Source organism: Maylandia zebra, linkage group LG23 (assembly GCF_041146795.1).
Source record: "Maylandia zebra isolate NMK-2024a linkage group LG23, Mzebra_GT3a, whole genome shotgun sequence".
Lineage (NCBI taxonomy): Eukaryota > Metazoa > Chordata > Actinopteri > Cichliformes > Cichlidae > Maylandia > Maylandia zebra.
This window is the reverse complement of record NC_135188.1, coordinates 18,408,321-18,480,033: the sequence shown is the minus strand read 5'-3', so window position 1 is coordinate 18,480,033 and position 71,713 is coordinate 18,408,321. Positions and strand designations below refer to the sequence as shown.

Here is a 71,713-nt window from a genome sequence, read left to right as displayed (position 1 = left end):
CTAGAAAAATACACTTATTTTTGGTGAAGATTTGCTTAAAACAAGTGAAATTATCTGCCCATGGGGTAAGTGTTTTTTTCTTAATAAGATTTCTTGAAATAAGAACAATATCTAGATTTAAATAAAGCTAAAAATAAGTATTTTACACTCATTCCAGGGAACAAATCAGAACATTGAAACTTAAAATAAGCTTTAACCACTTATTGTAGGCCACAAATAAGATAATAAAGCTAAAAATAAGTCTTTTACACTTATTACAGGCAACAAATTAGAACAATTGAAACTTAAAATAAGCTTTAACCACTGATTGTAGGCCACAAATAAAGATAATAAAGCTAAAAATAAGTCTTTTACACTTATTCCAGGCAACCAATCATGGCTTGAAACCTAAAATAAGCTTTAACCACTTGTTCTAAGTAAAATGTTGAAGAAATTAAATCTGAAAATAGGCATAAAACACTTATTCTAACAAACAAATCAAGGCAAATAATCTAAAAACTAGTACATTAAATCATTTTTAAGAAATTTCTTCTTTTTAAATTTAGCTAAACACTACTTTAAGATTATATTGCTGATTAAGGACAAAACAAAACTGAAACAGAGTAAAAGTGTCCATCTTTATTTGTCCACTTTAACAATAACCTGCAGATAATAAAGATACAATTGAACAGTACAGGTCCAACATTATGAGTTTGTTTAAGTGGTTTCAACATTTCAACAGCCTTAGAGGTTTCGCCATTGCCCCATTAAAATTGACGAGTGACATAGGAAGACCACAAAGATTCAAATTTCTTCCGAATGACACCAAATACCACAAAACTTGTCTGGGTGAGTAAATGAACATTTTCCATTTTAGAAATAAGACCCACATTGAAAAAACAAACAAAAACAAAACAGAAGTGCCCTCTCCTAATCTTATCTGAAATTTACACACTACTTTCCAATAAATGCATGCCATTCTGCCAGGGCTTTTCTGTAAGATGATGTAGTGTCATGCTCATGAATGGCATCCTGGAGAACTTCTGTCTGAATGACAGACAGCAGGGTTGCCACGCATTTGGGGTAAGTCAGATGGAGTGCATAAAAGTATGCCATCACATATATCATAGCCTCACCAATTTTTTCTTTGTCAAATGTTGTAACTGGTAAATTACCAACAGCAATGACACACTTGCAGCCATCGAACATCACTACTGGACATGACAAGCTTCGTTTCTGGAGGACAGCATCTGGATCTTCTGTAGGCTGCAAGACACAAAAGACATGACAGTCAACATCTTATGTTAATTGTATGTTTTTTTGCTGGGAATTGGTCATAACGTTGGAGATGTCATTATCTTGTTCTTTGTTGGTTACACACATTTTATAGTAGTTTTGACTTATGGTTTATCAAGCGACTCCTTATGTGACCACACTCGTGTACATTAAATACGTTATAAATTAATGAAAACAATAAATTATAGATTTAAGTCTTTCGGCTGAAACTGAAAAAGCATTTTTGAGTCATGTTTGACCGAAATATTTTGTTTGCCAAATTTTCTGTAGATCTTTATAAGCAAATTTTATAAAACTTACCTTCAGGACATGTAGAAATGCTTCAGAAGCATTCCCCATCTTTTTTGGTGGATGGGCAGGTGTGGGAAAGAGGGTTGGAAGAGCCTTCATCAGTGCAAGGTGGGCTTCAGCTGGACAAAGCAGAAACAAACCTTCATAAACATAAATTTTAAAGGATGAGAACTTTGTATTCAAATGGTAAAACTTACTTTTGTCCATGGTCATTGGTGGATTCATTGCCTTCTTTGACACACCGTAGAACTCTACCCTGGAGCAGAATTCTTCCCATCTCAGTTTTACTTGACTGATGAACTTGTTGTTGTGGGGATCCAAAATTCTGCGAAGCTCACCCAACGCCTACAATAGGTTTAAAAAAATAAGTAGACAAATAAAATCAAAATAACTTTACTACCACACCAAATATATTTGAAATTAAAGTGATTATTTATTAACTCTTCCAAAAACTTACATGATGCAATTCTTTAAAGCATGGATATGCATCCAAGATGAGGCAAGCTCTGTTCTCCTCTTTCATGGTGTCTGAGTCAATGAAGGATCTTCTGGCTTCAAACTCGAGGTCTAATAGCTGGGACACATCTTCTTGGTTTGGTTTTGCCTTCTTACACATTTCTTGTAATGTTTTGTAATGTCTTGCTTGTATTTGCCGACTATCCTTGTCAGCTAAGATAGAGAGAAGTACAAGAGCATTTTGGTTTTTCATTGTTACTGAAGTAGACTTCCACAAAACATTAGCTACTACTGGCTGTGTGTTGATAACCATTTTACAAAATTACTAGTACTCACATGAAGTGGAGGCATTGTCAGAATTTCTGACAGGTGATAACAGAGTAGATGCACCACTGGAAGAACTGCGATCAGCATCTTCATCATCAGCTTCTTCATCCCTTGGGTAGAGGTCAGTGAGCCTTCTCTTGGGCCGTCCCCTCTCCGGTGTTGGTCCTTGCCTTTTTACTGGGGTTTTCATATTTTGCAGCCTTTTTTGTAACTTGGCATTAATGCTCTCCTGGTGAAAATACATATATATCATGCCCCCTGAACAAAACAAAATGATTTATATATGAGACACAAATACAAGAACTTACGTGTTTTACGCTTGCATCATTATCCTGCAGCATAGGATAATATTCCACAACTTTTTTAGCCATTGCAGTGATTTCGGTCTTAGAGGGGTATCGCTCCATTTGGCCTTGGCTTGCTCTCAAAAGGGACACCATACTTGTGATTGTATTTCTCACCAATCTGCATCTCAGTTCTTTTGACATGACGCATGCCTGTTCCCTGCCGGAGCAGGCCAACTCCAGGTAACTCTTTCGGCATTGCTCCAACTCACTGTCGGTGTACAGAACATATTCCGGAGGACTGGGGAGCTGCAAGGTTTTCAGCTGGCTTGCATTAGCATCAGCAGTTGGAGGGCCTGTTGCAACTACCCTGGGTGAAGAAGTTGTTTCAGGTTTCTGTGGTAGCGGATGGTCTTCCTGGTTTAGGGTGAGAAAATAAAAATGTCAAGTACTGCTAAAATAAAAGCATACTTTCTGGAGATTAGTTGAACTAAATATTTTTTACATAATACCTCAGGATGAATTATTGACCACACATGTTTTCTTCTGAGAAAGTGCTCAGGCCCAGAAAAAAGGTCCCTCAGATCATCACGGGTCAATGTTAAAAGCATGCGCTCGTCAATGCTTGCAGCTAACAAAAAGACAAACACCAGTTAAACTGTGCAAGCACATAACTGCACAAACATAACTGTTTTTTTAATATATATATATATATATATACACACACACAAATATATTATCAAATATAACCTTTAAGGACAGATACTGTTACATCATCCAGCTTCTCCATTGCTCAGTCACCTGCAAGACAAATGTTTACAATTAGTGTTATGTTAAAAACATTTGAAAAGTTGAATCTTAATTGAGTCCCATGAGAATCAAATTGATTCACGTCAAAGAATCGTTTTGATTGTTCAACATTTTTACCCTTTTTAAAGCTATTATAGAAAAGAAATGTCCAGACAGCCCGGCTGAGGTCTGAAAGGGTTATACAATATTGCCCGGTGAACTTTTACTCACCCAGATTTGTGTCATTGAATTTCATCAATAAGATTATGCTGACTAGGGCTGCCAGATCATGCATCCATTGGACGTAAAATGTACAGCTTATTGCACCAGCAGTATCTGCTCTTACATAACGATCATTAGCTTATAGCTTTAAGTGTTTAAGGTATGTGCTAACTAAAAATAAAGGCAAGATGATAGTTTATTACATTTTAAAGAAATTTGCAGATTGCTCATTGCTATCTAAAATATAAAAGGACACCGGAGTATATTCTCCAGCATCTCACACTTCTGATAATCAGTTGTCTGCTTGACGTTTATTCAGCTGTGTAAAAACTATAACTTTAATCTCAGCCAAACCGATTTACTCAGGAACAAATAAAATACTGAAAAAAGCCAAACAATAACATTTTTAAGTTATTTAAGTGACTTATATATCATGTTCACCTGAGTAGTGAAAGACGGCGGTGGTTTTGAAAATGGTTCGCCCGGAGTCCGGTGTTCTCACGGCTCTAGTGAGCGTTAAACCCCGGCTAGCTATCGAGCTAGTGGGTAACAGACGTCTCCGAAAACGTCGGAGCGCTTTTGAAAATGTGTGGTGTCTTGATAAACTGTCCAGATATTTGAAGTTTACACGGCTACATTCTCGCCTGAAAATATGTTAAACGTTTATTTTGTGACCTAGAAAGAGTAATAAGAGAAATTTTAAAACTAACTAGCTGCCGCCATTTTTGGAAACTGAGCTAGGCCGCGCTATGAATTCTGGGATACAGCTTCTTCTTCTTCTTCGGGGTTTAACGGCAGCTGGCATCCTTGCACATACAGTGCTGCCATCTTCTGTTTCAATTTTGAATCGATACACAGCGCTACTTGTTTTACCAACCAGCCTGATTCCTGAATAACACTGTTTTGAGCCCACTTTAATAAATCCAATTAATATCAAAATATTAATTTAAACCCACACCGTGTGAGGGAATACAAGCAGCTAGTAAATCAGTCAAAGACAATTGGAAAACCCTGAATGTGGTTAATTAGCTCTCTTGCTAATTGAAAGAAATTCTCAGTGTGCCTATTAACTTAAGTTAATACAAACGGCTAATACTGCCCCTTATAAATAGCATAGCTAGGAATTCTCACAACATTACAGTAGATACTTCACTAAATAATGTTCTCTGAACCACATGCGAGGGCTGCTAAGCTAACGCTAGCATCCGTTAGCATGCTACATTACTCCTTCCCGCGCTCAAATTAAATTTATTATTCTGTCCGCTTGACTTTAAAACAGTGATTAGACTACACACTACTTACATTCGAAAAATTAAAATTGCTTACCTCTCTTTCTTGACGAAGCTTTCTCTCACAGTTTTTCTTTCAATGCTCAGGTGCAGAAGATTCCTGTGACTCCAAATTCAAACGGAGTTGGGTAACAACTAACATGGAACACGAAGGGGGGTGCACATCTCAATTTTTGCTTCTATATACAATTTAGTGGTTTGTACGTTCATAAAACACAGTCAGTATGATAGGTAAATTTCTTCTTCATTGATTTAAAATAAACTCTTATAGGTGTTATTTCATTTTACCTTATTTGTGACCATTTTTTGTTTTTACAGCTCCAGTTTGTAATACCCCCCTCCCCCCATGAACTTGGTATTTCCCAAACTAGCGCGGCAACAGCTCCACACTGCAACATATTTTTTGCTTGACTTTAGTCTAATACAATGGCCTGTTGGAGGTGTGTGATTTGCTTCGTCTTTGTGGCGTTAACATTGAAGTCTCTCTTAAGTCACATTAATACTGCACACAGTCGCAGTCCAGATTTCCGTGTCATTTGTGGAGTCGATGGATGCGCCGAGGATTACCGTGTTTTCAACTCGTTTTACCACCATCTCAGACGCACACATCCACAATACATCTCCACTGGGAACCCGCCTACAGGATGGCTGACAGCTTCATCCGATGCAAATGTATTAGGAGGCGAAAATTTTGGTACAGCCATTTTTGCCGACTATACTGCCGAACCCAGACAAACTGTTAGCAATGGCAATGGCACTGAAGTAGAGCCACCACCACTAGACCCCCCAGTAACATCGGAGGTGTTGGAGGAGGAGCGACAGGAAAGTCAGAACGTGATGGAGCAAGACGCGGCTGAGCTTCAAACACCTCGTCAGAATCAGGTAATGTACTTTATGTGTTTCTGTGTGTACGCGCGCGAATTTTTAATTGTATGTGTGTTGTTTAACCTTAACCAAGCACAGTTACCCCAATTCAGCTTTAGTAAAACCGTAGTAAAGCCTAACTAGAGAAAATGTACTCAGTTCAAGTGAAAATTATAGTTTTAAAGTTATGTGTTTTCTAAGATAAACTACTTGATTAGAATATTTTAATAGGTATGAAGGCCAGTGCTGAATTTCAAATGCATGAATCCGCTGAAATTCAGGCTTGCACAACAATGTAGGCTTAGTTACCATACTTAAACATAATAAATAAACTTATTTACCAGTGTTGTGTACCTGCCTTGGTTGTTGTTAGATGCTCCATGAACCAAGCAGCTTTCAAATTTTTCTTTCAGTTAACTTCAGAGTAGATTCCATAAAGATTGGTTAAGTTTCATTAAATAACTCTTAAATTGTTCATAACATTTGCAGCTTCATTAGCTATCCATTGTAGTATGAATCTTTTAATAGCAAAAATGTACAACAGTTTGGAATATTTCTTTGTTTTGTTTTGCATCTGGTGGAATTTGAAACACATTCTGAGTGAGTCATTTTTCTTACACAATTGTTTTTCTTTTTGTCCTGTAGGGTAAAAGAGAAACTGTTGATCTTGCCAGATGTGCAGCTGCATTTGCTATTGGTGTGCGGGAGCAATGCCACCTATCACAGGTACTGCTTCATCTGATATTATGGGGGTGTCATTGTTAACTTGTTAATAAGTCTGGTTCAATGTAAGGCTGCAACTAATGATTTTTTTTTCATAATCTGTCCACTATCTTTGCAATTAATTGATTGTTTTTCATCGCTGGTTTTATTCAGCTATTACTTTCACCTATATAAGTTATTAAGAACAAATGTACATTACGAAGAAGTTAAGCACAAGAGTTGTGCAGTTCACTGCAATGTATGTAACTCTGGGCACACTCAACAGTTTAAAATAGGCTTAACAGTGTAAAATGTGTTCACTTTTAGGCATAAAAGACAAATGAAGTAGAATTACATAAAAAAAAATAAATGAGGCAATCATTTGTTCACTTTTTCTGTTGTAACCTTTCATGCTCCTCCATCTTGCTCGGTGCAATGTGTTTGTGCCACGTGAGTCATGCATGTGGCATGTCATGCAAAACAATGCCAATTATTGGCTGATTTCTTCTTCTACTGCTCCACTGGTAAATTACAACATTCAGTGGCTCATTAATTTGAGCTAAAGAAATAGAGTTGCATTTTGCTTCTGTTATATTTTCTATTTACGCTTTCATGTCTCTGATGTGTTTTTTTTTCCCCCATCAGAGGAGTGTCAACAACATTGTCCTTGGTGTCCAACAGTATCAAACAGCTCTTCTGACGTCCTTGAGGGGAAAAATAAAGACCATCCTTGAAAGGCAACCTGACAGCAATGGACCTTTACAACAAGAAGTTCTTTCAACACTGGACAACTTTCAGGATCCCTTTCCCATATGTGCAGCTTCAAACCTACAGGACCGTGTAACACAGATGCATTTCAACCCTGTCACACCTGAGGAGATCATCATTTCCAATTATGCCTGTAGAGTTAAAAAGGGAGAATCGAGAGTTCTTGCAATCAAAAACAAGTCTTTCTACTACATTCCTTTGATTGAAAGTTTGAAACAGCTTTTATCCAATTCAAGACTATTTGACATGCTCAGTGCTGGACCTCAGAGTTGCCCCAACGCCAGTTTTTTGTATGACATTAATGATGGAATTATTTTCAAAACCCACCCACTGTTTTCAAAGAAGAACTCTGCTTTACAACTGATACTCTATTCTGATGAGATAGAAATGTGTAACCCCCTAGGGTCACGTGCGAGTGTAAATAAACTACTAATGTTTTATTACACCTTAGGCAACATAGACCCTAAGTTTAGATCAAAGTTGGCTTCCATCAGACTTCTCGCAATCGCAAAGTCTAGGGACATAGATGAGTGTGGGGTAGATATAATACTGCGGAGAATCAATGAGGACTTGAAGTTACTGTACGATGGTGTTATGATTAACACTGTCAATGGGGAATTTTATTTAAACGGAGCAGTTGTTGCTGTGTGTGGAGACACTCTTGCCCAGCATGAGCTTGCAGGATTTAAGGAAGGAGTTGGTTTTGCGTATAGCAAATGTCGTCATTGTGAGTGTACTTTTGATGAAATGCAAGAAAATTTCAATGAACATAGTTTCACCAGACGGACATTGGACGGACACATTAGGCAGTGCATTGAAATAGAAAGGGCAACTACCGAATTTTTGAAATCCTCGCTCAAAACGACTTTTGGCATAAATAGACAAAGCAAATTAGTTGATTTCCCAGGTTTTAATCTCATAGAGCAGATGCCACAGGATATTATGCATGTAATTCTTGAAGGAGTGGCACCAATGGAAATTAAGTGTGTGTTGAAATACCTTGTTTTATCTGGAAATTTGGATTTGGACTTGTTTAATTCTGCCATGCAGAACTTTCCTTTTTCATCAGTGGACATACGTGACAAGCCTTCACCAATTAGTATTGCTACTTTAGCTTCAAGTGACAACAGACTCAAACAATCCTCTGGACAAATGCTTATATTGATCAAGATTGTGCCATTCTTATTGTACAGTGTTGTAGAGAAAAATCCCTTTATCCAGTTTATTTTGGATTTAATTGAAATTGTTAAAATACTTTTTGCCCCAGTTGTGTCTTTACAAACTGTGTCCAAACTAAAAAAAATGATAGAAGATCATCTTAAACAATTCAGGCAACTATTCCCAGAAAAAAATGTAATACCAAAGCAACATTACATGCTGCATCTTCCCTCTCAAATTATTGCCCTGGGACCTGTAATACGTCATATGTGCATGAGATTCGAGTCTAAACACAGTTTTTTTAAACAATGGTCATCCAAATTAAACTTTAAGAATGTGTGCAAGTCTCTTGTAAACCACAATCAGCTGCTGGAGTGTTGCCAAAGTGAAGCAGGAACTGAGCATCCGATATTTGTAAATGAGAAAGAACTAGGTCCTGTATCAGAGGTTGCTAATATGGACCATTTGCAATCAAAGGTTGTAGAGTTTTTGGGGATTGAAGATGCTATACATCATGCCGTTAGAGTAAAGTGGCTTATTTTACATGGAAACAAATACATCTGTGACAGGTCTCTTATACTCATTTCAGCAAATGGTTTAAACCCTATCTTTGGACTTGTAAAAAACATTTTTATTGTTAATAGTGTACTTTATTGTTTTGAATACCAGGTGTATGAAACCTTGGGTTTCAACAAAGACTTTCTTGCCTATGAAATTGCAATTCCCAACCTTGCCCAAGCAACTGAACTGACTGATGTTGAAGACCTACTTGATTTTACGTCATATTACCCAGTCAATTTCAGAAACAGTGTCTATGTTATGACAAAATATAACCTTGAAGATGTCCTTTCTTTAAAAACCTGAAATAAATACCTTCCAATGAGTGACTTTCTTATTTCAAGGAAAAAGGTGAATGTTTCTTATTTTGAGATAATTTTTGTTTTACACTCTATCTAAAAGCTATTTTTGCTTGAAATAAATGTAAAATGGTTCATTTTTAGATATACAGACTAAATAAGGAAAAAAAGTAATATATACTTGAAACAAGTCTAATCATCTAACACATGAGACTGGAAACTAGCTTGTAATGTTCAAAACAAGATGGACAAGATAATCTGGCTAAAATTAAGACAATAAATCTTGTCAAGCTACAAGGAATTTGCAGTGAATATCTGGTTTCAACTGTATATTTGATGATGTTGGTGTTTGGCTTGATGAGAGGCAGAGAGAGGGAGGGCGAGGCAGAGAGAGGGAGGGAGAGGCAGAGAGAGGGAGGGAGAGGCAGAGAGAGAATGACGACAGAACTCATCAGAACATGTATCTCGTACCTAGTGTTTCTTTTTAGATACCATTTGTTACTTTTCAAATTCTATATTTATTAAGTTATGCAGGCTTGTTTGCACAACAAGGCTAAATAATTATATAAACTTTTCTCAATCTAAATATTGTACTTTGGTAGAATTAAAAAATAAGTGTAGTGCAGATCTATGATGATTTTTAGTGCTACTATAATCTAGTTCTGATTCTGGTTCTGTCTTGGTTACTGTTGTAGTCCTGTTTTAATTCCGGATCAGTTCTGGGCCTGGTTGAATTGGGGTTTAGTCCCTGTGTCTTGATACAGGCCCGACTTTGTTCTGCCTTGCTGCTTAATTAAAAAACTAGTTTAAGGTGTGTGTGTGTGTGTGTGTGTGTGTGTGTGTGTGTGTGTGTGTGTGTGTGTGTGTATGAAGTCATTCTTTTTTTTTTTTTTTTTTTTTTTATTGAACAAAACTCAGACCATAATAATCTTTCAGTCATTTCTACCCTCACTTAATTTCCTTTCGCTGCTCAGCTCTCACAAAGTGGCTCAGTTATGCTCCAATCACTCCATATTGTGGCCAATCACATGCGAGGATATAGGATAATATCATTATGTGAAAAACAGAGAGGGTGAGAGACGCGACAGTCAAGTGGAGCATCCGTCTGTCCTCTCAGTAAGTGAGTGAGAGTAGACAGCGGTGAGGAGGGCTGTGCGAAAGCAAAAACTCATAAATATGCCTGACACCCGTAAACGAAGCAGCATCTGGCTGCAGTTTAAAGACTTTTTTTGTCTCGGTCTCAGTCTTGCTCTTGGTCTCGTCTTGACTCGGTCTTGGTCTCGTCTCGACTCGGTCTTGGTCTTGTCTTGGTCTCGGATTAGGCGGTCTTGACTACAAGTCTAATGAAGAGTAGACCGATACATGAAATATTCCTTTATTGGGTGAAAAAAATCATACCATTTCATAACTGCTTTAACACTAGATTCACTAAACCTGCGCAAATTTGCATAACTTCCCTCAACTCACCACCTACTAGAATTACTGGGGCAGATTCTGATGGAGGAGAGGTTTCATTTGTCCAGCAGGCCACTGATACCTCCTCAGAAGAATCTGTAAAGGAGACGGAACAAGAACCCAACATGCCTCCACGGAAGAGGCCCTGTGGTACTGGGAAGCCCAGCCAGAGCCACACGGCAAAAGACGGCACTGTGTGGGTAGAGGAGGACATTGGAATGCCCAGTGCAGTAGCAAATCGCTCGTGCTTCACTGTGCAAGCTGGACCCACAGAGTCTGCTAAGGTTTGTCACTGCCATATTACATATGATATTTATATAAACCCATTTAGAATGAGGTTCATGTAAATTGACCATTCTCTATTTGTTTATCTTCTGACAGCGTAAGATTACAAGTATGCTCCAAAGCTTCCTTTGCCTGTTAGACGTGGGAATGCTGCAGACCACGTCCATGTGTACAGTCCATCAAGCCCACAGAACAAAGCCGGACTGGAATTTGTCAGTTCATGAACTAATGGCATTCATTTCAATCCTGTTTGTAAGAGCAATCATGTGTCCTGTTGGTGCCATTGTGGACTGCTGGTCAGAAAGATTTCTGATGCTAGTAATCAAAGAGACAATGCCCTGAGATTCATTTCAATTATGCAACACCTTCGATTTGATGACAAGGACACGCGGGCAGAACGAGTGAAAACAGATAAATTTGCGGCCATCTCCGACATCTGGACACGCTTCAACAAGAACTGTGCTAAGAGTTTCACTCCAGGAGAACACATGACCATAGATGAACAGCTGTTCCCTACCAAGGTTCGTTGTCCATTCACGCAGTATATTGCAACCAAGCCAGACAAATTTGGGACCAAGTTCTGGTTGGCCACGGACTTGTACGCCAAATATGTCTGCAGTGCATCTCCTTACTTGGGAAAAGACCCCAGTTGTCAGAAGGGAGAGAGGCTGGCAGAGAACGTGGTCATGAAACTGAGGGAGCCGTTTTTGGATAATGGGAGAAACGTCACAACAGACAATTTCTTTACTTCACTGTCACTGTCGCACCGACTGCTGCAGTGCAAAACGACGTTACGGGGCACGGTGAATAAAGTCCGGCGTGAACTAAGAGTAGCAACACGCAGGTGGCCAGTAGCGGTTTTCTACAATATGCTGGACCTGGCAACGGTGAATGCCTACATTTTGTACAAGGCATGTACAGGGTGGACAGGCAAAAGAAGATGGTTTCTGAGTCTTCTAGCTCAGGGGTCCGTTCTTCGTACCTCGCTAAGTAAGTTAGCTGGATTTGATTGTTGACGATTTCGCGTGATCTTGGATCGTTCGGTTCTCTGAAGCTCATCCGGGACTTGCTGTCATAGCAACAGATCCGTAAGCGTAAACCTGCTTGGGAGCAGGCTTACTTTATGTAAACAGGATTAGATTGCGGGAACTCAGGTATGTCCGCTTCATTTATACGAAAGCAACAGCGATATTTTACCACTGTCCATCCATCCATCCATCTTCATCCGCTTTATCCGAGACCGGGTCGCAGGGGCAGCAGCCTAAGCAAAGAGGCCCAGACCTCCCTTTCCCCAGCCACCTCCTCCAGCTTATCCGGGGGAACTCCAAGGCGTTCCCAGGCCAGCCGAGAGATATAATCTCTCCACCGTGTCCTGGGTCTGCCCCGGGGCCTCCTCCCGGTGGCACATGCCTGGAACACCTCACCCAGGAGGCGCCCAGGGGGCATCCTTGTCAGATGCCCGAACCACCTCAGCTGGCTCCTTTCGATGTGGAGCAGCAGCTGCTCTACTCTGAGCCCCTCCTGGATGGCCGAACTTCTCACCCTATCTCTAAGGGAGAGGCCAGCCACCCTTCGGAGGAAGCTCATTTCTGCCGCTTGTATCCACGATCTCGTTCTTTCGGTCACTACCCACAGCTCGTGGCCATAGGTGAGGGTAGGGACGTAGATCGACCGGTAAATTGAGAGCTTCGCTTTTACACTCAGCTCCCTCTTCACCACGACGGACCGGTGCAGCGTCTGCATTACTGCAGGTGCAGCCCCAATCCGTCTGTCGATCTCCGGCTCCCTTCTCCCATCACTCGCGAACAAGACCCCGAGATACTTGAACTCCTCCACTTGGGGTGGGAACTCATCCCCGACCCGGAGTGGGCACTCCACCCTTTTCCGGCTGAGAACCATGGCCTCAGATTTGGAGGTGCTGATCCTCATTCCCGCTGCTTCACACTCGGCTGCGAACCGTTCCAGTGCGAGCTGGAGGCCCTCACCCGATGAAGCCAACAGAACCACATCATCCGCAAAAATTGGAGATGAGATTCTAAGGCCACCAAAGCGAAAGCCCTCCGCCACTTGGCTGCGCCTAGAAATCCTGTCCATAAAAATTATGAACAGAACCGGAGACAAAGGGCAGCCCTGGCGGAGCCCATCACCCACCGGGAACGAGTCCGACTTATTGCCGGCAATGCGAACCAAGCTCTTGCAACGGTTGTATAGGGATCGAATAGCCCGTAGCAATGGGCCAGACACCCCATACTCCCGCAACACCTCCCACAGGACACCCCGAGGGACACGGTCGAATGCCTTCTCCAAGTCCACAAAACACATGTAGACTGGTTGGGCAAACTCCCATGCACCCTCAAGTATCCTCGAGAGGATAAAGAGCTGGTCCAGTGTTCCGCGACCAGGACGAAAACCGCATTGTTCCTCCTGTATCCGAGGTTCGACTAGCGGACGAACTCTCCTTTCCAGCACCCTGGCATAGACTTTCCCAGGGAGGCTGAGGAGTGTGATCCCCCTGTAGTTGGAACACACCCTCTTAACCTTTTACAGCCGATCGGAGCGGGCACGCTCCATTTTGCGTAACTATTTTTAAATCCCGGTAGCTCTGCAACCACGTAAGCTAGCGCAATAATTTTTTTTGCATATGAAACCGGAGGAGTTGTACTTACATCTGATGCCATCAGCTTGTCCTAGTTCACAGTTTCCTTCCACATATAGCTTTGCAAAAACTGCATAAAAATCACTTGCAGCAACAAAAACATGATATTCCAGAAACACGCTTCGCCGATCCGATCAGCTGTTTGTAACACTTCCTACGTCCATCAGCGCGAACTATCACATGACCGCATGACCTGCCCGAAACCGGAAGTGACGTCATTTTGCGGAAATGTAGTTTTTTTACGATCGGGGCCTTATGAGCCTATACTTGTGTTTTAAAAAGTTATGTTTGAGTTTATGACTTTCTGTGTCGTTTCTGGGATGCTTAGGACTCATATTGCACTGCTGGAAATAGTTTATTTTGATGCATATGCTGTTATTTTGCAAATTTGCACTATAATATTTATTTTCGTTTTTCCTGCAGTGTATAAAAATTGGTGTATTTCAAAAATAAAACTATGAAGACACTCAAAATAAATTTCCTGTGGTGGGAAACTAGTTTGTGCAACTTTTTTGTATTTACAGTTTTGAGGGATGAGCCTCTTAAATTTCTCTAACTAGAAATATATGTTAAAAAAAACAAAAACGATTTTCAATTTTTTTGTAGTTTATTGCACTTTTTTGCAATTTATGTAATTACTATGCACCTAATGCAGACATATTATTAAAATTTAGGCTGTAATGGTTGTATTGATGTATAGCAACTTGAAATGCTCCCAAAAATGGCTCCACAGCATGTAAAAATATAATATAAGCTCTGGCGGACTTGGTTCTATGGTAGGTCTTAAAGGGTTAAAGATGGGGACCACCACCCCGGTCTGCCAGTCCAGGGTGGTGGACTGTTTTTCCATAAATAAATATTATCAATGTAACTAAAGATAATGCAGTACTTGATTCTTTTATTGATTTCATACAGATACTGTACATACAGGTCATTTCCTAAAAAAAGGGAAATGTACTATTAATCATTCTATTTCATGTATTTGATTATTTCAGATGTAATTCATATTTTAGAGTAGTAATAGTAAATTACTTCATGTAATCAAGATGAGAGACCACGGCTATAAAAGCGAAGGTGGATCTGGGAAGTCTGTCGCAGCCATGTCCTGTCCGTATACGCGAGCCACCCATTGCGGAAGGTGCAAGATTGATAAGGAGACTTTTCAGAATTCAGCGTATATTGCGGGATAGACAGGATCCTTTAGCTCAGCGCGACAGTGTGCTCATGGAGAGATATCGATTTTCCCGTGAGGGTATTATTTACTTAACCAACTTGTTGACGAGGGGGTGCAGGACCACCACCTGTCTTTTTCTGCTCTTCCCTTTTCTTGGTTGCTGTTATAAACAAACAAACAAACAGATTATTTCAGGGTCTCTTTTCAAGAGACTAAAAGCAATATAAGTGATAAATATTACCATTCTGTAGAATATTCTTATATTTCACTTTTACTTGTTCTAGTGGGTCCTGTTGTGGCTCTAATGTGAAAGAGGATATAATGTAATATAATATAATATGATATAATAAATTTACTCTACCGCCTACTGGTGTTGGCCAGAGGGACCGATGGCGCGATATGGCAGCCTCGCTTCTGTCAGTCTGCCCCAGGGCAGCTGTGGCTACAACCGTAGCTGCTTCCACCAGTGTGTGAATGTGAGAGTGAATGAATAGTGGCATTGTAAAGCACTTTGGGTGCCTTGAAAAGCGCTATATAAATCCAATCCATTATTATTATTATTATTATTATTATTATTATTATTATTATTAAATTACTTATGAGTTTAATTTGTCAGCAACTTTCTGCCAGCCCTCTCTCCTTGCTTTTGCAGCCTTTGCAGTGTTCCTTGCGTTTTAATTAAACTCTGAAACTCCTGAAATCCCTCAATCAAGAGTTCTTGCTCTGCTGCCGAAAAATACTGAGCGCGCTCCTTCGACATTTTCGCCGACCAATCAAAGGGTTGCCGATCAATGTTTCTACTATCGATGCGTAGCCCCTGTTAAGCCACCCAGTGATCTCACATTACTTCGTCCAGCTATACTAATCGTCAACAACAGGTGTGTTCGGAGAACTGGAATAGCGAGCTCAAAGTTGGCGCGATGATTTGATCTTGGATGTGTCATTTGATCTTGGATGTAGTAAGCGAGGTATGAAGAATGGACCCCTGGAGCTTCATTGCCGATTCATGTAGCACAAGGAAATATTAGCACAGAGGCAGGCTGCTGAAGCTGCTGCAGCTGCTGTGCCAGGGACTGTAAAGACAACGCAGTGCCAGTGGAATTTGCGCAGGGCTAGTAAATCTAGTAGTAGGGACTTGCACCAGGGGAGAAAAGGCTCAGTAATTCTAGTGTTAAGTCATACAGAATAGATATCAGGGCCTTAAACAGGCTGACTTCTGCTAAATGGGTCAAACTGGGCAGAAAGTATACAAACACATAACATCCTTATAGAATATGATGTAACAGTATAGATCAACTTACCTCAAAATACATAAAACATATAAACAATTACAGCAATATGATGCAACAAACACAGCAGTACTACTAATCCAAAATACTCAAAGCTTCATAGAACTGAAACAAACATTTATTTTTAGCTCCATTCTGCTGCTGATACATACTTTGCCTTTCATAGTGTGTAACTTGAAGACCCTGAGTACTTTCTCCCACATTGAAAATACTTGAACGATAACATTATTTTAACTATTCCTAATAAGACTGATTCAGGACAGACAATTAGTTATGTTAAACTTTCCTAGCAGTCCTTCACAAACGGGGAACAGTCTGTCTATTCTCTCCATCTGTCAGCTGCTGCTGGCTCTTCCTCCTCCTCTTCCTCACACACTGCTGAGTTTGTCCTGGTGGATCATCAGGGGTGCAAAGCCTCACAGATGATGTGCAGCAGTGGGTCCCTCAGTCTGTCCTCACTCTGGACACTTGCAGTTGTCACATTTGGAAATCAAATGTGTGATAAGCTGCAGGATTCAAACAGTGTAACTTATAAATACATGTTCATACTTTTATTACACAATCAGAGAGAAAGAAAAGGAGAGAGAGTGCAGGTCAGACAGACAGGTGATAGTCTCAGGTGTATACACTGCTACAAAACAGCACAAGAGAAGGAGGATTTACCCAATGTATATACCAGTCACCCAATGTATATACCAGTCACCCAATGTATATACCAGTCACTGTGCGTGTGTGTGTGTGTGTATTGTTAAGGTTCAAAAATTGAGGAAGGAGATTACAAACCACCCATTGGTCCAGAAGATCTTGGTCAAACAATGATTCTAATGACTACACACGTGTGGGAAGAACACTCTGTACGCAGACAGCAAGTGATCTCCGACTTCCTCAAAGCATACACAGATTTTTATAGCATCAGGGTTTGATTTAATGACGCCCCTTCATGCGTCACAGACAGGATATATACATACGTCAATATCAAAACCACAACGACTTTTGACACAATTTGAAAGAACAATTGTCTTCTATCTTCATAACAGGTGCTTCCTGTCACTGCCGGATGCTCGCTTGTCATCTTGACACCTCAGCAGCAGTTCTGCGACAAACTGCTCTTTTTTGCAACCCCAAGCAAAACATAATTAAACTTTTACCTATAAATGATTCTCTCTAACTGAGTGTGTGTGTGTCTGTGTGCTAACCACAATTGCACCCTGTTTCACCTCGCTGACTAGCTCCTGACCTCTAGACAGAGAGACAGAAGCCACTCTGTAATAACCGAACTGAAACTATAGATATGTGTCATCTACTAAATAAATGTTTTAATCAAGAACCCCTACTAAAAGCTTAATACAAGAATATGAACATATAAAAGATATTAAAATGAACTGTTGTGTAAGCATGTATTGCAATTCCTTCTATGTTCTAGTTTTCCCTCAGCATGGATCATCTAGACACTCTCACTAGTGAAGCTTTAGACCATTAATGAACCTGAACATCAACTCAAATAAGCACAGATATGCATTGTGTATAAAATAGTTATAACTGCACCTGGAATACAAAGTTAATTTAATACCTGTATGCATAAAACCTGTTGTTAATGTTGTTAATGACAAGTAGTTAAACATATGCCATTTTATGACCAGTAGTCAAGGTAGTAAATTAGCTTAACAGCTGCAGGCCATATATTATCCTTTAGTTCTAATGGTGTGCTACGTATCTAGTTTAGTCTCTATTATACTCTTGAATAAAAGAAACATAATCATTTGTAGTTCATTAGACAAAATGTGCATTACTCTGTATCCTTGATCAGCTGTGAATGTCTGACACTGTTTTCTTGAGAATGTTTTACTGCTGAATCATGTGAAGAAGGCCATAACAGGGAGACTAGGTGTCTGAGCAGAAGAGATAAAACCACATTCTTCACCCCCCTTCCAGTTTCACACAGAAAGACAGGGAGGCAAGGTCAGGAGCCAGGCACACTAAGAATTAGAAAAACATGTGAAGATGCAGCTTTTATGACAAGGAGGGGGGCCAGGATTAGCTATAAAAGTCTGTGAAAGTTGCCACCATTTTGAGACATGCTGTCGAACCTCTGCAGGCATCTCTCCCGTCCGGACGTTGTAATGCTCTTGTTGTGAATTGTACCGAAATAAATGTTTGTTGATTGAGCATATATACACCGAGTATTGTCCTTCCTTCAGCCCAAAGATTCAAAGAACTGCGTGTTTTCAACAACTTGGTGCCGTGACCCGGATCTTTGGTGTGCTGAGGAGGTGCAGATTTGGCCTTTGGTGAGATCGTGGGGCAAGGCGAACGGAAGACCGGTCTAACAACAAAAAGGTAAGCACAACCTGTTGTATTATACCAAATGTGCATATTGGGCTTTCCAAATTAATCTGTTCGCTGAGTCACATGTATTTTCACAGTAAATTTGTCGGTGTCTGGTTTTTGGCGCAAGATACTAACAACATAAGTTGAGGCTGAATTCCAGGGTGTTAAATAAACTGCCTCTACCGAGATACTAATAACATACTACGTTGGACTAGAGTGCAGCCACTTTACCTTCCACATTTAATTTTGTCTAATACTGGCTTCTGTAGCAATAATACGTTAGAATTTCTTCTGAAGACGCGGCCATTAGTTCAGTACATTGAGGTCGAGGTTTGAAGTTTGTTTATGATGTCGGTTACGTCCTGGCTCTTGCCGGCTGTGAAATAGAAGTTGATTTAAGGAAAAGCAGATGCTGGCTTCACGGTGCGGTTAAACACTGGCAACGCGAGAGCGAAACACGTCCGTAGGTTTGGTTTATGATACGGCGTGTTCCGGTGATATGCGGCCGTGAAGTGCAGTAGTGGTTGGTGCTAATTTTAGTACATTGAACAGAGGTTTGACGGTGGTTTGTGGCGTCAGTCGAGTTTTTTTTTAAGGGCTGCGGTCATAAAACAAAGTAAAATTTTACTTGCCAAGAAGTACATAGAGCAAAACCTGGTTTATGATGTCTGGTATAACTTCGGGGATGCAAGCATCACTTTTATGATGCGACTTTGCTCCGTTGTGGCGGTCATAAGCGCAGAGAAAAGGGTATTTTGGTCTATGGTGCAGTGTGCTTTCAGAAGATCTAATAGTTGAGCTCAGAGGTTTCTGTGTAAAATTCCCGCTGAGGAAAAGTGTTGTGTGTGAGTGTCAAAGCGCGCTCTGGGTGAGAGAGTGTGTGTGTGAAGCTGCGAGGCGCGCTCTGGGTGCTGTCTTGTGGGTGAAGCGCGCACTGAGTGAGAGTGTGACTGAGGCGCGCTCTGAGTGTGTTTTGTGTGGAGTGTGAAGCGTGAACACAGTGACAGTGACGGTTAATGTGTTTGATTAGGAGGACATTAGAGCAAATACACATTTTAGGATCAAAGGTTGATGCCTAGTGTACCTGTGGAACTTTGCCTATGGAGTAGCGACCCTCCTGTCCAGGGACGCTTGGCCAGGACCGGCGGCGTCCGGGTGCTGAGGTGGTGACTTGGGGAGGTGAGGGCCCCCGCATAGCCACGGAAATAACACTGGAACGACCGTGTAATCACGGGTTCACATTTATTTCCGGACTAGAACAAGACACATTTTGCGAACAAACGTTGAGTCTAGATTTAGTAAAGAAATATAAAAAGGTTGAATTCCTCGTTTCAGTGGTTGAAATTGTTGTGTGCCTGTCCCCTGACGAGTGTGAAATTAGAATAAAGAGGGAATTCGGAGCCACATAGAGATAGACGGGCATAATTGGGTGTATTACTCTGTGGTGTAAACATTTAAAGTATTAAAAATAAAAAAAAAGGAGTGAAAGGGCGAGAAGTGTGTGGTGTTGTGAATATGTCGGGTCCTAAATCTGACATAGAAAGAGGAGAAATGCAGGGTGAGTGGAAAACTGTTGATGAGCAGGTGAAGGAGTTGTTGCGGGCGCTGAGGGTCATGCGACCTGGCAGCGTGGGTGAGAAAAAATCAAAGGCTGCAGCTGTGGCAGCCAAAGTCAAAAAGTTGTGTGATAAGGAAGGAGTGAGAGGAGAAACAAGAAGTTCGTTGGCAAAATTACTTCTGGGAATAGCACAGAAGCTCCAGGAAGAAGAACAGGACATTAGTACACAGTTAGAGGAGGCTGCTTTTTGGAACAGGCGCAGAATAGGAAAAAAGTTGCAGGAAATTCAGGAGGAGAAAGCCCGTGTAACAAGGTGGGCTGTGACATGCCAGGGGGTGGAGCACTGGATGAGGGAGAGAAGGGAGGAGCCTGAGAAGCTGATGCTGCCGGCTTCTCCGGTGAAGTCATCGCTCACTGGCTTTCCCCCTCCCTATCAGGCCCCCGCCCCCCTCTACCCTGTGCTGAGGGTGGAGCAGGGCTGTCTCTCTAGTGAAAATGGCCAAGTTTTAGAAGTTACAGGAGGCTATGTAGATTGTGATATATCTAAAGAGCCCAAACGACCTACTCCACCCCCGAGGGGTGAAACAATAAAACAAAGCTCCACTTTTGTTAATGAAGAGGGAGCTTGTGGCGGAGTGCAGTCACCGCCCATGAAACAGTCTCCCCAGCAGGTAGAGTCTGAAGAAGAGCGGGCTGTGCGGCTGCTTGAAACAGCTATAATAACTCTAGAGCAGCGTCATCAAATTTCTGAGGATGAGGCATGTAGTGGAGTAGTTGTTGCACCACAGGTTGAGAAAGGTGAGGTGTGCGGGCCCAATGGGGACGCATACGAGGGCTGGTTATCAGGCACACTGGATGATAATACACCAGTAAGTGTCTGGGAAAAGCAGAAATTAGATGCAGTGCCGGAGCTAGAAGAGGCCTTTTACAATAGAGCAGCCAGAGAAAAAGCAGGAAGAGGCAGAGTACTTAAACCTAAACTTCCAAACAAACCACACCCCATGACACGTCGGAGCCAGGATGACAGGGACACTTTGTCTCTGCCGGGATCATTTCCCCTGGTGGTGACCGCTGGGGGTCACATGAAATACAAGCCATACGGGGTGGGAGATGTAACTGCATTGATTGAGTTATTACCTCCTATTACAGACGGAGGTGCAGGGTGGTTGAGAGAATTTGATAGAGCAACAACAGGTGTTCAACTGGCCCTAGGTGATTTCAGAGCTGTGGTGGCCAGATGTGTTAAAGGCACAGCACTGGATGACATAGAAAAAATAGCAGGTACAGCATTGATGGCTGATAGCATCCCGTTTTGCCGTGTTGTGAATGAAATATCTCATGCATTACGTGAAAAATATCCCACTCCAAATGCTGCTAAGATTTTGAAGTTGTTGTGGAAGCCTGATCAAACTCCAAGGGAGTACATAGAACAGGCTAAAGCCACATGGGCCCTTAACACTGGCCAGCATCCTGGTAGAGAGGGGATGCAACAATTGTGGTTTAGAGACGCTGTGTTAAAAGGTGTGCCCGAAAAGGTCAGAGTGGCCATGACTGATAATCCCGACATGGAGGGAGCAGAGTCTCATGTGTGGGAGAAACATCTGGTGCATCGCCTGCAGACAGCTCATGATGAGGTTATGGCTAAGAATGAGGATGCAGATAACATGAAAGAGCAATTGTTGAAATTACAGCTGGGTGAAGCGAGGTTAAAAGCACAGGAGAAGAAAAAGGAGGAAAAAATAGCAAAAGTAATGGTAGCTCAAGGTTTCCAGCAAATGGGGACTGATGTTGATCCTAATGCATTGCCAGTAGACACACCGGGACCCGCGCGAGGCACAAATTGGGGTGGCCGTGGGATCGGTAGAGGAAATTGGGGCTCACGTGGTGGTCAACGGGGAGGAGGCGGCGGCATGGGCAGGCAAAGGGGTGCGCCAAGAGGAGGTTTATATGTGCCAGGGACTGTGTGCTTCAACTGTGGTCAGACTGGACATTGGTTTCGAGAGTGCCCAGAACCACCTCAGCCGTTCAGCAACAACATGCCACGTTCAGCCAGAAGGGGGCGTGGACAATGGTCGGCCCCCAACTCACAGATGGCTCCACCAGGCCAGTATTCAGTGGAATACTGGCAGCAGGGACAATACTGACACACCCCACAGAGAGGCCTGGAAATAGGGGGAGGGGCAGACCCCCTGTTGCCACTAAGGGTTCATGGACGAAACCTGCCCTTTTTAGTGGACACAGGAGCAACATATTCCACCATTCGTACGGCTCCTGACGACATCCCACTCACAGACACAAAAATCAGTGTTATCGGCTTCTCTGGGGTAACCATGACTTTGCCAGTGACTGTCCCTCTAAAGACGGAGTTAGGACGCCAGTCCTTAACCCATTCATACATGATTTCATCACAAGTTCCAGTTAATCTGTTGGGCAGGGACCTGCTCATTAAGCTGGGAGCTACTATCATGTGTGGAGCTGATGGATTGACAGTGACTTTGAGAGATGGCACACAGCTGTCCTGTTTGCAATCAGGAATGAGAGGACAGTGGCTGTTATCTGAGGATTGTGAACGTACAGCGCAGATTTACTGGGCGCGACTGACCACATCAGATGGAATTCTGGCACAGTACCAACTCTGGCGTCCCTGGATAATGTCCATGTCTGTTTACTCTCCCTTGCGTGACCCCTACCACGTGACCTTGTTTTATGATCGCGAACGCACTGAGTGCTTTGAGGAATTGTTTAACGAGTGTTTAGATGAGACAACTTGGGAGCTTAACTCTCAGGACATTTATGTTGGCACAGCTGGAGTGGCAGCGTTTGTTCCACTCACTGAAGATAAAATGAGTTGGTATAGAATGGGGGATGAAGCGGTTCCCCATGTGTCTTTGGCAGTACACGAGGGTCATCAAGCAAAAGATTTAGGCCCCATGGTGAGAACAGCCACAAGGGCCACAGATTGGCAACAAACACAACTCACTGATGTCTCATACTCACCCAGTTGTAAAACATATCGAATTTCTGTGACTGCTACTGATCAGAGTGTGTTAGAGCACAAATTTTTAAAGCGCACACATGGCAGGGAGAAATCTGATCACGAGGAAGCTGTTAAAGGCTTAACAGAACTCCCAGACACTCTGTGGTCTAAAGGTCCAACTGATGTGGGTTTAACATTTTGTTCACCCATCACATTTGAGTTAAAGGATGACACCCCTATTTGGCGTTCACAATACAGACACAGTCCAGAGGCAGATAATGGTATTGCAGAAACTATTTCAGGGCTCCTGCAGGTGGGTGTGCTGGAGTCGTCTTCCTCTGCATGGAACACTCCGATCCTACCAGTTGAAAAGTCAGGCACGGGCAAGTATCGCATGGCACATGACCTTAGGGCAATAAACGCTGTCCTTAAGACACAAACAGTACCTGTACCAAACCCCTACACAGCTCTGACTAATTTATCTCCAGATCAGCGGTGGTTCACATGCATAGATTTGGCAAATGCTTTCTTTTGTCTCCCTCTGCATCCATCTTTAAGAGATATTTTTTCATTCACTTACAGGGGCCAGCAGCTGCGTTACACGCGGCTGCCGCAGGGTTTTGCCCTTTCACCTGGCATTTTCAATCAGGTACTAAAAAATGCTCTTTCTCCATGTGTTTTACCTGAAGGATGCACACTGATCCAATATGTGGACGATTTGCTGATTGCCGCTAAAACAGCTGATGCTTGTTTTCAAGCGACACTGACGGTGCTTCGCCAGCTGGCTAAAACAGGCTTTAAAGTAAGTAGAGAAAAACTCCAACTTGTCAGAACTGAAGTTACATTTCTAGGTCGTGTGGTGGCGATGCAGACGGTGGGCATGTTGGCGTCCCAGAGGGAAACAATTATGTCACACCCCCAGCCACGTACAGTTAAAGAAATGTTGTCATTTCTTGGGCTCACAGGTTACAGCAGACACTACATTCCTGACTATGTGGGCAACACCAAACCCCTCAGGGATTTGGTAAGAGAACACGGCATGAGAGATCTCACAGCTAATCTCAACTGGACCACTGAAGCTGAAATGCGGTTCATTGCATTAAAGCAGGCCCTGTCTCGTGCAGCAGATTTGGCAATCCCCGATTATAACTCTGATTTCTTTGTTGATGTTTCTGAAACAAATGGAGTAGTAAATGGTGTGTTGTTTCAGAAAAAAGGGGGAAAGAGACAAGTACTGATGTATATCAGCATTGGCCTGGATAACACAGAAAAAAGACACCCCATGTGCACACAACATGCAGCAGGGGTAGCAAAAATAATTCAAAAAGTGGCTCACATTGTAAGAGGGCACCCACTGAAAGTGCTCACAACACACAGTGTGGTGGCCTATGTGAACTCACAGGCATTTACAATGACCCCATTGAGACAACAGAGACTGACTAAGATTCTGGAGTCTCCAAACTTGACCTTCACACATGAAGGGATTAACATGGCAGATCAAATGGGGGGGGGAACACCTCATGACTGTACACAAATAGTAGAGGTTGAAGAGAAAGTAAGATCTGATTTGAGAGCAGAACCGGTGAGTGAGGCAGAGGATTACTTTACAGATGGATGTTGTTTTAGAGATCCGAGTGAAGGATTGAAAACAGGCTATGCAGTGATGAAAGGAGTGGGAGACCAGCTGCTGGTGGAGAAATCAGGAACATTAGAAGGGCCTCAGTCAGCACAGAGAGCAGAGCTGATTGCAGTGATAGAAGCTCTGAGATTAGGGAAAGGAAAAAGAGTTAACATTTATACTGACTCAGCATATGTTTTCGGAGCAGCACATGTAGAGTTGGGGCAATGGAGAAGGGCTGGATTCAGAACAGCCACAAATAAACCAATCAAACATGAGGAGGAAATGAGACAGCTGGAGGACGCTCTGAAAGAGCCTCTGGAGGTCGCTATCATAAAGTGCAAAGGGCATGACGACTCTGACACTTGGGTGGCGAAAGGAAACAGAGCAGCCGACGAGGAAGCAAAACGGGCGGCAGGCTATAAGGAAGGAAAACAAATGGTAAGTATGGGTATGGAATGGGGAGACCTGCCAGCCCAAAAGCGAGAGGACATCGAAAAGGCGCAAGGAGGAGCCTCACCCGAGGAAAAGGCGGTGTGGCAGGAAAGAGGGGCTGTACAATCAGAAGGATTGTGGAGAGGGCCCGACGGGCGACCAGTGCTCGCAGCAGGAGTGGCCCAGGAGAAAATCAAAGAAGCTCATGGGTTAGGTCATGTGGGAGTGGCCCAGATGGAAAGGGATTTGTGTCATTGGTGGCATCCTTACATGAAAAACCTGGTAAGGGAACATGTGAGAGCCTGCCTGATTTGTGGACAACACAATCCAAAGCCCACCGTGAAACCAGAAATGGGTAAGTTTCCTTTGCCAGAAAGACCAGGCCAGGAAATTGTGATTGATTACACTGACATGATAACCGCTGTTCGAGGGTGTAGATATCTGTTGGTGTGTGTGGATGGATTGACTGGTTGGCCAGAGGCGTGGCCTACCCGCAGAGAGGATAGCAAAACAGTGATCAAATGTCTGGTGAATTATTATGTCCCTTGGCATGGATTCCCAGAGAAGGTAAGATCAGATAATGGCACTCACTTTAAAAATCGAGATCTCGCTGAGGTGGAATGTATGTTGGGGTTGCAACACAGATATGGTACAGTTTACCATCCACAGTCTCAGGGAAAAGTGGAGAGAATGAACCAAAATCTTAAAAACAAATTGGCAAAAATCTGTGCACAGACTAACATGAATTGGGTTGATGCTCTTCCCATAGCCTTAATGAGTGTAAGGTGCGCAGTTAATCAGCGCACTGGGTTCACTCCATATGAGCTGCTGACAGGAAGACAATTTCCAGGCCCTGCAGCAGGTGTAAGAGAATTAAGAGAGGAAGTAAAAGTGTCTGAACATGTGAAACAGTTTAAAGCACTAAAAGCTCTTGTCTCTAGTTTCACTACGCAGGTGGGAGATCCAACAGGAAAGGAGGTGACCACGCCAGAGGCGAAGTGGGTGTGGCTGAAGGTGTATAAGCGAAAGTGGGACGAGCCCAGGTGGACAGGACCTTTCGAGGTGACCACTCGAACCTCTCACGCGGTCCAGCTGAGGGGCAAAGGCGACACCTGGTACCACTGGAGCCAGTGTGCAGCGGCGGAGGAGCCTAGGCGATCGGAGAGGCTCTTGGCGAAAAAGGGGGACACGGCTGTGACCCCAAAAAACACAGATCTTAGTATAGAAGGGCCAGAATAATACCCTGATCTGTGTAACGACCAAAGGGTAGTCTACCCCGGAGGTTGAAGAAAGAAGTCGAGAATCACCCAACTGGAAGACACTGGTAGCTGCAGCAATAAAAATAAAGGTTAAAAGCTCCTTAGACAGAGGTTCTAGTCTAAGTACATTTGAAAGGTATAAGGGGGCATTAGGAATGGGGGAGGAAAAGTCTAATGCAAAAATGAAGCTTCTGGAGAATTGGAAATTGATGGGAGTGTTAGCTATGATCACTATTGGTGTGCTAACTACTGTTTTCCTGTTGTGTGAGTTGCCCAGTTACAGAACTCATCCACCTCCTCTTCCTCTCGCGGACCCTGAGGCGACCACCTCTGAGCGTGATGTAGGTGAGAAACCAGATCCTTGTCTAGAGTATTATGGAGGCATAGAGGTGGATTACGTTAGAGGATCCACCACAGCCTTCACTTTTGATCTATGTTCCGTGATAGACTGTGGAAAGGATCAGACCAGTTGGCGCGGGTACGAAGTGTGGACATGTCATGACATAAGATTCACAAATGCTTGTCTCGTAGGTAAACCCACCGCCACGGGGTACACCCCGTGTGAGGAGTGGGACATGGTGACCGGTTACACCCTCCCAGGATGGGATACACGGGGCCGTTGGGAGGGGTTTGCAATCCAGCGTGATTTCAGTAACACACAAAATCCACTTACAATGTCTATTGGTGGGTGGCAGGTTACACCGCAGCGGTACAGGAAAGAAGATAAAGTGTTTTATTTAGTGTTAGGAGTAGATGTATTTGGGAAAGACCCGAGGGGCATAATAAAGATAAACTTTAAAGATCCATCCTGTAAATTACCCAGCCACAACGCCACATTAAGCTGTAATTTATCTAGCAGCGACACCACATCAACCAAAGCCCCACCTTCCGTGTCTAAGGTAACAAAAATGGACTACACAAAGTGGAAACCCCGACAGCTGATGTCTCGTGCCACAGGCTATGTGGACAGCAACCTGTGGTTGGACTGGCTGATTGAAACTACAAAAGAGCAAAAGGTGTCTGATTGTGTGGCATGCGCTACAGCACGCCCACGTTTATTTATTGAACCGGCACCTTTGTATCCAGAGGACCCCTGGGGTTTTGATTGCATGCTCCGACTTACTCGGAGAGCAGTAAATTCAGGAAAATGTGCTCCATTATCTGCTTTATTTCCCCCAATAGATAATAACACCATTCCCGGACCGTTCACACCTAGGAAAGCTAATTATACTTGTTTCAATTTTACTGCAGATGATCCAGGAGAGCAGGAGTATGACGCTGGAGAGATCCCGGCAGATTGGTGTGAGGCCACATTTCCAGGAAGAGGAGAGGCAGCGCGTGCGAGCGCCACGGTCGTGGGTACTTGGGCTCGAGCCGGTTTGTACTATTATTGTGGAGGTGGGAGTCTGCATGTGCGAATACCAAATGAAGCGGTTGGTGTTTGTGCCATGGTCAGACTAGGAGCGCCTCTGCTGATAATAGGGGGTAAGGATAATGCTGAGAGGGTAGAGGGACATGCGCGACGACCACCTAGGCGCAGGCGTCAAGGGTGGCCTAAAGGATCATCTTGGTCGTTTGATTTAACTGTTAATTCACCCACATATATAGATTCTATCGGTGTTCCGCGTGGCGTTCCAAATGAGTTTAAATTAGTAGATCAGATAGCAGCCGGTTTTGAAAACATCCCGATACTTTCTGCCTTGTTTCCCGTCACCCCCAACAAAAACGTAGATAGAATTAACTATGTGCACTATAACGTTCTCCGCCTGTCAAATTTGACCCGTGATGCAATTCAGGGTTTAGCAGAACAAGTAGGTCCAACCTCTCTGATGGCAGTGCAGAACCGGATGGCGCTGGATATGGTTCTGGCTGAAAAAGGAGGGGTTTGTGAAATGTTTGGACAAATGTGTTGTACTTTTATTCCCAATAATACTGCTCCGGATGGCTCTGTAACTCGAGCACTGGAGGGGCTACGTACTCTGGCCCATAATATGCATGAACATTCAGGTATCGACAATCCGCTGGAGGAATGGATGACTTCTGTTTTTGGGCAATGGAAGGGATTTGTTATGTCAATCTTGGTCTCATTGTCTGTTTTCACTGCTGTCTTGACCACATGTGGTTGCTGTTTGATCCCATGCCTCAGAGCTCTAGTAGTTCGTCTTATTGACAGGGCCGTAACCTCAGGGCCGGAGGGCCGGGGGGTTATGATGCCTCTGTTAAAGGATGATCCTGAGGAATGGAGAGACGTGGACCTTGTGACCCTGGAATGCGTCTTGTAAGTGATCTCTTTGAGAAAAGAGATCAAAGGGGGTGTTGTTAATGTTGTTAATGACAAGTAGTTAAACATATGCCATTTTATGACCAGTAGTCAAGGTAGTAAATTAGCTTAACAGCTGCAGGCCATATATTATCCTTTAGTTCTAATGGTGTGCTACGTATCTAGTTTAGTCTCTATTATACTCTTGAATAAAAGAAACATAATCATTTGTAGTTCATTAGACAAAATGTGCATTACTCTGTATCCTTGATCAGCTGTGAATGTCTGACACTGTTTTCTTGAGAATGTTTTACTGCTGAATCATGTGAAGAAGGCCATAACAGGGAGACTAGGTGTCTGAGCAGAAGAGATAAAACCACATTCTTCACCCCCCTTCCAGTTTCACACAGAAAGACAGGGAGGCAAGGTCAGGAGCCAGGCACACTAAGAATTAGAAAAACATGTGAAGATGCAGCTTTTATGACAAGGAGGGGGGCCAGGATTAGCTATAAAAGTCTGTGAAAGTTGCCACCATTTTGAGACATGCTGTCGAACCTCTGCAGGCATCTCTCCCGTCCGGACGTTGTAATGCTCTTGTTGTGAATTGTACCGAAATAAATGTTTGTTGATTGAGCATATATACACCGAGTATTGTCCTTCCTTCAGCCCAAAGATTCAAAGAACTGCGTGTTTTCAACAAACCTTAAAGCCTTCTTAAAGCTATCTGTTACATTGTTAAAGCAATGATCAATTTGAATAACCTAGTAATTCAAATGGCCTCGTCTGGCCTGCTGCTCAAAATAACCTAAGACTGGTTTCACTTCTGCAAACTCTCTGCAAGCCTGTTTCCTGTCAGCCTGCGACTTTTAGCCTTTTCTGAAAGACACACTGTTCAACCTCTGAATGCAATATAAACTACAGATTATATTATTAATGCAATGGTAATAATGATGATTATTTAACAATAGCAGTAAAATAATTTCCCTGCTCCACAGAGATATATAGATATCTTCTTCCTCTACCCCCCCCACAATTTTTGCACATGTCAAGGAGCGTGTCAGGCTACATTTCACTGTGTGTTATACTTGTATAACTATGCACGTGACAAATAAAGAACCTTGAATTTAGTGTTTGTGTTATTACGAGTGCTAAACAAGAAGAGTTCCCAGATGGCACAGTGGACACATGTGTGACTGCTGTGATTAAAGCATCTTTCTTTCAGCTTAATGAGTGAACCGTCAGCTCGTTCATACACACGTTAAAGTCCGTTTGGCTCAACACCACCGAACAGAGGCAGCAATATAACATAGCTAACATTAACAGTGCTTTGAATCCTGCTTTTGCCGTGATATTCAGGACTGCCAACCGAGCAGAATCACTGACTTTCAGCTTGTTGTGTTTGTGGATATATGACTGACTTTACTTATCCATAAAATTATCACATTCTCTGTAGGATTAAGGTCGACTATTGAACGGCGTATATTTTAAAGTAAAGGCTTTAAAACAAGGTTACCGCTGAAAGTACAAACATCACTAATGTCACATAACTCTGCCGACATGTGGCCAACAGTAATGTTTTAATGTTCTTCATTATTAAACATTCGCACATAAATAAGTGACATAATATTCAGTACTTACTTTTAAATGTTTACTCTTCGGCTGCCCTGCTTCAGCCATCTGCCGTTTTTTTTTTTTTTTTTTTGAAAAAAATATCCACACCCACCGCCGCACTATGAATTCTGGGATATGTTGGGCCACGAATGATATAGCTGACCCATCCTTAAAATTCGGGGAAATGAAGGACGGTTTTTCGGCCGCATTTGAAGCAGCCTTTGAATTTGGACAGCCTTCGTCATGTTGCTGTGACGTATTCGGCCTTCAAATGCGGCTTTGAAGGATGCAGACCCTGAATTTGGACACGCCATATATCAGGGGTGTCAAACTCCAGCCCTGGAGGGCTGGTGTCCTGAAACTTTAACTTTTACCCTGCCGCAACACACCTGAATAAAATTAGTAGGTCATTAGCAAGAGTACAGAACTTGACTGCATGCTGAGGTGACAACCCCCAACTCTACTCAAGCAAATTTAAGTAAATGAAAGTGTTTGGAAAAATATACTCCTAAAAGTATTTTATTCTATGATGTTCATTAAATCATGAGCTGCTGTAACACAAATCAAATGGCTGAATTGCCACCTCAGCGTGCACTCAAGTCTTGCTAATGACCTACTAATTGTATTCAGGTGTGCTGCAACAGGGACCCATTTAAAAGTTTCAGGACACCGGCCCTCCAGGATAGGAGGTTGCACACCTTTATATAGAGCAGGGGTGCCATTCTTTTCATGCAGCGTCTCTTCCTCAGGCAAAATGGGACAAAAAAAGAGATTTAAAGGACTCTGAAAAGTCAAAAATTGTAAAAAGTCTTTCAGAGGGATGCAGCACTCTTGAAATTGCTAAGATATTTGGGTGTGACCACAAAACCATCAAACGTTTTGTTGCAAATAGTGAACAGGGTCACAAGAAACGTATTGAGAAAAAAAGACGCAAATTAACTGAGAAGAATCAAATGTGAAGCTACCAGGAACCGATTATCCTCCAGTGCTGCCATATTCCAGAACTGCAACCTACTCGGAGTGTCCAGAAGTACAAGGTTTTCAGTGCTTAGAGACATGGCCAAGGTAAGGTAGGCTGAAACCCGGCCACCTCTGAACAAAACGCACAAGTTGAATTGTCAAGACTGGGACAAGAAATATCTGAAGACAGATTTTTCAAAGGTTTTATGGACTGATGAGATGAGAGTGACTCTTGATGGACCAGATGGATGGGCCTGTGGCTGTATCAGTAACGGACATAGAGCTCCACTTGGACTCAGACGCCAGCAAGGTAGAGGTGGAGTACTGGTATGGGCTGGTGTTAGTAAAGATGAACTAGTTGGACCTTTTGGGGTTGAAGATGGCCACAAAATCAACTCTGAAACCTGCTGCCAGTTTTTAGAAGACACTTTCTTCAAGCAGTGGTACAGGAAAATCTTTCAAGAAGAAGAAGAACATTCAAGATCATGATTTTTATGCAGGATAATTCTCCATCACATGCATCAAAGTACTCCACTGCATGGCTAGCCAGTAAAGGCCTTAAGGATGAAAAAAAAAAAACGACATGGCCCCCTTCCTCACCTGATCTAAATCCTATTGAGAACCTGTGGACCCTGCTTAAATGGGATATTTACAGTGAAGGAAAACGGTACACCACTCTGAACAGTGTTTGGGAGGCTGTGTTTGCTGCTGCACAAAAAGTTGATCATCAACAGATCAAGACACTGACAGATGAATGGAAGGCTTGTGACAGTTATTGAAAAGAAGGGTGGCTATATTGGTCACTGATTTATTTTATTTTATTTTTTTATTTTTTGACATGCCAGAAATGTTTATGACTTTCTTAAACATTCAGGTTTAGGTTCATTAACATTTTGGATTGACTGAGAGCACTGTAGTTGTTCAATAATAAAATTAATCCTCAAAAATACAACTTGCCTAATAATTGTGCACACAGTGTACAGCTGAGGATGGAGGACTTCCCCAGAGCGAACACTCACTCAAACCAATGGCACAGAGACAATAATAACCACCATTGATGCTATCAGCAAAGTGCCAGTCCAATTTATTTTGAGAGGTATATGTCTATCTTCTCATGTTTTCATATTTTTTTAATATTTCAATCTTTTACAATATCAACCATATGCTCTGAATTTAAATTATAGTTTATATTCGGGGTGATCTTCACAGTGAGTGAAAATATTGTCTGTCCAAAGTTGCATCACTAGTTTGAACTGTGTCATGGCTCACCTCCAACATAGACACTGAAAAAAGGAATTCAAGCCTCAACAGATTTATTAAAAACACAAAGCTGGGAGTTGACGGTAAGGGGATGGTTTAGGTTACCTGATATGGCAAGCTGGTGAATGTTTCTGTACTGCCTCTGCTATGATTGGGCAGTCAGCTAAAATCTGCCTACAGTTTAGCCTCCATGAAGACTCTGATGGCAGGATTTTTGGTTCACAGGTTTAATGACCCTGGGAAAGGTGAAACTGCAACATACAGTACAAGGAATAATCACTTCTACTGGTTCACCATGTATAGTTATAACAATTGAAAAACCTACATCAATTCCCTTTCTAACTCAAATATAAATATGAAATTTTGATTCTAACATCTCTTGCTGTGATGAATTGCTTGCACATTTAATATGTGTGACTCAGTGATTGAGTGCTAGCATAAATCATAGGATATTGTTTTTATCATTAATTTTGCAGAAAATCTTTCTTCAAAATAAATGATCCATATGCACAAAAAAATAAAACAAATCTGTACAAAATCACAGTGCTAACTAGCTTAGATCACCATTGCACAAGCCTTGTCCTCAATTCTTTAACTGACTTCCTGTTTACTGATGACATCTTTCCTGTTACATACTACACTGATTTTAAGGTGGTTGTGAGTTAAAAATAACATATTTAACATCTAAGAAATCTAAAACAACATTCTACCTTAAACTGATGTTACTTTTGATATCAGAAAACTCCCCGCCTGGCATGATTACAGCCACCACACTTACAGTTCAACACCTGACATCTGGAGGGAGAACAAGAACTATTCCTGTAAGAGGTTTCACAAACATTGTTTCTCCTCTGGGCTTGAAGTTTCTTCGTTGTGGTCGCGTTGGAACATTGGGCAATATGTTTCAGGATCCAGGGTCCTTCACTCATATCCACGGTGGAGATCCTGGATGTAGAGCTGTGTTGTGTCTCTCACTTTTGCACTCAGAACGCTGCCCTTGACCTTGAAATTCTTCTTCTAAGTGTGTTGATGCTAAACAGATTTTATTAATAATAATAATAATAATGAATTGGATTTATATAGCACTTTTCAAGGCACCCAAAGCGCTTTACAATGCCACTATTCATTCACTCTCACATTCACAAACTGGTGGAGGCAAGCTACAGTTGTAGCCACAGCTGCCCTAGGGCAGACTGACAGAAGCGAGGCTGCCATATCGCGCCATCGGCCCCTCTGGCCAACACCAGTAGGCGGTAGGGTAAAATGTCTTGCCCAAGGACACAACGACCAGGACAGAGAGCCCAGGAATCGAACCTTCCGGTTACAGATGCGCTTCCCAACCCCCTGAGCCACGGTCGCCCATTTTAGTTAATTATTCATTTGTTTAGGGGGTTTTTTGTTTTTTTTTTCTGGCACAAAATATCTTCAACAGAAACAGATGTTAGACTTTGACTGTTAGACACTGAAATTTTAGAATATTTTCAGTCTATTCATGGATTTAAAAAAAAGTTATTTTAGCCTAAAAAAAAAAAACAAAACAAAAGAAAAAAGTTGGAAGTTAGAAGTTATGGAAGCTTGTTTCAGGAACTGAAGACTTTTTTTTCTTCTTTTATTGTCCATAAGTCAGTTTTGGGTATCTCAAAATTTGGACTGAGAAAAAAATGGAAATTTCTAAATAGTTTGTAAGTTAAAATAATGATATAACTTGAAATTCCAACTTGGTTTTCCTTGACAATTTTTCTTTAAATTCTTATTATAAATTTTAAAGGTGGAAATGAGCTTTCCTTCAACAACAGTGCTGTATGTAAGAAATATGTATGTAATCTGGAGGAAGAGCAACAGAGGTAGAGGGTGAAGGAGACTTGATTGTCTGCAGGGAAACTTTTCACACCAGAGAGGAATAAAAATGTCCTGCTGACAAACAGCTGATGTCCAGCTGATTATTAATAAAACAGCAGCTGACCTCCATACACGACCCCTTTTTCAGGACATGCAGTGGTTTTACAAACTCAGTCTGTTTTTAGTTGTCTGTACTGAAGATCCGAGGAAAAATATTACATTTGTAAAAGCAGTTAAAAAACAGCATTCATTAAAAAAAATAAAGTCAATAAATGATACCAAATAAAAACATGAATGGAAATAATGTATAAGCAGCACAACTTAAACATCAAAAAAGAGAAATGCCTTTAATTTTGCGAAAAAAATAAAATGAAATTAAAAAAGCCTGACCAATTTATTTTCATACAATAAATTAGAAAACTATTAATACAATATACCTGAAATGTTTATTTATAGAATACAAATAAAACATATTAAAAAAATAAATTAATAATATTCAAATTGGTTAAAGGATTTTGCTAAATGTGCTTTAGAAACAACCCAATAATGTTTTTTAATGCTCTGTAAATATTTGAATATTAATATTAAATATATAATATTCTTTTAATTTTTTTTTGAAGTGCTACGAAACTGATGTAAAAAAATAATTTTAAAAAAAGTTGTGAAAATATTGATAAGTCATCCAAATTATTTTAGAATAAACAAAATAAATTCTTGACAATTGTTAAAAAAATTCTTAATAAAATATATTTAAAAGAATCTGTTAAACAAATGTTGATTTAAGTCAAAGTTCTAAATAATAAAATGTATTCTATGGGTATCACTAAAATCTAAAATATGAAATAACTGTCAGAGAATATGTGAAATACAACTCTATACAAACGTAATGTAAAAAATAAGAAGCTCTCTGTGTTGTTTAAATATTTGGTCATGTTTCTTCTGCAGCAGGATTTTCTTATTTTTTCAAACTGAAGAAACAAAGTCGAGTGAAAGTCGACACGTCTGCAGCCCGCAGGAACATCATGCCGCTGTGGACGTTTTCACACTTCCTGTTTGGGAGTGACGGTGACGAGCAGTGCCTCAGCTGCCGGACAAACAAAACATCTGTATTTAGATCCACAGCTGCTGCTGCTGCTGCTGATGATGATGATGAAGCCCTTGCGGAAGCTGCTGTCCTCCTGACCTTCACACCAACTCTTACTGCGACTCTTATTGTGTGAAGCAGACAAAAATAATTTATCTGTTTATAATTCAGACTTATTCATTTATTCATTTGTGCCTTTTCTGTACCTTTTTAATTAGATCAGAGTGTTTTCATGGCTGAACGTCATCCTCCTCTGAGACACTGAGTTTTAATGAAGAGTTAGATTTATTATTTACATCTTTAATTTTAAATGGGTCACCAAAATAAATCGGTATCACAGGTATTCTTCTGAGAACATGCCAACATCAGCCACCAATATTATTCATCAGTTACAAGCATTACTGCTGAAATAGGCTATTTCATTAGGGCATGTTATGTTCACTAACAGATGGTTCATCTGAACCTGATGGAAAAACCTAATAACTCTGATGAGAACATGTTTACCTTGACCTGAGTAGCATCGAAAGGAGATGACAGAACACACATCTGTGAATTTATCACTAGTCCTACCCGACCCAGCTCTTTAGAACAATACTATTAAGTAAATGATCAATTTGTGTTTGAGAAAACAGTAAATAAGCACATTTCACATGCTAAGAAAAAGAACAACCACCAGTCTTCACTAAAACTCCAAAACCATGCACTTCCTCTAATGTCCACTTGAGCCTCCCAAAATGAGTCAGTCCCCATAGTCTCACATGTTAAAACCACTAGTTTCCCCCTCATCTTAACAACAGAAGGGGGAGTGAGTTTCTAGCACATCAGGCTGAAGAACCAATCAGCTTATACGACGATGAGGTGTCCGCCATTTGGGAGTCCTGATATTGCTGTGATTATTATTTCTTATATTGAGACGATGAATGTTATTCTCTCACTGACAACTTAAAAAAACTTAGCCTGAAATCCACAGGAGGAATCAGTGGTGCTGAACAGACCAATCAGAGAAGTTGCAGGCTATTTTACAATCAGGACATGTCTTTGATTTCAATTCCATTTTATGTATATAGTGCTAAATCAAAACAACAGTTGCCTCAAGGTGATTTATATTCTAAGGTAAAGACACTACAGTAATACAAAGAAAACAGAAAACCCCATCATATGACCCTTTATGCGCAAGCACTCTGGCGACATTGGGAAGGAAAAACTCCCTTTTTAACAGGAAGAAACCTCCAGCAGAACCAGGCTCAGGGAGGGGAGACTGGTTAGGGGCTTCAAACACATCAAGCAGTACAGTAAACTTAACAAGCATTAAAATGCACACTAACACCAAAGTAATAACAATAATCAAGTCATCCTGATAATTTTAGAAACTTTTTTGTGGATAACAAGGTTAAAATAGATGTTGTATTGTTCTTAAATTTCTCAGAGTCATGCAGCTGAGAATCTTTTACACCCTCTGATTTGAGGGACTGTACAGCGCAACACTCCCAAGTGTTTATTTAAGCCTGACAGTTGTGGATCGGTTATTGACTGAATCCTAGGAAGATTTTAAGAAAACAGCCTTGAGCCTGGAAAATAATTCTGCAACGTTAGAAACCTACTTTATTATCCAAACATTTTACGAGGTCAGGATTAGAAACTTCTGCATGGCTGCTCTCTGTGACTCTTTGCTTCTTAAATGTCATTAACAGTAGCCCTGCAGCGCTCTAGTGGCTCTGGATGTCTGAATCTCCCAAGGCACAAACATTTGTGTCCTTTCCAACATCTGGATCAAATCACAGCTGCAAACGTTATGTTCTCAGTTTGTCTTCAGGGAAAAAAGATGAAAAATTAAGAATTCAGCTGACAGCTTCCTGAAGGAAATGCCGCTGTGGATCACATGACCCTGTGGTTTGACCTTCAGGAGGCGATATCAAAGGAAAGCTGATCTTCAGGATGTTTTTCTGTCATTGTGATATCACAGAGAGATTCAGTAGCCTCCTGAAACCCAACACTCTGCTATTATCATGCAGGAAGAAGAATACTCCCACTCAAGAAGGACATTTGTGTTGGAAGGACAATTCTCCATAACCCTTAGCACTAAAACTAAAGAGCATCTCTTTAAAACAAGCAGGTGGACACGTTGGATCCACAGGTCCATATCAGACCTTTAGAGTGATTTTGACTGTTAAAACAGTGTTAACAATTGTAGAGTTCAGGGTGAAACCAGCCCCACCAGATCCAGTCTTTTTGCAGCCTTGCCTAGTGGACTCTGTAAAGTCTTTCCAATTCCTGGTAATCATCATCTCCAGAGACCTAAAGCAGCAACTAAACATGAGCTCCTTCATGAAGAAGCAACTGCAGAGCATGTACTTTCTGCAGCAGCTGAAGAAATTCAACCCGCTGAAGTCAATGATGCTGCACTTCTACACTTCTACTCGTTCATCACAGAATCTCTACCCACCTCCTTCATCACCATCTCGGATATTTAGATTACTTAGCCTATACATCTCTGTGCACCACCAGAGACTGAGTCTAACATTCCTCAACTTGACTTCAGGATTTTAATGTTCCCTGCAAACATGAAAATGGGTTCAATATGTGCCCACTGGTTTGGTTCTGCTTTGGACTTGGCCTGCTACCAGTACTTGTGTCCTGCTTTTCGTGTTTCATAAAGGATCAGAACAATGGTCTTCTCAGGGTAAGTCCACCTCAGTGGAAACATGGAACTGTTTAAACTGTGTTGATTGGCAGGTTGAATCGATTTCTTCTCTCTTCATATTGATCAGAAAACCTTACATTTCACCCAGCTACTTCATAGTTAATATCAGCATTTAGAGATGGAAAAAGACTTCAAGCTTCTTTACAGTTGGTCAGTTTGCAGGAGGATCTGGTTCAAAAATCTAATTCTTCCTCAGCCTCTGGTCAATTTTTAAAAGAACCAAATAAAAAGTCAGTAGTAGTAAATGAGGGGTTGTAGGAGTTGTGTTTGCACACATGAAAAAGACATTTGATGCAGTCAGCCTGACTGCAAAGAAAATACTGTTCAAGACTTAAAGGAGAACCATTAATTCTTGAGAGTTCAAGTGGTGTCCCGCAAGGTTCAATATAAGGCCGTTTTTTTTTTAAAGCTCTTTTGTTTTTAATTATTGATGGTGTTTTCATGTTGTTTGATACTGCTTGTTGCTTCACCGGACATTTTCTCATGTCGCCATCAGACAGCTTCATCAGGAGCCACACAGAAGAAGCAGCAGCAGCTCGATTTCAGGTGAGAATGAAGACAAACGAGAGTTCCTGTCCTTTTTCCTCCAGCTGATCTGACTTGCAGGCACAACATAAAAATAACCTGATTAGTCGAGTTGGTGTGAAAATAAATGTCAGTGTTTGATGGCTGGCAGCTGTGGACTCTTCCCTTCCCGCCTCGTCTTTCTCCTTCTCTACTTGTTTGAATCATGATTTAGGAGAGATGAATATAATGGAGTCTACAGTGACCGTCATCTATTTCTGCTCTTTCACTCTCTGCGTGATTCAGCTAAGAGTTTGATGCCTTGCTCTGCAGCTCCTCAGCGGACCGCCTCTTTCTATCAGCGTTTCCAATCCGAATGTCTTCCAGCTATCAGCCTTCATCAGGTTAGAAGATTGGATGCTGGAGGTGCTGACAGCTGTGCTCCCCAGATGGAACTGCTTGGGGAGCTCGGCCATGTTGTTTTCTCCTTCATTGAATTCTCAGAAACGGGATGGATACTTCAGGGAAATGAGGCTCAGTTGGGCATTTGAGTTACTTCTCTGCAGTTCTGGATTCCTCAGACCTGACAAAAACATCCTCTGCCAAGGCCAACATCCTTGGTTATATTTTTAAAGAAAATGATGGGTATTTGGACTTCCTGCTTTTGTGATCCACCTCATCTGAGTAAAATTAGACTGACAGTCACTAAAAACCAAGTTCAATGCATTACAGTGTTTAAAGACCGAGTCAGTCTGGAGGTGGTTTTTTTAAGCTTTTTTTTGGGGGGGGGGGCAACTGCATGTTTATCTCAAGCTTCACAAGTTTATCTCAGTTTATATCTTTTGAAATGCTTTTTAAAAGACAAGCAGTTTTTTTAACACGATTTTACAGTTTGTGTTGTTATTTTACTTTTATTGTGAAAGATTCCAATGTCATAGTTTTTACACAGTCAGTTGTATTTCTAAATAAGCAGCTTTTACATAGTGACTCATGTCTGCCAATCTTTAAAAATGAACAAGAGTTCAGTTTTGCTTTTGGATACAGAGGTCAGGCACACACTGACGTCAGGTCTGCTCCTGCCCATGTTATGTGACCAATATAGGTTACCATGGTGATTTATCCAGGTAAAAAGAGAGCCAGTTTGGTGACACAGAAACTTAACTTTAAGCCTGACATGGCTCGCTACTCCACGAACCTGGCTTCATAGTACACTCCTCTGGACCCTCTATCAATTTTCAGGTGAGTTAAACATCGGCTCATACCTACGCATCACACAAAGTGGACGAGTTCTGATTTCAGAAATCTGAACTGAACCATTTTAAAAACATGGAAAATAAGATTTTAGGATAAAACCTGAAGAAGGAGATTTCCCCTTCATCATCAGCTTGTCTTCTTCAGAGACCACGTGAGTTCTGAGGGACCTGACACGCTTTCCTTTTCATCCTGGGTGATGGCAGAGGACAGAAGAATGTCATCAATCACATGTTTCTCCAGTTTATTGCAATACCAAAACTAGCACATACACCCTTAGTATTATTATTTATTTATTTTTATAAAGCCACATAAGACATTTGAAAATTCAAAATGGCTGTTTATTCTGAAGAAAAGAAAGACGTCCTGAAAACCAACCAGAAGATTCCTTTTTAAATGACTGAAGCGTCAACTTTTATACCTGACAGTAGAGAAGTTGATTGAAAAGGGTTTTCACATGATTTATTTTTTAACTGCAAGTCTGCATGTCAAAGAGCACAAGAACCTCAAAGGGAACTGCCGCTGATGCACCTGTCAGAGTGTGAGAGTTAAAAAGTGTTTAATGTACAGCAAGTTTAACTGTTGTTCTATGAAAACTAACACATTTTACAAGAGAAGTGTTTTAGAGACAGCACACTGCTGAACTCCAGAGCGAGAGAGGAGAGATCTGTTTACAGTCTTAACTTTTATTTCTCAGGACAAAAAAGGAGGGATTTACAGCTAAATAAAAACTGACACGTAACACCAAAAACAAACTTTAGTTTTAATTTAAGCTGAAAGAAGTTGGGAAGCCAAACCTTCCGAACATCAGGGTGAATACTAATGTCAAACTGGTTACTTACAAACATCAAAGTCATTAAAATCATGCAGCAGATTATGAAATGCTGCTGTCTTCGCTAGTCGGACCATAAAATCTTCATCAGTAAAACTAAGTATTGTTTTTATTTTCATGTATGACACTGGGACTGGGACTCAGTCTGACACTCTCAGTGAGCTTTGGCCCTGCCATACTTGCAGGCAAACACTGCTGCATCTTTATATCTGCGAACACTTTATAGTTTATTTTAGTCCATTTTTAATTCTGTGCTTTAATATTTTTTTCCTTTTGTCAATTTTGTGTTCTGGTTGATATTTTTAGACCCTGTAACACGGCACATACACCGAGCATAAAGTTTTATTTGGTATTCATTACTGCACTGTCATGACATCCTTACATGTTTGACCTGGTAGTTGAACTGTGCGGTGAATCTAAAAAATTAAAGTCATTCAAACCTATTTTGTACCTACATTATAATCAGTCCAGTCCTTTTTGGTTACTTAAATGATCCTGTTAGAGCTGTGATGTCACATGTGTTTCCTGTTGGTCAGCTCTCTCTTGATAAAGACATTTTTACTTTTCTTACATTTTGTTTTTGTTGCTTTTTCCTTTTTATCCTTCATAAATGAAGGATATTCAACAGTCACTCTGCCAAAAACAGATCGCAGTTTCTACCCTGGCATGTCCTCTCTCAAAATGAGCTGATATCACTCATGAGAGAAATGTTTGACATGTGTTTAATAGATTATAGACCAACGAGTCATTTACAATGTTTAAATAAGGGCAAAAATGAATTTTTGGCACAACGCCTGCTCTGAGGCAGCTGTTCTCAGGTGTTCTGCCTCCTGTCATTTGAAACACAGTTTCCTCACTCTCTCTCTGTGTGTCGTCACTCCTCTCTCTCCCCTCGGTATTTAAAGTGTGTTTCGCTGTGCTCGGAGCTGTGAGGAGTATTTCTGCTCTTCCTCAGCGGGTCCTCGGACTCCTCCCTGCCCGGGGATTATCAAACAGCCTGATCCGAGTGGGGGTCTTCAGCAGGAGGATGGCGCAGAGCGCAGCGCGGAGGCGCCATGAGAAGCTGAGCTGACTTGGATCCACTCAGAGGAGAGCAGGAGGAGCACAAGGACATGTTCTCGGAGCTGAGCGGCTTCAACCTGACCTCTAACCTCAGCGAGCCTTCCACCGCTCCGGGTCAGGAAGGGGACGAGGAGTGGAGAGACGCACCGCTGGAGCGGCTGTCGCGCGGAGGTCACGTGGTGGTGTCGGTGTGCCTCGGCTCCATCATGGTGTTCGGCTTCCTCAACAACCTGCTGGTGCTGGTGCTGTTCTGCCGCTTCAAGAGCCTGCGGACGCCCGTCAACATGATGCTGCTCAACATCAGCGTCAGCGACATGCTGGTGTGCGCGTGCGGCACCACCCTCAGCTTCGCCTCCAGCCTGCAGCGCCGCTGGCTGTACGGCCGCCGCGGCTGCATGTGGTACGGCTTCGTCAACTCGTGCTTCGGTAAGTGTATGTACCCCTGGAGCCTCAGAGCCCGAGAGGCTCTGTCAGGTTACCGGTCTGAGCTGACCAATCACTGGCTTCATTTAAGAGCAACTTAAAAAAAAGTTTTTCTGTTGAAACAAACAGTTAAACTTAATTTTAAACTTTATTTATAAACAGCAAAAGTGAAAAGATTATGTCAACGTTTCTGCGCTTTATTTTGAAAAGTCTCCAACCAGACTCCCTGCAGCTTTCAGAGGTTTAAGAAGCGGTCCTCTATTTTTTCATGCTGCCGATTTTATTCAGTGTTTACTTACTTTACAGCTTTATTTATTCCATATTTTCTGTGGATCCAGCTGCACTTTATTCGCTTTACATTTGAGCAGTGCACAGGTTTGATCCTGATGTTTTCTTCTCCCACCTGTTGAGTTCTCAGGGGTCACGTGGGCCATGTTTCGTGAAGTGGGTGGAGATGCAGATAAAGTGCAGCTGCCTGCTGCAGATAACAAACCTCTGTCCGAACACGGGACCTCAGGGGACCCACACATGAGCTCTGGTAATGTGATCAGAATCAGCTCTGGGTGGTTTTATTAAATGTAGCACACAACAGAAAATAATCAGACCACAGGAAGTGGACTGTTACCTGCTCTGTTCTCACCTGGGCTCAGTTTGAGCTACATGGAGCTGCAGCTTCAAGACTTGTATAGGCTCAGTTTCACAGACATGGATCAAGGCCAGTCTGGCTGGTTAGTAACTAGGGCTGGGCAAGGCTGGACTGGGACAAAAAATCGGCCCGGGCATTTTGACTAGAGACCGGCCCACCAGGATAAAGATTGAAAATGTGACGTCATTCAGGGGTAAAACCGCAAAGGATTCTGGGAACTTGTGGCAAGAGGTACTAGCGCACGCAGGCTTTCAATTGAACTCAGTTACACAGCGATAAAAAGAAACCCAAAAAATGTCAAGAAGCTGTTGTATTATTAACTGCAATAGCCGGTCGCATGACAGCCACGGAAAGCCGACGGGTAAACAGATCGTTTTTTTTTTTTTATCGGATTACGTCGTTGAAGAGAAATTTTTTAAGCCATGTTTCCGAAGTAAGAGCCGACGGATGGTCTGGATATACCAAATATAACGTCTCAGAACACTCCAGCTCACATGTTAGTCTGCTCCAAGCATTCCCACAAAGGTCAGAGTTTTGTAGTAGTTAATACGTCGTTTTTCTTAACATAATTGGTGATATAGGTTACAAGCAAGTCTGGCGCTGAACAGAAATTGTCGCGCTATGCTCCTTTATTTATTGTGCTTTAATAGTGAATTGTCCTGACACAATATTGCGTTTCGCTTCTGTTATCACCATGGTACATTGACAAAAAACATATACTTTTATTCACAGGGTAAAACAGTTGTTTTGTATCACTAATTGTCCATTGCGATTACAACATACAATATTATTGTCACTGCTACATTTCTGTAATGCTACCAGAAATTATTTCCACTACTAATTAATTACCGTTGAGCTCAAAGGTTATATTAATAAACGGTTAACGAATGTGTATTTATGACGACGATTTGTGAGACTGGTAAACTTACCTCTGTTCGTACGATGGTCTTTCGTTCTACACGGTGCGTTTCAAGGTCCTGCACCCATCCGTCGGTAAACTGTACCTGGGCTTGTTGCAGTGACCTGAAGTTACTAAAAACTTCATGAGTGTATGCACTCACTCCCAGAACCGTATAATTATAAATCTGAGCGTGGTGAAAGTTGGGCAGCACGCTGACGTCTTTTGTCCACTCTGTGTGCTCGTAAAGGTCTGACCCTTTCACTCCGTTGATTTTTTCCTCGTATCTTTTCTTTGTATTTTCATCGAGTCTGTCTTTCTACGGACCGGCATTGTCCTCCTTTTGTTTTGTACATTCCTTTTTTGTGCGGCAAAGAAAAAACAAGAAGGTATTGGAACCGGAGATTGAACGTTTTGCGGTGCTGCAAATGCTTGCATTTGATGCGGTACTTTGATTGTTTTGCCACTAGTTCCCGGCATGCAATGCGCGAAAATCACGTGATTGCTAAACAAGGGGGCGGGTGCATCCGGCCTCCTCGGCTGTAATTGGTCCAGCCCAGAGTCGATCATGACCAACTGGCCAATCCAACACCTTTCATTATATATACCCTTCCTAAAAAAAAAAAAAAAAAAAAAAAAATCCATCGGCCCATAAAAACAAAAAATCACCAGCGGCCCACCGCCCGATGGCCAGTCCAGCTATGGGGCTGGGTATCGTCACTGATTTCACTGATTTCTAGAATCGATTCGATTCCGATTCACAAGGTCCGATTTGATCCACGATTCGATTCGATTTAAATCTGAGAAATTTTGCCTCAGACAGTCAGAAATATTATAATTCAGATCAGTACATTTACATATTTTTGTATCTATAAAAAGGAAGCTGACACTCGCAAGACTCTATCAAAAGTGTGAGCATCACAGTAGATGCCTTTGTGTCAAAGTAGCTGAAGATAAAACACAGAAAAACATGAAGGTGATTTTCCTGGCCTGGGATTTTATAAAAATATTCTGCAGTACATCAAAAACGAAAGAAAACCATTAATCAACATATGAACATTACCTCTGAAGTTACAGCGGTTTTATTACAGACACAGCTAAGCGTTTTGCATTTTGTATAATTTTAAAAAGTTTACATTTGTTCAGAAGCCTATTGAACAGCAGAAATGAGTCTTTCTTTTCAGAAGTAAGTAAAAGGGAAAAAAAAACAGCGGCCGACAGCGCTGTAAACAACAGTAGACTTGTGCGTAACAAGCAAGTGAATAATGCAGAAAACAGATTTTTAGACGGGAAACTGTTCTTGAAGTATATAGAGAAAGCGAGAGAGAGCGAGAGAGAGCTGTGAATGAAGTGTGATTTTATCATGGTGCAAGCAAAACAGCAAAAGTCAGAGGGAATTCATGACGATGTTTATGTGAAGTGTAGTTTGGATCTTCTTTTGCTGCTGGTTCGGTCAATAATGTTTGGAGAGAGATAAAACCAACAGCTTTAGAATCAGTGTAAAAAGGGCGTAAACACAAAGCGCGGACCCGCCGAAACATTGGAATCAGCGAGCTGTCGGCTTTCAACCCCGACCGTGTCCGTGCCGTCGGGTGAGAAAGGCGACATCTCACTGATTCTGATCCGTCGGCGGGTCCGAGCTTTGCGTTTACATCTTTGTGCAGAATCTGTGTACCTGCTCTCATTTACTGTTTTAGCTTTTCGGTGGTTCTTGAAATTTTGTGAGGTTTAACCTGAGATTCTGGCGTTTCGGGCATTTTAAAAAAATCAATTCAGGATTTTAATGAATCGATATCACGTTATCCAAGCCAGAATCGATTTTAATCGATAAATCGATTATCAAAACCCACCCCTATTAGTAACCTTGGTTGTTGTTAACAAGTACAACAAATTTAGATTGGCATCAGAAAAAAAGAAATAGTTAAAAACAGCAAACAGACAATAACAACAATAATAAATACACACCTGAGGGAATGATTGTGCAGAGTGCAATGACAGTCCTGAAAGTTGTTATCAGTGCAATGCGGGAAGTGGGGGGGGGGGGGGGGGGGGGGGGGGGGGGGGGTCAGTTTAAGCAGTACTGGATTTGTCTGTGCCTTTTGCCTGATGGCAATTTTGCAGCTCAATCCAATTCATTTTTTTTATATGGCACCAAATCACAACAGCAGCCACTTTTTCTTTTAAATAAATTATTAATTACTGATAAACTGTTGAGGTATTAAAGACTTCTTGGGTATAGTGAGAAAAAGATTATGATTATTTCCAACTTTTCTTTTGATGAAGCGCCAATTTACCTGTCGCCATGGTGACATCCCCTCTAAAGAGCCTGGACAATATAGCAGCTGGAGGCTCAGTTTATACTTCCAGTTGATCGATATAGTTTCAAATGATGCTGAGGGTTACAGTAAAAAAAAAAGTGACAGGTTGTTTACCAAACAGCAGATCAGGTGCATCAAGTCAAGTAAGGACATAAAACGTGGATGGAGAGGACCCTAACCTACAAGCAGCCACAGAAAAGCTTCATTCAGACAGATATGAAGAAAACCATTTCAAAACAGATCCTGATCCACCCACCCAGCTTCTTAGGTTTTTGTGCATAATGTGATGTGATAGGTTTGTAGCATAAACCCTATTCGCTGGAACGTTGAAGACAATATAATTACACTGCAAAGCAAGACACAAGGTTCTGGTTTACTCATGCATGAGGGAGGTGTCTGGCTGGAGCCAAGTGTCGTCCCACCACTTGACCTCCGTCAGAGACTCTCAGCCAGGCTCCCCATAGCACTCCTTTTATTGTGGTTACATGAATATGCATAGGTTCATTAACATATGACGTCTTACATAGGTATACATGTGAACAAAGAATACTGTGTGTGTGTGTGTGTGTGTGTGTGTGTGTGTGTGTGTGTGTGTGTGTGTGTGTGTGTGTAGGTGTGTATGTAGGTCAAGATGTGACCCTGTGAAGCCTCCCTAAAGCTAGTGCCAGGATGTCTGAGTCCATCTAACAAAAGGCTCTTATACTTAAACAGATATACATGTGCTTGCTATACCATAAATCAACAAGAAAAGATAAACTCTCCTAGGGAGTATGTGATTCATACCAAGGACACTCTAGAAGAACGGATGCACTCCCTAACACACAGAGCTGTTACTTTAGGATGAAACATCCTTTCAATCCACCAATGATTATATACACTTCTAAGCATATATGAGTAAATATTTCTAAGCATAAATGACAATCAACAATACAAATCTAACATTTCCCCCCTTTTTGACCTTTATGCTTGAAAAGTTCCCAGTTATGAATACCTCATGTCTGACAGTTTCAATGCAAACATTGTTATATTCAGCATATGTCAAATCACCCTAAATTACTGAAAAAATACACAGTTTAACAAATGTATTAGCAGTTATCTCATTCCTCATTGATCTCATCTCATGGCAAACTGCATCCTACAAGCAAACAAAGAAATTGTTAATTTAATAGTGAAAATAAGAAAGTAACATTTTCAAAAACATCTCAGCTTGGTGATGCTTCCTCCGGGTGTGCAAATCACATGTCTCTCTGCAGGGTGGTTTGAGCTCTGCAGGGCGTCATGAATGTCTCTTCCAGATGTTTCCATCATTGTCCATAGGACCAGAGTCCAAACGTATGTAGAATAAACATTCAAACATACCAGTTGGTTTTGTTGTTTGTCAACATGGGTCTCAGCTATTTCCAAAGCTGCAGACCTCTCAGCACTCTAGTTTTATGGCCTCTCATTACCCCATTCAAGCCTTCGTCCTGCGAGGGGGATATTTATGACTCCTTAATTGTCCACGCTCTGCAGAGAAACACCTCTGTGGAAAGGGTGCAGGGTTGTTTTACTGCTGTTATGATCCCAGCAGCCTTCAGAGTGTCATCGTATGCACAGTACAGTGGCACATTAGGTGATGTTCATAGTAAACTGCTGTCATCACCACCATAGTTTCTGGTTCCTGTGCTTTCACAGAATCATGATGTCATCCTCGAACTCCTTCTGCGCTGTCGGTGGAGCTTGGCACGCTCCTCATCCCTCGAGTTTTCGTGTTCCAACGCTGCTGAAGGTTTAAGGCAGAGCACGTCGTACACCTTAGTTGTCTTCCTCAGCATCAATATTGAATCTTTCATTTTATTTAAAATCTTGCTGTGGGAAGTCTCCTCTTGATCTCCTGGAAGCTTAGTAGCACAGCTCTCTGTGTCCTGTCTGCTGTGCTGAAGATGATCTCTGATCCTCCTGAAGTCTCTCTCCCATCTTGTGGACGATCCTCTCCTCTATTTTGCAGGCAGTTTCATGGTCCTTGCTGTGGCTCCAAGGTCTGATTTCATGATGGGCCCCAACCAGCTTGATCTTTGACCTCAACCACTGCCTGGGCTGTCCGCTATGCCTGGAATGTTTCTCCTCACTGCTGCACCACTATATTTCAAAAAAACTTCTATTTGGAGAGCATGTCAACAATCATCAAACCACATTCTTTAGTTCAGTGAACTTCACTTATAGGCCATCGAAGCCTCATCTGAACATGGATGCACCACTTGCATAGATTTAATACTTGTAAATAAACAGCTAATCACACAAATCACTGCAACAATAATAGTAAACATTGTTTAATATTAATTCTGGACCCCACCTCTTGATGCATGGACACGCTCATGCGTCAACTCACCAAACCTGGATCCCTGTCTTAAAAACTGGCTCCACCAGGAGCCTGCATACACAAGATCTGGAAATAAAATCAACCTTCACACGTATAAACAATTATATCAAAAGAGTAGTAAGCATTCAGCACGGGCAAGACAAGTGTCATGTGCATGTTTTCTCAAATCATTAAATCACTATCATTACCATAATTCGCCCCAAACATGGATCATCCCATGTGCTCAGTTAACATTAACGTAATCGGTGACTTCTCTTAAGCAAAGTCACTCCACTCACATATTATTATTATGGGCTCAAAGTGGCCAGCAAAGAGCCCATAATAAACTATTCCATAAATACCGCAATCTCTTATTTGTTTTACTCATGTCACTTGTCCGTTTCAGCTGAATCCTCCACAGCATTCTCAAAGAAACAAACATTAGCAATACACATTGACTGTGGGCAGACGGAGGTCAGACACAGGTCAACAGGTTCCAGAGGTGCCATAAAAAAAAGACCATAAAATCAACCCTAGCTGTGGAAAGAATGTCAGTCACATGTAAACCCAGAAATCCTATAGTAGAAAAACATCAACCAGTTGTCCTGGTATAAATCATGTGATCAAACCACATGAAAAACTGTAATGCTGTAGAAAAAAAAAAAATGCAATGTTAGCGCTGCGCAGATGTATACAATTTCTCACAGTTTCTTTTACCAATCAGTCAGCTTCCCTTTTTATTTCCATTCATTCATGCTTTCTTTGCTGATAGTGGAATCGATTGTCGCATTTAGTTTCCACTCTCAGCAAAATGACGTCATTTCAAAAAGAAAAAGAACTTTTGATAGGATTACATCGCTGAATCCGGTTTTGGACAGGGACTTTCATTTAATAATTGTCCCAAATGAGTGGCTTTCTCGATCGGTCGCATAGCACTTTCAATTCCCGACGTGCAGATCTGCTTTAAAGAAAAGAAATAAACAAACAAAATCAGTGCCTGTTCAAAAGATAAAAATGAAAAATAACAAATTATCAAACCAAACTTTCAGTGCACTGTAAAAGTATCAAAATAAAAAGGCCTTGTTAAGTCATGACACAAACTCCTCACCTCAGGTAAATCATACCATTAGCATGGTTCATGGCATCATACCATCATACTAATCGGCAGGCTCGACTTCACAACAGAAGAAAAATCATCAGCTAGATTCACTCCAAATCAATCATCAGCTGCACAAAACACAACATAACCCTAATGTCATATTAGCTATGAGTTTAATCACCAAGTCTGTGCTCGTCACTCATTTAGGCCACAGATCTATTCTATTCAATTTTCCTTTTTCCTTCATCATAAAACATGTAACATGTTGTCATGCACTTCACAAAAAACGTTTGTTCAGAGTTGTATATCTAGATACAGAATTCACTCGCACATCAAACAGGAAACTCAGTGTTATAGGGTCTCCACTCAACACAACAAACTCCAACACATCTCATTCACTCGTGCTAAAATTCAGTCACCTTTCATTAATCTAAGAACCGATCAACTAATTTGCATATCAGTTATTAACCCACTAAGTTGACAGGACGACAGAAATGCATGTTCAAAATATTATCACAAAAGACAATTTCCCTCATACAGTAAATTACTTGCTGCATCAATCAAGCAGGAAGCTTCTCCCAATTTACCATTTTAACATTAAATTTATTGTCTGATCGCTGGTTAGTCAAACCAGGATTGTTTTCCACAAAAGTTAAATTGTTGTCCTGCAACTTGGACAGTCAATTTTTTTTAGGATAAATTCAGTATTTGATAACAAGTGTCTGCTAAATTGACACTATTTTACACTGATGAAAGATAACAAGCTAATTTTCATTGCATGTGTGTGGAGCTGTATATCCAGCAGAGCATGCAATGTGCTATGAGTTTCACTGGTCTTTACATCACACGAGGTGACTTGGACAAGATAATAAACAGACTCACACACTTAAAATGTTGTCTAATCTTCATAAGCTATTTTGTGTTTGGAATTGTTAGTAGGGTTAATATATGTTCTGTTTTTATGTATCTTCTGAAACAGGTTACCATCGGCAACCACACTGTGTGTTGTTAACCCCTTCTACAAATACCCTCTTTTAATGTGTAACACTTTGTGTATGGTCTTGTGTTATCTCTGGTGGATATTAGCTGCATGTGTGGTGTCACCTTTCCATTTTCTAACAGCACACTTGCATACCTCAGTGCTTGTCCCCTTCCCCCTTTTGTGGTGGTCTGGACACTGTGTCAATCCTCCACTTCCAGGCAGTTGCTTGTCTCCCCGAATTCCTTAACCTAATTTGATTGGCCACACTAAAACAGCAGCCTCAGTCCTCCTCTGCTCCTCTCCTTCTCTCCCACTTTTCAGTCCAATGGCAGTCAGCTTTTTTTCCAGCTTTGTCCCGTGTCTCTCTTTGTCCCACTGTCTCTTTCATTGCCATCTCACTCCAAACATGGCAAATGTCAAACTCAGACAGTCTTCTCAAAAGTCCTTCACACACAGTGAGGTTGCAGCTGGCTGGAAACGCATCTCCATCCATCCAATCTAGATGATGGTTCTTCTCTTTCTGATGCCGTTTGCCCACAGCGCTGCTGGACCTCTCTGCTCAGATTGTCTCTTGGACTCCTGTCCACTGTTAAATGTTTATGCTCGTGCTTCTGAAACTGCACTCGGTGTCTTCAGGGAGAGATTCGTTTCCTTGGATCTTGCTTGTTCAGGATGAGGACGGGAAGCTGCAAAACAATTCAGCCAAAAATTCTGGCTGAGTGTTTCTAATTTTTCTAATGATTTCAACCTATAATTTTCTTACGACTGCTGCCCGTGTAGGATTGATCCAGGTCCGTTCCCCACCTGTAAACGACAGACTGAGAGACTTTCATTATTATCATCACTGCTTAATCATCACACATCTCTCTGTCTGTGTTTGTGTGAACAATCCTTTCTTAAAAGCAGAAAATGACATTGTAGTTGTTTTTCGGCTGATCAACACAAAACCTTTTTCCTATGATTATTTTTCTTCGTCTACAATGTAATTTGTCTCTTTTTCACTCTTTTTTTTTTCCCTTCACAATAGCTTGTGATCTGCAAAATCACTGCTCTCACTCACAATCAAAGGCAATTACTTTTGCACAGTGCACAAAAACACTGTGATGTCAGACACATTCACACTCACTTTTTCATCTACATAAATAAACCATATGGCTGGAGATATGCGCCATGGTGATCCATAGGCATGATCACCAGTTTATTTAATTATTTTTAATCCAACAAAACAAATAAACAAAAACTGATGCTACACACACACGAGTCAAGGTGCAGAAAAACTGCTCATGGAAACGCTGCACACTCTCTGTTTCCCTCTCTTTGAGCAGCTCTCAGACAGCTCTTGATCTGATAATGTGTAGCTTGCTCATCAGCTCAAAAAACAAAAACAAAACTGCAACGCGACATCACACAGTAGTTGCAGCATATTAGTTGTTTTCACAGGCGTGCTGTATATCTCAACAATGGCTCATAATAAGACGACAGTCTTTCACACAGGTCAAGTGCCTCTATGCACTTCATTAGTTTAAATATTTACCTATATCACTTCACCTCACATGTCATTGTACTGAATTTAAGCAACCACAAGCTTAATGTAGATTACTTTTAACAACTATCCACCTCAATTACGTCCATGGTCTGGCACACAGGCTGTTAACATTTTGTGTCAGGAAGGGGTGGGGGGAAAGCCACCCACCAGAGCACAGCTGCTGATGTGGGCTGGCCTTTTCCACACACTCTTCAAGGCTGGTGTGTTTTCTGAAAACTTCTAACATTTGAATCTCTTCCATTTATAAGCCTGCGATTAACCGCACGGCTCAGGTCCGCGTGAAACCCGCGCGACCGCATTCGCGTGCACCCACGCAGCTGTGGAGCCTTCGCTCTCTCTCTTTTATACATAAATACTTTGTGCTGCCAGGAGCAAAGTCCAGCACAAACGTCTTTCTCCCTCTAACTCGCTCTTGGTTGCTTAGAAACCATAATAACAACAACAACTGCTGACGTCACACACCACGCGTTCTGCTCCGCACACACTCACACACAACAACAACAACGAGACGACGACGAAAATGACAATAACACAAAATAGGCCTACTCCGGACTCACACCGGACCGCTCGGGACCCTGACCCAGCTGTGGGACGCTCACCCACTCGCGCGACAAAACCCAATGAAGGGACGCTCGGGACACACACCCAGGGCGATTTCAAAACCGGACACACACCGGACGCTTGGGACCCTTGGGCGATTTAACCAAAACTTCTTTTTCGGGACACTAACCCAGTTATCGCTCCACAAAGCAGCGAACTTCTCAACGCCTCACAAAATGGCAGAGACTGCACAACGACACGGTTATAGAGTCGGCCTCTTTAAACTTACTTGGCGTTGCTTAGCGTGTAATATCAGCCTGAATCCCGCCGATCGCCATTCATCGAGGAGAAGGACAGACAGCGAATCCACAGGAACTTCCTGGCTGACGTCAGTCTTTCAGCGTGCCTCTCCCCCCCTCCCCCTCGGTGAATGCGATCCCAGGGAGCCGGCATCGAAGGACCAATTAATGATAGGTTTGTAGCATAAACCCTATTCGCTGGAACGTTGAAGACAATATAATTACACTGCAAAGCAAGACACAAGGTTCTGGTTTACTCATGCATGAGGGAGGTGTCTGGCTGGAGCCAAGTGTCGTCCCACCACTTGACCTCCGTCAGAGACTCTCAGCCAGGCTCCCCATAGCACTCCTTTTATTGTGGTTACATGAATATGCATAGGTTCATTAACATATGACGTCTTACATAGGTATACATGTGAACAAAGAATACTGTGTGTGTGTGTGTGTGTGTGTGTGTGTGTGTGTGTGTGTGTGTGTGTGTGTGTGTGTGTGTGTGTGTGTGTGTGTGTGTGTGTAGGTGTGTATGTAGGTCAAGATGTGACCCTGTGAAGCCTCCCTAAAGCTAGTGCCAGGATGTCTGAGTCCATCTAACAAAAGGCTCTTATACTTAAACAGATATACATGTGCTTGCTATACCATAAATCAACAAGAAAAGATCAACTCTCCTAGGGAGTATGTGATTTATACCAAGGACACTCTAGAAGAACGGATGCACTCCCTAACACACAGAGCTGTTACTTTAGGATGAAACATCCTTTCAATCCACCAATGATTATATACACTTCTAAGCATATATGAGTAAATATTTCTAAGCATAAATGACAATCAACAATACAAATCTAACATGATGTCAACAGTATAACAGGCAGAGGTCACGTCCAAAATCAACAGACCAGAACATTCTCATGCATCGCAGCACACTCTATGAAAACATGTTGCAGTGGAATGAGCTCTTCAACAGCTGGATTGAAAACTATCCAGAATGCTGTATTTGTCCAGAACAGCTGTAAGCTGCTCAGCCTGAACCTTTTCCAAAATCTTAGCAGTAAACAGTAATTTAGAGAAGAGTATGTAGCTGCTAAGAAAAGAAGGGTCAGCTTATTTTTTAAGTGGGTGGATAAGAACATTCTTAAAATAAACAGGAACTTGACCAAAGACCAGTGACGTGTTGATTTTAGTGACCACAGTGGCTGTTAGGCTGAAAGACATTTTTTGAACAAGTATGCTGGTATAATGTTAAGAGAGCAGGAGCCTACTTTCACTGAGACAACTAATTTTACCAGCTCAGGTAAAGGAGGTAAAAAATAACAGGCTGACCTGGGGTAGGAACAGGCACCAAACAGGAAGATGCCAAATATTATGTCTCACATTACAGATTTTTACTACAAAGAAAGAAAGAAAAATAAATATCAAATTTTATGACTGTTTTTTTTAACATTGACCATTGTTCACTGTAAATAGTCTCAGCAGAATTAAGGCAAATCTATTCAAATTACAATTTTTGATGCTAAACATGATTTAGTTACTGCACAGAGCTCAAATGGAGTCAGTACTGAAGATGTGAAAGCTGAAGTAGTGGTGACCCCTCCACACTATCATGATTTGCACTTATCTGCCCCTCTAGACTGAGCGGCAGGTACAGTAAGTGGACTTCCAGGGTAATTCCTTTATTTATGTTGCCTTTAAATTTCTGTCAAGAGTCGGTCATTCCCAGTTCCAAGGCAACATACCAATCTGCTTACTGCTGAAGATCACAGTTTTTATGCAGTATATGTTTTTGAAATGCTGCTCTCTGTGGAATTATCATTCTTATTCTTTGTTTTTACTAAGGTTACTGTAGCCCTGTAGTTATTCTGTTTTTTAATCTGCTCATGGCTGCTGGATTAAACTTGAGCTGGAGTCCATTCATTTTTCTGCATGTTAACGGATGTATTTTCTTTATTTCCAAATTGTAGATGAGTCCTTTTTTTAAGTTAACCTGATCACATCCTGTCTTTGTTCTTAGGCATCGTCTCCCTGATCTCTTTGTCCATCCTGTCCTACGACCGCTACAGCACTCTGATGGTGTACAACAAGCGGTCGGCGGACTACAGAAAACCCCTGCTGGCAGTGGGGGGGTCGTGGCTGTATTCGGTGATATGGACAGTGCCCCCCTTATTGGGCTGGAGTAGTTATGGCCTGGAGGGGGCGGGGATGAGCTGCTCGGTGTCGTGGACTGAGGAGTCACCTCGCTCACATTCATACATTATCTGTCTGTTTGTGTTCTGCCTTGGGCTCCCCGTCCTGATCATGGTGTATTGCTACAGCCGCCTGCTCTATGCCGTCAAACAGGTGGTTCACGTTCACAGATGCTGAACATCTGGCAACTTAATTTAGAATTTATATTTTCAATACAATAACGTCAACTAAAAGAGTTTTTAGTAGACATGTGTGTATATATTATATATTTTATATATGTTACATATATTTTCTTCCTTTAATTAAATTTGCATATTTATTTACATTATTCAGTTTATTAATTTATAATTTGCTATTTTAGGTATTTACACTTTTAAAGATATTTTTACTACCTAAATATTACAATATTTGTGCTTTGTTGCTTCTGACAGGGGTTTTTCTGTCTTTATCTTTTATTATTTCTGTATACTTATTTATGTTCTATTTTCGTGTCATGAGATTTTGATGGGACAATTTTGAAAATGTTTTAATGATAAAGTCCCTTCGTCTTGTCTGTCAGGTGGGTCGTATCAGGCGGACAGCAGCTCGTCGGCGAGAGTTTCACATTCTGTTCATGGTCATCACCACGGTGGTGTGTTACCTGATCTGCTGGATGCCATACGGCATTGTTGCCATGATGGCCACCTTTGGCCAGCCAGGACTCATCAGCCCCGTTGCCAGCGTCATCCCTTCAATCCTTGCCAAGACCAGCACCGTCATCAACCCTGTGATCTACATCCTCATGAACAAACAGGTGAGTGCTGGACTGAGCTGTTATCAGGTAGAAACAGGGCTTAAAATACGATTTGTCAGTACGGTAGGTAGGAGCACTGACACACTGATGAGGAAGAAAATAAAAATGCTAATAAATTAAAACATACACCAAAAAAGTAAGATGAATAAATAATATTTTCTAATTTTTAATGTAGATTTTGTGATTTTTTTTCCAACTTTCATTATATACATATTAAAAAAATGTGTAGGAAAAACTAAACATATATATAAATATAATGAGTAAATGAACATTTTTATGTTCATGTTTTTTTTCTTTTTGAATATTTAATTTAAGTGAGACAGAGAGGTGTGGCAGGATTGTTTTTTAATTTAATCTCAGTGCAAACTACATCAGTATGATGCCTACACACAGACAGAAACACACATGATGTCATTAACAAAGTACATCACAATGTTTTCTTTTTTTTTTTCAAAATCGTATATTTATTTAAAACTGTATTTAAAAAATGAACTTTAAATAGCAAATAAATATTCCATACTTTGAACAACCTAGCTCTCTAAAGCAGGGGTGTCAAACTCCAGCCCTGGAGGGCCGGTGTCCTGAAACTTTTACATGTGTCTCTGCTACAACACACCTGAATAAAATTAGTAGGTCTTTAGCCAGACTATAGAACTTGGCTGCATGCTGAAGTGGCAACCCCTAACCCTACTCTACTCAACTCTACTGAATCAAATGGCTGAATTGCCACCTCAGCATGCAGTCAAGTTCTATAGAATCTTGCTAATGACCTACTATTTGTATTCAGGTGTGTTGCAGGTGGGACACATGGAAAAATTTCCTCGAGGACTGGAGTTTGGCATCCCTGCTCTAAAGGAATAAGAAGGAAAAATAGAAAATAAATTCTTAACATATCTAAAAAACTGAAAAAAAATATATTGGTTGTAAATATTTTAAATATTTTAATTGATTCTACATGTACAAAGATATACAGTTACACCTTAAAGTTTTAATGGAAGATCAAAAAGTAAGACAATTGAAATATAAAAAAAAACGATGTTGCTTTTTTTGCTTGTTTTTTAATTAAGAACATCTATTCAACTCTTTGTTAACATAAGTATCAGCGAGTCACATGGCAGCAACTCAGTGCATTAAGGCATGTAAACATGGTGAAGACGGCCTGCTGAAATTTAAACTAAGCATTAGAATGAAGGAGAAAGACATTGTGGGAGCCAGATCCAGATACTGCTGCGACTTTCCCACATAATCATCTCTACAGTTTACAGAGAGTAGTCTTTAAAAAATTTTTTAAAAATCCAGTGAGTGGCAGTTCTCTGGGAGAAAATCCCTTGTTGATGCCAGAGTTCAGAGGAGAATGTCCAGACTGCTTAGAGCAATTAGAAAGGAAACAGGAGCTCAAATTACCGCTTGTTACTACTAAGGTATGCAGAAGAGCATCTTTGAATGCATTCAGCCATGTCTCAGCGGTTGAGGCTGGTGATGGTGCTACAAGTTGTTTTAGAAAACAAATTAAATTTAATTACACTGATAAGCAAAGAAACATTTGGTTTATTTTGTGAATAGCATGTTTGCTCAGTAAGAGACTATCTGCCTGGAGATAACATCAACATCTGTCTGTTAATGAAGCAGGTATTATCATACAGAGCGAGTTTGGACTGGAGAGCTCACAAACTCCCATTTACATCGTAAAAAATATACTTTCATGGCATATCATTTGGCTAATCAACAAACTTCAGATGAGGTTATTGGGTAAGTGAGGATGGAGCTTAAGACAGAATAGCTGCCAACACTGGCATTGACATATATTATATTAAAACCACTAACAAAAACAAATCTCTTTGTCAGTTCTACCGCTGCTTCCTGATCCTGTTCCACTGTAAACACCCACTGACGGAGGATGTACAGTCCTCCATGCCCTCCAAGACCACCATGGTCCAGCTGAACCGGCGCGTGTTGGATGGCAGCCCCGCCAGGCCATCTGGTACCAAACCCATTGTGCAGGAGGTGGAAGGAATCAGCGCTGCAGAATCTGACAAAACCGACCCCGTAGAGCTGCCGCTGCCACCCCTGCCGCTGCCTGAAATCTCCTCCTCCTGACAGCCCTAAGCACTGACTGTTCACTGAAAAGTGGGGCCAGCAAATGTCTGTTTTTTGAACCCTTCAACCACCAACATCTCAGCTCATACTCACACCCATACTCATCACTTCTCAGTTTGTATGTGTTTCATTTTTTTTGGGAAACGATGAGGTCATACCCTAGATGCCAACCGTATTCAGCTGCTGTAATTATTGATTTAATAATGTGAGCTAAACTAATCTAACAGAAGAGTTAAATCCTGTTGTCGGATTCAACCGTTGAAATCAGAGGCTCGGTAGAAATCAGATTTTGCTTGTTTGTTTGCAGACCTCAGACTTTAATGACTAATTTGTGGGTATTTTTCTATGGTCTGTGTCCTGTTGGTGTGTTGGGAATAAAGTGCTGTGCTCTGCTTTGACTCTCTGACTTTAATTTTAGCAGGCTCAATATGAGCGATGATTAGTAGTTCTGATGCATGCATGTCCTTTGATTTATTTATTTATTTTTTGGAAAACTACACAATTTCACTGTCCATAAAGAAGGCCACTAATACAAGATACGAGCTATTGCAAAGAAATGGAAGTTAAGGCCACTGTACAGGCCTGATTTTACAAACTTATGCTTGGTCTTAATGGCCAGGTCTCTTTTTTGCTGCTGCAAGTGCAACTAAAACAAGTTGTTGGGTCTGTGTTTCCACAAGCCCCGCTGGTTTAGAGACATATTCATCATGAAGAAAACAAGACAGTCAGCGATCGATCGATTTACTTGCAAGGGAGGCCTCGTCGGTGTCTACCACGACATCGGGGTCATTTACCACGAAATGACCCCGACGGCCTCCGCTTGCTGCCTTTTATTGGGAAAACAGTTCACACAATACACAGTAGTTTACACGTACCTCCCCTCGTAACCCCCCTTGGCACTGTATGTAGATGTGTGTGGGTGTGTAAGAATGTGTGTGTATGACCTCCTGCTGACCAAGGGTCATAAAAGCAGGAAGCAACATCACAAGAAACAGATCTTCCAGATAGGATGTGCCTGTGATAAAACACTACAGCCCCTACCCAGAACCTCGAGAATCTGGGGAGATGGACAAAGAATTCCTTTCATCACAGAGTTAAAACAATGTAGAGATGGTAAGCATAAAAATGACAACATTTAACAATTCACTTTAACAAAGTCACATTAGAAAATTCATCACTTACATTAAATGATTTTGACTCAGTCAGATTAGTAATTGAGCGCTGGTTAATAGAGCTACGTTGTACCTGCGGAGTGTTACTGAGCGGACCTAAAGCATCTTGAGCTGGAGCGGGGCACAGATTAAGTACACTATTCAGAAGTCATTCGTCATGTCAAATGACAGGCGGATAAACTCTCAGGTTGGTAATAAATGTATTACCTGTATAAGAAAAAGCATCATGTAAACAAACGAGAGCCTAACAGTAACTGTTATGCTGGTAGCTAAAAATGCTAATTTAGCTTAGTTTGCCCTGGGTTCATCTTTGACAAACAAATATGATTGAATGTTTCCAGTAGAATTCCACAGTTGCCATCTTGTACCCTCTCAGAGCCCCGTATGCTTGCAGAGACCCCTACAGTAGGGAAATGTGTAAAAAGACTGTAGAAACCATTGTATTTTAGGTTTATTTATGTCTTACACAGCATCCCAGCTCTTTAGCTAACTTAATAACTTTAGCTAAAGTGAATAGTTAGTCTAATTAATTAGTGCAGCATTACTGGATTGCCCCTGTTTGACATGATATGATATATGACTCACACTGTGTTTAACTACCATAATAATTATTAATAATTCTTGGGTTACTGAGTGTATGATTAATTAAAGTTTTTTTTAAGACATACATACATTGTTATGTTTGACATGCAGATGTTTTCAGATCACCAAAACACCTCCTAGATCTACTCTACAATCAACTTTTACAGGTTTTTATGTGCCAGAAATTGGAATGTCCACTGAAGACTGAAGATGGTGAATTTCTGAATCTCTACGCCTTGCCATTGATCTCCTTGTGCCTTCATCTAGTTTTGGAAGAGACATTTACTTAACCACACTCTCACATGCTCTGTACCTACATCACCATCCCTGACAGTCATAGCTTGGCCCATCAGAATGTGAAATTATAAGCGTGCAAAACGTGTTATTTTGCAAAGTACTCTCTAGGGTTCTTAAATCACATATGACATTGAGATCATTTCTTTTGAATTCTTTTAAATAATCCCTTCTTCTGAAAAATAAGAACCTCTCCTGGTTTTAATGGTACTTTGGAGTTCCTTACTTTCTGTTGCACTCCCAATCCCAAATAGATGCTGACAAGCTGGCACAGTAACATGGAGGAGAGAAAGAAGTTGGCAAGGACTACTAAAACTCTTTTAAGGATTTCAATGGCAATGAACCTAATGCCTAACAATGAAAAATGTAAAATAATAATAAAGATAACGCATGTCTTCTTTAGTTTTTTGTTTATTCTATATAATCATCCAGATGTCTGGCTGGCTGATCATCAGTGTTGGGTAAGTTACTTTAAAATAAAAACAAGAATCACTCAGAAGTGTTCGTCTATACTCTCGTGTCAGGCGCTTCAGTAGATTACTCCTGCTATTAACAGCAGCCGATAGTTTTTTCTCCCCAGGACATAGCTTACATATTACTGTAGTATTCTTGTCTGCTTGTTTCAGAAAAGTGAAAAGACGGGAATATGTCCATTTCAAAAAACAGCCACACGCTTCAGCATAGTCCGACATCTTCCGCTTTAGAATACGACTATGCAGCAAACTGGCGCGAAATGACGTGCACCTGCACTATGATGTTAAAGCGGCAGAGTTTACTTCTACGTTTAGAAGATAAATTATTGAAATGAAATAATGATATTCAGCGAGTTTAATTATTTTACAATGTAAAGCAAGTAAATTGTAAGTAACTGTAATTAAAATACCTAAAAATAAACAGTAATTAGTCAATTAGTGGAAAAGTAATTTAATTACAGTAACACATTACTTAGGGAGATCACGCTTTTCAAACCCTGGCTCCAATACTGTGGAACGGTTTACCCTCCTCACTACGCACCATCAACACGGTGGCCTCTTTTTAAAAACAGCTTAAAACTCATCTGTTTAGACAGGCATTTGGGTAATGTTAATGCGTAATATGTTGTTTTATTTTATATTTATATTGTACTATTGCTTGTTTGATATGCTTTTATATTTCCTCTATGTTGCTATATTGTTTGTTTGACATGTCTTCATGTGAAGCACTTTGTAACAGTGTTTTTGTCTTAAAAAGTGCTATATAAATAAATTTTACTTTTTTACTTACTAGTAACGCACTTGTAACACTTATGTGCGTGTCTCAAATACTCCCAGATCAAAACAAGAGTATGTCACCCAAATTTGACACCAAAGAGCTCAAAGATTTGGACCAGTAGGTTCGGCTACGTACAGGAGAGGCGAACTGAATGAGACTCAGACAACCGCGAGTTTTGAAAAATAGCCGGAATTGTATTTTTCTTTTCAATTAGAAATAACAGGACATTATGACAAACACACAAAACACTTACAAATGAAATTATTCCCTTTCGGTACCGGTACTCTCTCAATAATACCTTTTGGCAAAATCACAGTGATCACTCGATGAAAACAAAAAAAAAGAAATCTTACCTGGGTGCACCCTTTCTAGAGGTACAGTTCACATCTAACAATGAACCACAATGTCAATCATCAGCATATAAATGTTAACACTTATTTGCATTTTCACAGACTTCGTTTACAAATAGCAACAGTTAGTCAGCTGGAGGGTTATTTCCGACCGCTCACACTCACTTTTGTCCACATTCATGGAATGTACAGAGTCCGTAAAACGTGTCCTTAAAACAACCCGCCCGTGAGTCCAGGGGGATGTGTGTGAAAAAGGGGGACTACGAGTACAAAATGGCGTGGTGTGTCTCTGTTTTGTTGCATCTGGCCTACCACACTCTGATGTGCAGGACAGAACAAAGTCATTTGGTCCTTCAACGGGGTTGGCTCGCCATCAATTTCAGGATCCGTTGGAATGCACCAGGAAGATACAAACCAAAGAAACAAAAAAAAAACAAAACCAAACAAAAGGGAAAAAAAAAAACCTGACCTGTCAACGACAGTGTCATGGGACATATTAAGTTCCTCATAAAATCACAATTCACACATTCACTTCAACTGCTGGGTTTCAGTAAATTGAACAAAGTTTCCTACAGAACATTCCTAAACAATTATCATTAAACACTGGAACATTTTACTTGCAAGGCATTCATGAAACACAGATAAATAATGAACAAGTAAAACACTTTGCTCACCGATCTCAGAATTAGAAAGACGGAGCAGCGCGAGATGGCGCACGACCGATGAAATGGCGTCGTCTCTAACTCCCGACCTTTCTCGACTAAGCAATGTAAAAAGAACCAGCTAATTACTCGTCTTAGCAATATACATACAGTAAAACAATCTTTCGTAAACGGCGAGTGCTAGCTCTCCGTCTATATTACTCTTTTTCATACCTCGTCTCAGTAAATCGCTGTGTCTCGTTTCCTCACTAGCTTGCTCATGGAAAGTTCGCGAGCGGAAGAGAGAAAAGAAAAATCTGTGTCCTCCTAGGCAGGGGCGGCAGGCGGAGCCTGTACCACGTTTCAGCAACTCATTGGCCTAGAGTAGCACATGTCTAAACCAGAACAGTTAACTCCTTAACTGCTGCACCTATGGTTTATTCATTACAAATGAAGTGTGCTGCTTAGATTAATGATTCTTTTATTCTGGTGTATTCTAGTTAAGCCATACTCAAATATGGGTTACACCCTCCCCACTTGATGGTATGCACGTCCCTGTGCATCCAAATGGTTAGACTGCATAGAGCTTGAAATGGCTTCGTTTAGGCTATTAAATACTGCATTAACAACATACAGTAAGGGGTTACCTAAGGTAGAATACTGCAACCTTTCTGGTGTCTGACGTGACCTTTGAGATCGACGAAGAATGTCATGTTCTTCCCGAGAGCTGTTCTGTGAACCAAATGAACTGGGCTGCTCAGTTATGACTCTTTCTTGGTCATTAGGACGCTCTAGCATAGTCTCATCCACTTCGGGCAGGACTTGCTCACTAGGTTGCTGGGTCCTTTCCACAGGATTTTCAACTTGAACGTTGGTCTCCCGCAAACTAGGCTCAGGTAAATCCACATGTTCGGGTAAGTTCTCAGTTGCAGTTTCAGGTAAGTTCACAACTTCAGTTTCCTCAATTTCCTCTGATTGTCTGTCACATTCGGCGGGGTTGTCACGTTCGGCGGGGTTGTCACGTTCGGCGGGGTTGTCACGTTCGGCGGGGTTGTCACGTTCGGCTTCACCATAAGCTGGAAATTGTCTTTGCACACTTTCAGTGCGGGGCACAACGAGAGTTGGCTTGACAGAGCTGGTAATGGAGATTGGTATCCAGGTAGGTACTGGTAAATACTCGGAGTCGAGGTCGTCGTCGTCTTCCTGAACAACAGTTTGCCTTGTGTTCTGCCGAGCCTGGGGCTTTTTGGGACTGTTTTCAGTTGACTCTGTGACCGGTATGAAGCTACAAGGAAGGAGCAGGTCTCTGTGCAACGTTCGGACTGGTCTTTCTTTCGCTTCCGGTTTGACCGTATAGACTGGTAGTTCGCCTGCTCTTCTCAGAACTACGTACACATCATCTTCCCATCTGTCTGCCAACTTATGCTTTCCCCTCAGTTTAACATTACGCACGAGAACCCTGTCACCCACGTTGAGAGTTGAGTCAACCACTTGCTTGTCAAAGCGAGTTTTATTGCGCTCAGCATTCTTTTGTGCGTTTGAGGTTGCGATCTTAAAACTCTCCTCCAACCTATGTTTTAGATCACTGACGTACTGGGAGTGTGACTTCTTCTGAGCATTCACAGGCAACCCAAATACTAGATCAATGGGAAGCCTTGGTTGTCTCCCAAACATCAGCACATAAGGCGAATAGCCCGTCACATCATTCTTGGTACAATTATATGCATGTACTAGAGGTTTTACATACTCTTTCCAATGCAACTTCTCATTGTCATTCAAGGTACCAAGCATTTGGAGAAGTGTTCTGTTGAACCTCTCAACTGGATTGGCTCTGGGGTGGTATGGCGTTGTGTGTATCTTTTTCATGCCAATAATTTCGCAGAGTTGTTTTATTGTCTTCGATTCGAAATCGGGGCCTTGATCACTTAAAAGTCTCTCTGGGACACCATAATGAACAATGAAGTTCTCCCAGAGGGCCTTTGCAACAGTGCGCGCTCGTTGGTTGGGTGTAGGGACAGCTACTGCGAACTTAGTGAAGTGATCAGTCATAACTAATACATCCTTAGTGTTAGACTGATCTGGCTCAATAGATAGATAATCTATACAGACCAGTTCAAGGGGTCTGCTTGTCTTGATGTTCATGAGGGGAGCTGCCCTCTCTGGCCTACACTTCCGGCGAACACACCGTTCACACGTGTTGATCATTTTTTCAACTGACGTCTGCATTTTTGGCCAGTAAAACCGAGTTCTGACCAGGTCAATAGTGCGGTCAGTTCCTAGGTGGCCCATGTTACTGTGGAGGTGTTGGAAGACTACTGACCTCAACTCCTCGGGTAACACGAGTTGAAAGGAGATGTCTGGACCGGTTTGCCTCTTTCGGTAAAGAACTCCATTCTGCAGTTCAAGACGACAGAGCTCACGCAGCAACAAGGGAAGCTCAGGTAGTTCTGCTCTAAGACTGGGAGGTGGGGTCTGACCAGTTTCTAACAGAGTGACTATAGCATCGAGAGCTGGGTCTAGCCTCTGTTTCTGTCTGAGCTCATCCTCTGCCATAGGCGGGGGAAAAGGAGAACCATTCAACAGCTCCCCTGCAAAGCTATCAGGGACAGCTGTAGCATGTAAGGCTAAGGACTCAACTAAAGCCAAACCTGGGCAAGTGAATGACCCTGAATCCAGGCCTGCAGAATTAACTGAATGCCTTTCGCAGATGGCCTGTACAACCTCCCTAGAAACCATTTCTTTGTCATCGCCACTGAGGTGAGTGAGGGCGAATTGCCGGATCCTTTCACTTTCCTTCTGTGAGACAGGATCATCACCTGGGCTACCATGGGGACGACGAGACAGTGCATCCGCGTCTACGTTTTGTTTGCCAGCCCTGTACTGGAGTTGGAATGAAAAAGTAGACAAGGCTGAGAGCCAACGGTAACTCGTTGCATCCAGCTTCGCTGATGTTAGGATGTACGTTAACGGATTACTGTCTGTCACTACTGTGAATTCTGTACCATATAGGTAGTCTGAGAACTTTTCGGTGACAGCCCACTTAAGGGCCAAGAACTCCAGCTTGTGGGCTGGATATCTCATCTCACTTCTTGAAAGTCCTCTGCTAGCAAAGGCTATGGCCCTCAACTGTCCATCCTGGAGTTGGTACAGAGCGGCACCAAGGCCAATGGTACTAGCATCCGTATGGAGGATATATGGGAGTCTGGGGTCGGCAAAGCCCAACACTGGGGCTGAGGTTAGCCTACCAATGACTTGTTCAAAAGCCTCTTGACACTTTTGAGTCCACCTGTCACCAAATAGCTCTTTCGGGCTATGGTACATGGAGCTTTGTTGCTTCGTGGGTCTTTTCTTTCCTTTTCTCAATGGTGGGTAACCAGCGGTTAACTCATTCAACGGCCTTACAATATTAGAAAAACCCTGGATGAATCGCCGGTAGTACCCAGCAAAGCCCAAAAATGACCTTAACTCTTTAAGGTTGGTGGGGACGGGCCAACTCGTGAGGGCTTTGATCTTCTCTGCATCAGTCTCGACTCCACGCTCTGACACCACGTGGCCGAGATACTTAACAGAGGTTTGGAAAAATTTACACTTCTCGGGTGCTAATTTTAACCCAAACTCTTTCAGCCGCAACAGGACCTTCTTCAGGCGTTGCTCGTGTTCTTCAAGAGTTGATGAAAAGATGATGAGGTCATCAATAAAGACAAGGACCTCCTTAAGATTCATCGGACCCATACACCGCTCCATGAGCCTTTGAAAAGTGGAGGGTGCGTTGGTGATCCCTTGGGGCATCCTATTGAATTCCCAAAATCCTAAGGGACATACGAAGGCTGTTTTCTGCTTGTCTGACTCTGACATCTCAATCTGATAATATCCCGACTTGAGGTCTAGGACCGAGAACCATTTCGACCCTGCTAGAGCGGAAAAAGCCTCTTCCAGATTCGGGAGTGCATATGCATCTTTGATGGTTTGGAGGTTTAACCTCCGATAGTCAATGCACAAGCGAACTGAACCATCTTTCTTTTTGACTACTACGATTGGGGAAGCGAATGGTGATTCAGATTCCCGTATCACTCCCACATCGAGCAGTTCCCGCAGGTGCTTCCTCACGGCCTCCACATCGTGTGGATGTATTGGTCGGGGTCTGGACTTGAATGGGGTTTCATCACTAAGCTTGATGTGATGTTGCACCTTCTCTGTGTGTCCAAAATCCAATGCATGCTGTGAAAACACTCCAGGCATTGAATTTAGCAACTTTGTGACACGATTTCTCCATTCATCAGGTAGGTCATTTCCAAAGTCGAAACTGATTTCTTCAGGTTGAGAAGAATTTCCTGAGTGGTCTGAAGAGTTTGACATCTTCTCTGTCTGTTCTTTACATATGACTCTGGTCACAGCATTAATGTCAGCTAGCACACGGCCTGACGGGACAACAATGTCGTGATCGGTTTCATTTTTCACTACAACCGGCAGCTTACAAGGCCGCTTGGCTGGCAGGTTGACAAGACCAGTTAACACAAGCAAACCACTGGGCAAGGGAAAATCTGATGACGATTCGACAACTGCACATTTCTCATTAATGGAGTTGGGAATGTACACCGAAGCTTCTAAAACTGCCGTCTGCCCTGCCGCCACCACAGCTTGCTCTTTACCCGTTAACTTTGCACACCCAAGGCTGCAATTGCTAGCGGCTTTTCGACGTACTCCAAGGATTTTGAGGAGCGCTCTGAAACCATGGGGGACGGGCTGAAAGTTCGCACTGGACTCATGGAAGTCAGCATAAAGGGCATCTAAGGTATTTGTACCTATCAAGATCTGTTCTCGCACCTCGGCTCGCAGAGGGGGGATAACTAATGCTAGGGTATTAACACTAATATCCGAACCCACAAAGTTCTTGAGAAAGGTGATTGAGAGTTCTACATAACCTAGGTAAGGGACGGATTGGCCGTTTGCACACTCTACATCCAGGAGATCGCCCAACGGGTTTATAGGCAAGTCTGAGAGATGCTTCTCATAAAAACTCTGAGGCACGGTTGTCACTTGTGACCCTGTATCAAGAAGACAGTTCGTTTCTCTGCCAGCGATAATGACAGTAGCAGAAGTTTTGGTTCCGACCAAACCCTTTGGAAGGTGTATAGACGGCGCTTTTGACTGAACTTCCCTTGAAAAGGCACGTTGAGGCTTGGGACGAGAATTGTCTCCGGCAGCCCCCACTTGTCCCACACTGGAGGCTGGGATTAGTTTAAAGGCGGCTCATCACTGGCCCTAGTTGATGCTTCCCAACTAGATTGCCTTTCTCTCAGCTGTTTTCGCTTCATGGCCACTAAGGATGGATTTGGTTCGCTTTCACATGATGAGGCAATATGACCGTCCTCACCACAGTGAAAGCAATACCAAGGACGCGGCTTTGCATTGGCTTTTGTAAAGTTCTGTGCGGTCGAAGCCTTCCTTTTCGTGGGGTAGACTTCGACTTTGGCATTAACTGTGTGGCACTCTGACTTTGAGTGCTTGGGCTGATTTTGCTTTTGGCTTTCTATTTTCCAACTGTTAAGTTGTGCAGTCAAATCAGCAATTTGTTTCTTTAACACATTGAGGTCAGACTCACAGCTACTTGCTGTTTGTACATTTGACATGGCCCGGTGCTTTGGATTGCTAGGGCCAGGTTTGCTCTGACCAAGATGTTGTCTCATACGACGGACTTTTGAGGCTTGCTTGTCCTCTTCCGTGCGTAGAAGCAAGAGTAGCTCAGAGAACGAAGGTGGGCTCTCTTTTCTTTGTCCTAGCTGGAGGTCGCTGATGAGACTGTCCTCCCAACAGCCACGAAGGAATTGCTTTAACAATTGCTTGTCAAAATCCGACACATTGACACCTCCTCGTCGCATTGCTTTGGTCAAACAGACATGTAACCTTTGCAAATAGGCTGATGGTCTTTCTCCTTCATTCTGAAGTGTGTTCATGAATCGCGCATAGAGCTCATCGCCATCTTCGACGGCTCCAAACGCAGAATCGAGTACTCTCAGGTACTCAGAGGGTCTAGCATTTGGACCTAAATGCTTAGTGACGTCTGTGGCAGGCGACAGAAGACTGTCAAGGATCCTCTGTGTGCAGTTCAAATCAGAAACGGCTGGATCACTCATGAGGACTTCAACACTTGTGCGCCAGGTGTCGTAATCAGCTTCACTGTTAGGGCGAGGAATGCGCCCAGAGAAAGCTCTAATCCTACTCGGCATGGGCGAGTGTGAAGAAACTTCACTACTGCGCACCATATGTTCAACTACCACCCGCCGGACATTGGGCGGGTTAAGCTCAAGTGTGGGATGGAACTGGGTCGGTGAGTCAGGATCGATCAGGTTTTGATTTAAGGTTGGAATCGAATCCGTAGACTGTGAAAAATCAGCAGCAGGTTGACTGGGGGAATGGTCACCCTGTGCATGCAAACTTGTCTCGCCTCTGTCAACAGGGGGAGAAACTGTAGGCTGAGGAGGTAGGGGGGGCACGTTTAAGTTAGCCAGTCCCTCTTTGAGCATGTTTTCTAGTGAATGGCCACTAAGATTGGCCATTTCAGACAGTTGTCTCATGTATGCTCTTGTGACATTCCTCGCATTCGCTGCATACGCCTCAGTTAAACTCCTAATTTCAAACGTGACTTCAGGCTGAGCAGAGCTTTGAATAGTCTGCGGCAAAAGAGGATTCAAAGTATCCATTGCACTGGCATGATTGAACTCAGCTATCATCTGCCTGTGAAACTCAGAATGCGGATCATCTATACGGATGTGGCGGTTAACTGAACCGTGTTTCCCCAGGTAAATAGCTACTTCTTCATCGAGGTCGCTGTTAGTAAGCCCTTTTATGATTACTGCGTTTGGGATTTTAATTGCCTCTTTAAGTACTACGTCCATTTTGTCAAACTAGGTTTTGATTGTTTCTTATCGTTGTAATACTTAATAAGATGAGTCTCATGCAGTTTCACAATAACTCCTGGCTGCTGGCTCGCCAACTTGTAACACTTATGTGCGTGTCTCAAATACTCCCAGATCAAAACAAGAGTATGTCACCCAAATTTGACACCAAAGAGCTCAAAGATTTGGACCAGTAGGTTCGGCTACGTACAGGAGAGGCGAACTGAATGAGACTCAGACAACCGCGAGTTTTGAAAAATAGCCGGAATTGTATTTTTCTTTTCAATTAGAAATAACAGGACATTATGACAAACACACAAAACACTTACAAATGAAATTATTCCCTTTCGGTACCGGTACTCTCTCAATAATACCTTTTGGCAAAATCACAGTGATCACTCGATGAAAACAAAAAAAAAGAAATCTTACCTGGGTGCACCCTTTCTAGAGGTACAGTTCACATCTAACAATGAACCACAATGTCAATCATCAGCATATAAATGTTAACACTTATTTGCATTTTCACAGACTTCGTTTACAAATAGCAACAGTTAGTCAGCTGGAGGGTTATTTCCGACCGCTCACACTCACTTTTGTCCACATTCATGGAATGTACAGAGTCCGTAAAACGTGTCCTTAAAACAACCCGCCCGTGAGTCCAGGGGGATGTGTGTGAAAAAGGGGGACTACGAGTACAAAATGGCGTGGTGTGTCTCTGTTTTGTTGCATCTGGCCTACCACACTCTGATGTGCAGGACAGAACAAAGTCATTTGGTCCTTCAACGGGGTTGGCTCGCCATCAATTTCAGGATCCGTTGGAATGCACCAGGAAGATACAAACCAAAGAAACAAAAAAAAAACAAAACCAAACAAAAGGGAAAAAAAAAAACCTGACCTGTCAACGACAGTGTCATGGGACATATTAAGTTCCTCATAAAATCACAATTCACACATTCACTTCAACTGCTGGGTTTCAGTAAATTGAACAAAGTTTCCTACAGAACATTCCTAAACAATTATCATTAAACACTGGAACATTTTACTTGCAAGGCATTCATGAAACACAGATAAATAATGAACAAGTAAAACACTTTGCTCACCGATCTCAGAATTAGAAAGACGGAGCAGCGCGAGATGGCGCACGACCGATGAAATGGCGTCGTCTCTAACTCCCGACCTTTCTCGACTAAGCAATGTAAAAAGAACCAGCTAATTACTCGTCTTAGCAATATACATACAGTAAAACAATCTTTCGTAAACGGCGAGTGCTAGCTCTCCGTCTATATTACTCTTTTTCATACCTCGTCTCAGTAAATCGCTGTGTCTCGTTTCCTCACTAGCTTGCTCATGGAAAGTTCGCGAGCGGAAGAGAGAAAAGAAAAATCTGTGTCCTCCTAGGCAGGGGCGGCAGGCGGAGCCTGTACCACGTTTCAGCAACTCATTGGCCTAGAGTAGCACATGTCTAAACCAGAACAGTTAACTCCTTAACTGCTGCACCTATGGTTTATTCATTACAAATGAAGTGTGCTGCTTAGATTAATGATTCTTTTATTCTGGTGTATTCTAGTTAAGCCATACTCAAATATGGGTTACACATTACACCCAACACTGCTGATCATGCTTCTAAACATGATCAGCCAGCCAGACTTGTGATGACAAAAACCACAATTGAAGGCCTTTATCATCACATGCTTGAACTCATCATATGTTTTTTGCATATGCTGAACAGGCAGTTGGACATGCTGTAACTGCTGGGTAGAAAACTGCATGAACACTATATGGACTATGAGAGGTGTGGTTGAACTGCATGAAGACTCTCTTCTGGCAGGACAGGAATGTGGCCTTGTCCTGTGAGCCACTGTAAGGATGTACTTAGAGTAGAACTGGACCATCACTGGCCTCAGGCTCTTCACCTTTTCGAAGACAAAGCAGTCATTTAGATAAAATATTGGATATTATTTACCTGTAACTGCACAAAGAGAATTTAGAAATATAATTATTGACAAGAGTAAACAAGCACTGATAGTGTAATATACAGCTACAGATTTGTGTGTGTGTAAAAAAGATTTGTATGTGTAAAAAGAATTTGTATGTGCGTAAAAAAGATTTGTGTGTGGACTTAGCCAAAAAAAACCCTGCAAGTTACAAGTACGAATTTTGACCCTATTTTTCTTCCTTTCATCTGATTGGTCAATGTCATGTCAATCACAAATCTAACAATCCAATCAGAGAACAGATGGGTTTGGCTGTCGGAGGGGCACTTTTTTGAACTGCAGGTTCTTAAAGGACCGTGTGTCTATGTGAGTGCGCGTGAGTGACTGTGTGCCTGTGTGTAAGTGCATCTGTATATATGTGTTTGTACCTCTGCGTACGTGACTTCCTGGGGGGTCATAAAAGTCCATCCCCGTTCCAGACCACAGTTATCCAGTTACAAATGTTGAGACCCCCACCCAGGTATGCCCTGGGGAATTTCCACTCAGCATTAACTTCTCTTTGTCTTACTTTCACAGCTCAAGTGGGGGAAGGTCTCTTAGAAATCTACTCCTAAGTTTATGACACTCAGGCCTTTAATACATCGAGGGCAGTGTCAGTGTCTCTACAATAATTCTACATTTCTGAACTCTAAAATAGGCTAAACATATCTTCAAGACTTATTTCGGTAAAAGAAATCAAACATTTTCAATCCCAAC

The 71,713-nt window shown here is 41.9% G+C and overlaps 3 protein-coding genes and 2 long non-coding RNA genes across 9 annotated transcripts; 2 read left to right on the top strand and 3 right to left on the bottom strand.

Annotated features, from left to right (window-relative positions):
- Positions 1-209: 209 nt before the first annotated feature.
- On the bottom strand, positions 210-4,140 carry LOC143415021 (uncharacterized). Its single transcript, XM_076880340.1, has 8 exons — positions 3,384-4,140; positions 3,146-3,264; positions 2,658-3,050; positions 2,359-2,578; positions 2,024-2,235; positions 1,764-1,911; positions 1,576-1,685; positions 210-1,245 (listed from the first exon to the last, which is right to left on the bottom strand). Exons 1-8 carry the CDS (start codon positions 3,421-3,423, stop codon positions 934-936), a joined length of 1,554 nt encoding a protein of 517 aa, XP_076736455.1. The 5' UTR covers positions 3,424-4,140; the 3' UTR covers positions 210-933.
- Positions 4,141-17,742: 13,602 nt separating this feature from the next.
- On the top strand, positions 17,743-29,284 carry LOC143415006 (uncharacterized). 4 transcript variants are annotated; one of them, XR_013095613.1, is made up of 2 exons: positions 17,743-18,478; positions 25,999-29,284. XR_013095613.1 is itself a non-coding variant. In XM_076880288.1 (2 exons), exon 1 carries the CDS (start codon positions 19,985-19,987, stop codon positions 22,169-22,171), a length of 2,187 nt encoding a protein of 728 aa, XP_076736403.1. In that variant the 5' UTR covers positions 19,354-19,984; the 3' UTR covers positions 22,172-23,806; positions 25,999-29,279. The 4 variants fall into 4 exon arrangements, 2 of the variants coding, with proteins under 2 accessions (XP_076736403.1, XP_076736402.1); XM_076880288.1 differs by lacking the exon at positions 17,743-18,478 and adding an exon at positions 19,354-23,806 and having other exon boundaries at positions 25,999-29,279; XR_013095614.1 differs by lacking the exon at positions 17,743-18,478 and adding an exon at positions 22,187-25,412.
- A 6,268-nt stretch (positions 29,285-35,552) lies between these two features.
- Positions 35,553-43,789, bottom strand: LOC143414892 (uncharacterized). Its single transcript, XR_013095499.1, has 3 exons — positions 43,679-43,789; positions 39,889-39,978; positions 35,553-35,591 (listed from the first exon to the last, which is right to left on the bottom strand). It is a non-coding gene; the product is annotated as an uncharacterized LOC143414892 (long non-coding RNA).
- On the top strand, positions 41,553-58,221 carry LOC101468965 (pinopsin). Of its 2 annotated transcripts, none has more exons than XM_004573205.3 (4): positions 41,553-42,106; positions 54,775-55,100; positions 55,507-55,740; positions 57,586-58,221. In XM_004573205.3, the coding sequence occupies exons 1-4, from the start codon at positions 41,731-41,733 to the stop codon at positions 57,835-57,837; spliced, it is 1,188 nt and encodes a 395-aa protein (XP_004573262.1). In that variant the 5' UTR covers positions 41,553-41,730; the 3' UTR covers positions 57,838-58,221. The 2 variants fall into 2 exon arrangements, with proteins under 2 accessions (XP_004573262.1, XP_076735913.1); XM_076879798.1 differs by lacking the exon at positions 41,553-42,106 and adding an exon at positions 50,880-52,944.
- On the bottom strand, positions 46,332-52,850 carry LOC143414891 (uncharacterized). The gene is made up of 2 exons (XR_013095498.1): positions 52,760-52,850; positions 46,332-48,083 (listed from the first exon to the last, which is right to left on the bottom strand). It is a non-coding gene; the product is annotated as an uncharacterized LOC143414891 (long non-coding RNA).
- Positions 58,222-71,713: the final 13,492 nt, after the last annotated feature.

Coding starts and splice junctions, on each gene's coding strand:
- LOC143415021 (XM_076880340.1), bottom strand. CDS start 3,423: ATGGAGAAGCTGGATGATGTAACAGTATCTGTCCTTAAAG. Junction 3,051..3,145: donor GGTCAATAATTCATCCTGAG/GTATTATGTAAA, acceptor ACCCTAAACCAG/GAAGACCATCCGCTACCACA. Junction 1,686..1,763: donor ACCAATGACCATGGACAAAA/GTAAGTTTTACC, acceptor TGCTTTGTCCAG/CTGAAGCCCACCTTGCACTG.
- LOC143415006 (XM_076880287.1), top strand. CDS start 22,358: ATGACTTTGCCAGTGACTGTCCCTCTAAAGACGGAGTTAGGACGCCAG. Junction 25,625..25,998: donor GGCATGGATTCCCAGAGAAG/GTAAGATCAGAT, acceptor TCTTGTCTCTAG/TTTCACTACGCAGGTGGGAG.
- LOC101468965 (XM_076879798.1), top strand. CDS start 52,551: ATGAAGGGACGCTCGGGACACACACCCAGGGCGATTTCAAAACCGGAC. Junction 55,101..55,506: donor TGCTCTATGCCGTCAAACAG/GTGGTTCACGTT, acceptor CTTGTCTGTCAG/GTGGGTCGTATCAGGCGGAC. Junction 55,741..57,585: donor ACATCCTCATGAACAAACAG/GTGAGTGCTGGA, acceptor TCTCTTTGTCAG/TTCTACCGCTGCTTCCTGAT.